Source organism: Lathyrus oleraceus, chromosome 7 (assembly GCF_024323335.1).
Source record: "Lathyrus oleraceus cultivar Zhongwan6 chromosome 7, CAAS_Psat_ZW6_1.0, whole genome shotgun sequence".
Lineage (NCBI taxonomy): Eukaryota > Viridiplantae > Streptophyta > Magnoliopsida > Fabales > Fabaceae > Lathyrus > Lathyrus oleraceus.
Window position 1 is genome coordinate 207,727,183 of NC_066585.1, and position 72,089 is coordinate 207,799,271.

Here is a 72,089-nt window from a genome sequence, read left to right on the forward strand (position 1 = left end):
TGCACTTTGCAGGATTTAATCGCAACTTGAACTTTCGAAGTCTGGAAAATAACTTCCTTAGATGGTCTATGTGCTTGTCTTCAATCATGGATTTAACAATCATGTCGTCCATGTAAACTTCAATCTCTTTATGGATCATATCATGAAATAGAGTTACCATGACTCGCTGATATGTTGCCCCTGCATTCTTCAAACCAAATGGCATGACTTTGTAAAAGTAAGTTCTCCAAGGCGTGATATAAGTAGTATTTTCCATATCATCTGGAGACATCTTTATCTGATTATACCCGAAAAACCCATCCATGAATGAGAAGACGGAGAATTAAGCAAGGTTGTCGACTAAGACGTTAATGTGAGGCAAATAAAAGTTATCCTTTGGGCTCGCTTTATTGAGGTCTCTATAGTCTATGCATATTCTGACCTTACCATCTTTCTTTGGAACTGGGACAACGTTGGTAATCCATTGAGGATATTCAGAACTCGCTAAGAAGCCAACATCAAACTGTTTCTTCACCTCTTCTCTGATTTTTAATGCCATTTCAGGTCTAGTCCTTATGAGCTTTTGCTTGACAGGAGGACATTCAGATTTGAGTAGCAAGTGGTGCTCGACGATGTTGGCGTCTAAACCAAACATATCTTGACACGATCAAGCGAAAACGTCTACATACTCTTGAAGCAACTTAACCAACTCAGTATGCACGTACTCTTCGAGGGACGCCCTAATTTTCACTTCTTTTATGGCTTCCTCGGAACCCAGATTGATAACTTCCACTGACTCTTGATGAAGTTGAATCTCTTTTTGCTCGTGCTCAAGGAGCCTTACTAGTTCAGCCGACAATTCACAATCTTCCTCACCATCGTCTTCGACTTTGTTAATTGAAAATCCAGAGTTACAAGAGATATCATCCATGTTATTACCAATGGATTCGTTTTCTCTACATGTTTATGAGCTTATTTTTAGAATGTTTTTTTAAAAAATGAAAAGAAAAGAAACTTTTGCCATTTATTTTTATGAAAAACAAAATAAAAGAAAGGAAGGAAACAAGATTATTTATTGATGATATAATGCTTTAAAAATATTGAGACATTTACAAGCTATCCTCTTGTAACGGGCAAGGACATTGGAGTGAAAAAACAAATTGCATTACGTTGTAACAGAAAAGACCGTGGGGACCATGAAGGCCGTCCAATTGTTTAGCGTGAAGCCAGGTGAGCACTGACGCACGAAGCTGGAGACTTTTCTTTTGCTTTCACCTTCAATAACCACCACGACGTCGTCACATTGAAACCTAACACTGTTGAACTTGATAGAGCATAACTTCTTCTGATTCTCTTGATTTGGCAGGCGCGGCGATGGATGATAACCAATACCGAAGCGATTATGCTTCTCAGCAACATCTACTGTTTGACCCCAACCCGAAGGAGTAACCTTCTCAAGAGTTTCCCTGACGCTCTTCATAGATGATATGACCACTTCTGTCACCTTGTCCTGAACGGATGTAGCAGAACTGATGTCTTCAAATCCCAAGCAATGGAAAGGAACCTTAGTTATGCATTATTCGATTTCAACATACCGAAACGATGATAGCTCACCGACAAGCAAATCCTCTTCGCCACAAACAATAATCAATTTGTCCTCAAACATGAATTTAAACTTTTGGTATAGTGTAGAAGTCATTGCCCCAATAGCGTGGATGGATGGTCTTCCTAGTAGGCAACAGTAAACTGGATTGATATCCTTCACTTGAAAAGTAATGGTGAACAAATGTGGTCCTACTCTGATAGGTAGATCGACTTCGCCAATTACTTGTCTTCTGGAGCCGTCAAAAGCCCTTACAACCAAGGCACTGGCTCTCATCTCCGTCCCTTCTATCAACAACGGACTTAATGTGTTCTTGAGAAACACATTAAGGGAGGAACCGGTATCCACTAGGACTCGAGATAAAAGTGTATCCATACATGTGACAATAATGTGTGAGGCTTTATTATGAGCAATTTCCTCAGCAGGCAATTCAACATCATTGAATCCTAAATATCGACTGTCCGATTTATGTTAAATATGTAATGTTTTATTTTTGATTATGTGATTGTTTCTACTTCAATATGATTCAAAAATACACCTCTATAAGATTTACGGAGATACATTTCTGAAAGCAAAATAGACATAAATCTAAGGTGTGACTCGAAATCAGACATGATTGTGCATGTTTGGGATACATCCGAAGTTATATCTTTGCAATCAGAGAATATTTTGAATTTTCACGAGGGCGTGGTAGTAATATATAGGGTCTTAAGCAATTCCTAATTCTTTATACTGACAAGACAAGTAAAAGTTTTGTTAATAGGTTTAGGATTTTCTTTATTATTAAGAATATTAAGGATCATGGATACAAGGTTTGCTTGTTTGACTTGAAGGTTACTTTGATAAAGCAGCGGAAGATAGTTACTAATAGGAAGAAGCTTACTTTGATAAAGCAGCGGAAGATAATTACTAATAGGAAGTAGTTCGATGTGTATTCTCTTTATCTATCTTTATGTGTCATGTCTTAACTCGTATATGAACTTATTGATTGTTTTGTATTGTAACTATAGAAAACACAAAGTTGAGCAAAAGAGTCTCAAATCCCAATGACTAAAAAATAAAGAATATTCACTAGATGCATTTCTTAAGTCAATATGTAACAATACAAAATCCCCATGAAAATGAGGTATACAGCGCCATTGTTTCTGTACACAACCTATATCTAATCTAAAAGTTTTATACAATTGGAAAAAGATTCAAAACCAATAGCTGATTTCCGGAATCATCGGTCATGGCTCCTATTCTTGGATCTACAATCTACAACCAAAACCTGGTCTTCCAAATTTCATGTACAACATAAGGCTCATGAGGCTCTGTGAACATTCACATTCTCATGAACACTCAACACAACATTCCTCATCTCAGGAAAGACGGAGACAAGTAGAAGTTCCAAAATCGCATACGCAAGTTGCTTCACACATACAGTAGACTAAAAAGCAAACAAGACATAGAATTGTTAGTTTAGCAGAACTTTTTTCAAGCAGACACCAGAAGTAGATGCAAACACAAGAAAGAAGTTTACAACAAGTGAATACAATACAGCAATGGAGTAGGAATGTAACCTGACTGAAGTAATATATATCCCTTGCACAACGTCTGTACTGCTTATGTCCGATCAAGCTGACTAAAGTTGTTGGAGTTCCATCTGGTGAAAATGGAGATAGGATAACTTCATATGTAAAAGTTTGAGGTGTAAATTATGAAAATGGAACTACTATATTTCATCCTTCACAAGATTCTAAAGACATACAAAGAAACTTCAAAATACCATAACATTTAAAGGCCTTCTACAGCAACTACGAAACTATGTTGACCATAAAATTTCTTCAATGGAGTCTAAAATGTCGACAAATAAAAAATTTGAACAAATTAATGATCATAAAAACGTTTCCTTTCATATCTTTATGGTTGCAGAAATAGTACTCCATAAATCCTTGATTAACTGTAAACTTGTTCAACTATCCCTAGTTCCGATCATAGCAAGCTTGCAATTACACTAACACACTCTCTGAGGTCTAAAATAACAATAAAATATTCATATGACTTAGATACTCAACTAATTAGTAAAACACCTCAATAATAAACTTAATTACTACTAGTCTCTTTGAATCAATCTTCTCATCTCGGGTCCTATCATTATCATATTACTTTTTTACATTCATTTTTGTGAAAAGAGTGTGTTGGAAGGGTATAATTACCAACAAGAAAACCATGGGGCATGAAAATGACACATAAACTGGTGAGGTGTCAATGCAAATGAGTCACTTAACAGGGTGTTTATTAGTCATAGACTCAATTTCGAAGAAAATAACAAAATTACAGATATGAAGAATAAACAAAGCATCAAAAGTAGAAGAATATATCCATTAACAACCAATCTAAAATTAATCAACATAGATTTCTACGTAAACTAAAACTTACCAAACAGCAATTTCTTGATGTCACTTTCTCTACGTGCAGCCTCAAGTTGTTGCTCGAAAGACCCGGATTCGTGTTTCGTGATATTGCGCCCCTCAGATCCACTTACTGTTTGAGAAGATTTTTGATCACTGCCACCATTTGTCATCTGAAGTGTCCCTATTCTCAAAAAAAATGTACCACCAGGCCAGAGGAACTGAAAAATACAGTTACAAAACATCAAACATATACACAAACCAATGTCCCTAACATAATTTTTTCATTTTTGTCGGGTGATGATTCCATCCAAATTCAAGAAAAGGCAACTGTAAATTTAAGGCAACACTTTATCCCTTCACCAGTAATTAGGTTTTCGGTTCACCAAACAGAAAACATAAAAAACACAGGACGCATTGAGCATATTTTGATGAGAATACTACACTGCAACTGTGAACCCTAAGTTAATTTCATTAGAATCCACAAAGTAGCCAATGGAAATTGGGCTCTTGTGTGAAAAGATGTGCTACTGTGCTAGATGTATTAAAACCTTTTTTGGGCAAACAAGAGCAAAATAACGAGGCAATGAAATTAGGTTAAAAGGTTCTAGATTCATTTTATTAAAAATAAATAAAACTTTATTCATCCGTAGATATATGGCCATTAATCGGGTTACTGATAACCAAGTAACCTAGTTTACTCTGTTAATTTGTATAAAAAAGCTTCATTTCTCCGAGTTGGCATATAATATCCCGGTCGGCATTTAATGTCCCAGTAAAAAACGTTTGAAAATCCTTACATCTTGGAGCCACCGGATCCCTTTTGCAACAGTTTCCTCTCTCCGAAGCAAGTGAATCTGCCTCAGGAGCCAATCATCAATAGCATCTTCCATCACCAACTGTAATATCTGTTTTGACATCCAAAAGACTTGTCGTCTGCATTAATAGAAGTGTAATATATTAGCTACTTCTAAGCCCAGGAAATTAAACAGATCAACAAAGTCATGACCTATTTTCTGTATTAACATAAATGGTGATATTAGCTACTTCCGAGTCTGTGAAATTAATCAAATCAACAGCATCATGATTCATGATACTTATTTTGAATTAAATTTAGCTCAACTTATTTTGATATGTTGAGCTAAAATAATTTAAATATAACAATGAGAGGTGCAAGCACAAAACTCTAACTCACTTCACCGTGTGGTTTCAAACCATATCAAAATTAAAAAAGGACTGTCATTTTAAAATCATGAGTTGTTAGGTGTAATGCAAGTTTAGGAATGAGTCGGGTCTCTAACACCGAGCGATTTACATAATACAATAAGATAACTTGCAAACTGAAAATATACTTAAAAAGACAACACCAAAGGAAGGCTCTGCAAATTGGTATAAGAATACAAAATTTAGACAAAATAGTGTTAGGCATTGTTTCTAGCAATTACTGACTTGAATAAACGGAAGGACCAAATAGAGTAATATACCTTATCCAACCTCTCTTCTTAAGTTTAAATATCGTGTCAACCAAATTCAAAAGAGGGACACTGACATTAGATGGGGACCACTGCAAAAAAAAATCAAACTTATTACAACCTCCATCCTAAAATAAGTGTCATAGTAGAGACACTTTCACACCGCTTAAGAAAATGTAATAAATGAAAGAAAAAGAATGACGGTTTTACAAAATTATCCTTATTGGCTATTGATGTAGGTGTATTTTAGTTATCATTAATGCAAGGTGAGAGAAATAATAAATTAAGAGTATTAATTAGGGTTATAATTGGAAATTCAAATATAAAAAATGCATTGGAAACTAAAAGTGATACTTCTGTGTTTTTAACCAAAAACAGAAGTGTTTGCATAAAAAATGAATGCAAAAATCCAAAATTGTCCCGTGAAACTCCCTTCCTGCTCCCTCCAAGTTCTCAAATTACTATTATTTAGAGAAGAGTAAAATGAGGAGGGGCTACACCAAGCATGTTTCCAGAATACTTTCCTGAACACCAATATGTTTGCCTAATGCTTCTCGTTTTTAATTTATGAAAGAAAAAACAAGTTATTGGAAACAGCTTCCTACCAAAGCATTTGGCAAATAAATATTAGGGGTAAAAGAGATTTAAAGATCAAACAAGTCTGTGAAAGTTAGGATGCCCGATAATAGTTCAGCTTCTTCAAATATTTGGTGGATTAATCTGATGGGCAACACAAGAAAATGAACCAAGCTTTTAGCGTGCTAATGAATGAACTTAGTAAAGTACAGATAAATTCCTTCTTTTCATTTGAAGTTTTTTGTCAGAAAGGGAGAAAATAAAGCAATGGAAATATTAATGTTGTATGGTTTTCATCACGGTTGACATTCCTTGACAAAGCATGCCCGCATTCTAGACTGCAATATATTCCAGAAACAATAACCAGCAAGTAAATAATCTAAGCACACACCGATAATTACTAGAGCAGAAAGTCAAGCTTCTCAATCATTAAAGACTTAAAATGTAAAGAGTAACTTAGAAAAGCAAACTCAGCAAACTACACAGACCTCAGGTGGTACTCCCACAGGATCCTCCAAATTATTGCGAGTAAGAACTAAATTTGCAGCTGGAACATCATTGCTAACCCTAGCTTCCACCGACAGATCACGCTTTCTATCAAAATCCAAGTTGCTGGACTCGTCAGTATGGTCTGTTAAAAGTGGTGGGTGACCCTTCGAGATCAATGCATTGTCAGATTGCCATCCATTATCTTGTACTTCTTCTCTGTCTATATTATCATGGTCTAAATTACTGTTCCTATCACCTTCCTCAGTATCAGAGCTTAGCACACTTTCTGTGGCACTTCGCTGTGGGGTACTTTTATCCAATTCATCTGCATTCCAGGACAAGTACAATGTGGTAGATGTAGAAGACCCTTCATTGAAGAGGGATGGTGATCCACTAACCTTTCGCCTTAAACCATCTGAAACCCCCTTGAATTGGCGTACAATATCATCCACAGCATCATCTACATTGACTATTGATATAAAACATTCAAACATTGTGTTTGGAATCAGTACAAAGAAAAACTCAAAAAATAAAATAAAAAGGTATATAATAAACTAAAGAAAATGAAATTAATCCTCTTATAAATAAGTATATAACAATCCAGTTCATTTTACAAAGAAAATGAAAGAAAAGGCTCTAGTCCAAAACAGTTTCTATCAACAGAAAAGTCATATCATAAAATACATCATAGTAGCTGCATGGCCATCTATTATATCCTGCTCATACCCACAAATATGACAGAAGTTTATGTCTAATGGCTTGAATCACCAAATCACGGAGAAACGGCATACTAAAATGGCAGAGCATGAAGCTTTTTTGTTTCAGTTCTACTCAATCTTTCTTTTTAATGTATTATAATGGTAACTGGGCTTTTAACGATTTCACAAGTTTTATAATAGAATTACCAATCAAACATGCTATTTATTCAAAGATTGACAAGAGAGTATCAATCCCGATAGCAGCCCCAAAAATAGGATAGCGGGATAACTGCTATTTGACTATTTTTTAGACTAATTTTATGAATAATTTATAAAACATATATTTAATATTTAATGTAAAACCAAACAAATAAAAGAGGAAGAAGAAGAATAGAGTTATTATATGACTATTACTTAAGGAAATCATAGGACAATATGAATAAAGAGAAAAGAAAGAAAGAGAAGAAAGAAGAACGAAGAAAGAAGAAAGAAGATAGAAGAAAGAAGAAAGAAGAAAGAAGAAAAGAGAAGTAAAAAACAACTTGAGAAGCACTTATTTTAAGGGTAAATCTGAGTTTTCGCGTTCAAAACAGTTCAAACACACTCGGGCCGGGAAGCGCTACACTCCCGCTAAACATCAGATGGCGGCCACTTTCTCAAATTGAGACGCAAACCGCTCCTCCATAGCGGAGGGTCACCGCTCCGCGCCGCTATCCCGGGATAGCGCCGCTATCAATAGAATAACTACAGCCTGAGTTCTTAAACTTCCTTATGACATAAAACCAAAATGTTACAGCTAAAAACTATATACCTGCCAAGGTCTTTATCACAGAAGAAGATTTCCCAAACGAGTAGTTCTTCAGGAATAAAAGAGACAATAGTTTGTTAGATTCTATTTTTTAAACCCAAAAATTACCAAGAGGGATTATAAAAAAGTAACTAATTAAAAGCAACGCTAAGAAACATCAAGCAGATACACACCTTTGAGGAAACACTAAAAAAATCCCATACTTCGTGTTGTTCAGCAACATTAGCAATTGATAGAAGATCCTGATGTAAGACAGCATAAATTAACGATAGACAGAATTGTTAAACAGTTAAAAAAAAAGGAAACCGTCTATTTAAAGATATTACTTTTTTGGAACAAGGAATAAAATACCTTGAGATATTTATCAAGCTGAATGCAACGTTGATGTACAAAGGCATCATCAGTGCTTGAGGAAAATATCCTTTTAGGAGGCAAATGTAATGTGTAATTAGGAATATCTTTAAGATGTCGATGCAATCGCTCAAAATTCCTGTATCTGTATACCAACAAAAGATATTATTGTAATGTCAAAGCACACATAAAGATGGAGAGAGTTTATCATATTTATTCTGCATGATGGAGCAGTTTAAACTCAAAAAAGGAGAGAAATATTAGACAGGAAATTATAATTTGGTGATCCTAGCATTTCATTTTGTCATTAGAGAACCAAAAGAAATTATGGCAGTCACCTATGATAAAAGGTACAGATAAAAGACAGAACACGCAATTTTGTGATTCGAAGATTCTTCGGATTTGGATTGGGTCTAACTCAACTCATACAAATCGGCTTTTAAGGTGAGGACTGCTCACTTTATAAATGTTAAGAGTTCCACATCAGACGTGGAAGACAATCCTCACCCTACAAGCCGATTTTGTATCGATGAGTTAGACCCAACTACATTTCATAACATGATATCAAAACCTAGTTTAAGATCCGACGGGTCACCTGCTATCAGGTTTCTGCTGCTGCTATCGGATCACGCACCATTTATTTCCACGCCCTAGATGTTCAGTCTTGGGCGTGAGGGAGTGTGTTAAGTGTTACAAATCGGACAATATATGATCCGAACATGTGCTTATAAGTGGGGGCAGTTCTGACCCTACAAGTCAGTTTTGTATGGATGAATTAGACTCAACCATAGGTCTTAACGATAAACATATTTTTAGGTCATATCTCATTTAATACGAGACTCCACACACACTTAGGAATGGACATCTAGAGCGTGACCCGATAACACGTGGTTGTATGGATCTTGAATTGGCTCTGTTAAGAGTCTCACATCGGACAATATATGGTCTGAACATGTGTTTATAAATAGAGGCAGTCCTCACTCTACCAACCGGTTTTGTAGGGTTGAGTTAAGCCCAAACCACACATTCTTAACATGGTATCAGAGCCTCGTTTAAGATCCGGTGGGCCACCTGCTATGATTTCCGCTATCGGGCCACCCACCATTTATTTCCACGCTCCAGATGTCCAGTCCTGGGCGTGAGGGGGTGTGTTAAGAGTCCCACATCGGACAATATATGGTCTGAACATGTGTTTATAAATAGAGGCAGTCCTCACTCTACCAACCGGTTTTGTAGGGTTGAGTTAGGCCCAAACCACACATTCTTAACAGGCTATAATATTATCCTATAATTTGGGTTGGGCTTAACTCAACCAATAAAATTGGTTTGTAAGATGAGGAGTGTCCTTACTTTATAAACTAATTTTCAGGTCATATCTCATTCAATAAGACTCTAAATAAACCTATTTTATTTTGTAACATTAAACCCAAAATAGGGAAAAGAGAAAGATTAAACAAGAAAGTACAATTCAGTTATCTTGGCATTTTATTTAGATAGAACAAAAAATATAACGCCTTGCAGATACCCAGTTTAAGTTGAAATCAAATTGTTTGTAAAATTTCAAATTTTAAACAAGTATAAAATGTGCAAGCTCGATCGCTCATTACTACAGAAATGTACTACACCCTTTGTCCCAAAATGATTGTCGCATCTTATAAAATTATTTGCCCCAAACTAAGTGTTGCATTTTAGTTTTCAATGCAATTCTAATGTTTATCTTCCAATTATGGCATCTAATTAATACTCTCAATTTATTATTCTCTCACTCTGCATTTATGATATTTCGAGTACACCAATAGTAAACAAGGATAGTTTGGTAAAAATATTATTCTCTCTCTTTCATTTATTACATTTTTTTAATCGGTGTGAAATGACCAACTATGACAATTATTTTGATACGGAGGAAGTAGTATGAAAGAAGCAAACCTTCTTTTTACGAACCAAGTTCTATTTTGTGCATCAGTAACTTCAATTGAGTAGACAGCAAAAGATGTGGCCCCAATTTTCTCAAAATATGCTCCCTTAACCTGTAATGTTTAAGTAGACAAAAACAATAATCAACAAGTACTCACAGTGAAATATTATATCAGAAATACCATCAGTACAATCCTGATTTATGAAAGGGTACGCGGGTAAAGAAAGCAGATTCTAAACCAATGTGCTTTTTAGAATACTAGTATATTTCAAAGCTATTAAAGCCAAAAATGCATACCCGGCACTGGAGCTTTGAAGATAATTGCCCTTCTTTCCTAACTATCATGTCAGAAGAACTCTTTCCCCGAAATCCTTCACCATGCCTCTCAAATTCTGGGTTGTAAAACTCTGAAATAATGGAGCTGCTTTCTTGATTGGGTTGAACTCCCAAGGCAGAAGCACTGCTAGACCTCTTTAGTGAACTTTTATACCCATCAGAAGCAACATCCTTTGTACCCTTCACATTATCAACTCTAAGCTCTTCATCAAAAGATAACTTCTTATCAGGGTTTTGAGAAGATTCTGACCTATTTGTTCTTGCAACACTTTGTAGGTGATCCGAAACCAAGTCATGCGTTGAAGGTAGATAAGACTTCACTTCTGGAGCTTCATACTTTCCACGTTTACTTACTAATGTTTCCTGGGCCAATTTTCTACTCGGCAATGAGCTGTCAGTAGCAGGACTCTTAGTAGGAAGATCCTTAGATCCAGGTTTGACAATTTTGTTCTCTTTCCTTTTGTAATTCCTTCCTTTCGCCCACATGTTCTCAAGATTCTCAGGCATGAGAATTTCAGTCCTCCGCTGAGTTGCAACCTCCAACATTCGTGCCCAATCAGCAGGCTTGGCCTGTGAAGATTCTTGCTGGAGTGGATTATATTGTAATGATGTCTCTCTCCGGTCACTTGTTTTAGATAATGTCATACCAGTTTCTTGATTTAAAGATGGATGCTTATAAGAGGGTGTAAGATTGTCGTGTCCACCCCCAGTAGCAACAGAATGGCCTTGACCATGACTTGCTACATTAGTCGATTGATCGCCACCAGTCCACTTTTTACCGTCATCGTTAAGGAGGAGGAGAAGGGTTTCAATGAGCTCATTTATAAACCTGATAAAAATATGTACATATTTTATTACAAGTATGTAGTAAAAACTAACAGAAACGAAGTTGAAAAATGCTAAACCAATTTTTCCATCTCATAGATGACAATATGATATTTTTCTTTATCAAATCAGGAAGCAAATGCTCTACAAATTCTGTATTAAAATGTTTTCAAATTCAACTATTGCACTTAAACATGTAGAGCATAAAATCTTTCACATGTCTTCGCCAAAATCTAAATAGCATAAGCTTTTGGTATAAGTGACAGTGTAGTCTACGGCAGATGGCAGAAAATAGCAGCAGGACAAAACTCGGCCAAACTCCGCCATGAAAATTGTTGATATTTGTAAATATATAATGTTAAGAATATTTGTATATAAAATAGTCTCACCGATTATTTCATGTAATTAGTTATAATCTTTCTCTATATAATAAAATCTTTGTAGTGCTTTTCAAAACACACGGTTTATTCAAATGTCTCTTAGTCTCTTGTATTTCAACATGGTATCTATGGTATCTAGAGCCTACTGAGAGACAACCCTTCACCGTGCTTTACCCGGTTGGCCCATTATTTTCCGGTGAGATTTTTTTTGCAAACCGTGTCATAACTCCAATTTGCCTTCCATACACTGTCGTGACTCATTCCGGCATCAGTTTTCAAAATTCTCCAGTCACCACCGTATTGCCGTTGCCATCCGCCGTCGCTATTGTTCCAGGCGACCTTTCAGCAAACTAACCTTCTCGGCAGAAGCGCCTCCTCCGATCCAGCCTTTCCCCACTTTTCACCTGCAGAAACTTCCACACGCGCCACCTTCGTCTCTACGCGTGGGCCTCGCGTGTGGGCACCTGATCCGCACGCGACAGCATATCCGACGGCCGATCCTAATTTTTCCACCGTCCCACTCTCCATAGTGCAACTGTTTCAGATCCAATCTAAGATTTTATTTTCCACTTGCGGAAAATTGTGATCCAGTTCAAACAGAGCCTTTTTCACCCGGTTCACATGATATTTTCTCTCTTCAGATACTCATGGCCACTCCTCATAACTTTACGTCAAACTACGATGATTTTCTCAGGTGGTATCAGAATTATCAGAACTTAGATTCTACTGCTCGGTAGCACACACTGGTAATTTATCTGTTTGTCTCTCTCAATCATCTTCTCTTGGATCTATTCTCTTGGACCTTGGGTCCTTGATTCTGGTGAGTCTGATCATGTTACCGGTAATAAAAATACTTTCTCTTCTCTCTCCACATCTGGTTTCTTACCTACTATAACTTCTGCTAATGGTTCTCAAACCCAATCTGAAGGGATTGGTACTGTTCAAATTCTACCTTTTCTCGCTGTTACTTTTGTCCTCTATGTACCTAATTGTCTTTTTAATTTACTTTCAGTCGGTCGTTTAACTCGTTCTCTTGATTGTAGTGTCACATTCACTAACAATAATGTTACCCCGCAGGATCGGAATTCGGGACGGACGATTGGCGTAGGATGTGAGTCTCAAGGCCTTTATTACCTCTCAGTGTCATCTCAGAAATGCTCAACCAAAGATTCTCCACTCACTATCCATGCTTAGTTAGGCCATCCCAATCTTTCCAAACTACATAAGTTGGTGCCAAGTTTATCGAAGGTATCTAATTTACATTGTGAATCGTGTCAGTTAGGGAAACACACTCGTGGTCAGTTTCCCAATCGAATCAATAAACAAGCTTCGTCCTCTTTTGCTTTAGTTCACACCAATGTTTAGGGTCCCTCGCGTACTGTCTCTACTCTTGAGTCTAGGTATTTTGTCACCTTTATTGATGATGTTTCACGTTGCACGTGGTTATTTTTAATGAAGAATAGATTTGAATTATTTTCTATTTTTGAACAATTCTATCAAGAAATAAGAACTCAATTTGGTGTGTTTATCCGTACCTTAAGAAGTGACAATGCCCGTGAACATTTATCCCAACAATTTCAAAATTTTATGTCACACAATGGTATTCTCCATCAAACATATTGCCCTCACACACCTCAACAAAACGGGATAGTCGAATGCAAAAATCGGCATCTCGTAGAAATCACTCGGACCCTACTTCTCCATGGTAATGTTCCACTTCGGTTTTGGGGGGGTGTTGTGCTAACGGCATGTTACCTTATAAATATTTGTCCTTAACAATAAAACCCCACATTCAATCTTTTTTCCCAATTTCCCACTTCACCCAATTCCTCCCCGAGTCTTCGGATCCACATGTTTTGTACACAATCTCTCTCCTAGTCATGATAAACTATCAGCTCAATCACTAAAGTGTGTCTTTCTTGGTTATCATCGATCCCAAAAAGATTATCGTTGTTATTCACATACTATACAACGATACCTCATATCAGCCGATGTCACCTTTTTCGAGTTTGTTCCATATTTCGAGTCCAGACACGTAACTCCAGAACCCATTCAAGAAAGTACTCCCACACCTTTTCCAGCAGTTATTAATGCCCCGCCTACCATTATCCCCCATCAGTCTATGGCTCCTAACTCCCCCACTTCTCGACACTTCAAACATATCAGCGTCGTCACCCAACGTCAGTCGTCCCTGTCCCTGAGGTCATTGCAGACTCTCCTCTGACGCCTCTGCCATCACCGGATCCGATCCTGCAACATGAGTCCGATCTTTCGATTACCCTTCGAAAAGGTATACGTCAAACACGAAATCCTTCTCCACATTATACTGATTTGTGTTATCATCGTCTTTCCCCTTTACAGTATACTTGTTTGTCTTCTTTGTCTTCTGTTTCTATTCCTAAAATCCAGGTGAAGCATTATCTCACCCTGAGTGGAGGAAAGCAATGATTGATGAAATGTGTGCTCTTAAAAGCAATGGTACCTGGGAACTGGTTCCTCTATCCCATGGGAAATCTTTAGTAGGTTGTCGTTGGCTTTGTACAGTGAAGGTTGGTCCAGATGGTAAGATTGATCGATTTAAAGCTCGCTTGGTAGCCAAAGGATACACTCAGATTTTTGGGTTGGATTATAGTGATACCTTCTCGTCTGTAGCCAAGATGGCATCTTTAAGACTTCTAGCCATTGCAGTCATTCGACATTGGTCTCTTCATCAACTTGACATCAAAAATAATTTTTTACATGGTGATCTTGAAGAGGAAGTATATATGAAGCAACCACCTAGGTTTGTTGCTCAAGGGGAGTCATTGAATATGATGTGTAGGTTACACAGGTCTCTTTATGGTCTTAAGCAATCTCCGAGAGCTTGATTCAGCAGATTCAGCATTGTAGTACAACAGTTTGGTATGGTCCGTAGTGAGAAGCTGATCATTCTGTTTTTTATCGTCACTCAGCTCAAGGATGTATTTATCTTATTGTGTATGTAGATGATATTATCATAACTGGTAGTGATCAGCAGGGTATACTCCAGTTAAAATAACATCTATCGGATCAATTTCAGACAAAAGATCTTGGTAAACTTCGCTATTTCTTCGGTGTTGAGGTAGCCCAATCTAAAGATGGTTTGGTGATTTCTCAGCGGAAATATGCTATGGATATTTTGGAAGAAACAGGTTTGTTAAATGCTAAACCAACTGATACTCCTATAGATCTAAGTGTCAAACTACTACCTAATCAAGGGGGAGCCTCAATCTGACTCAGGAAGGTATAAGAGATTGGTTGGAAAGTTGAATTATCTCACAGTCACTCGTCCAGACATTTCTTTTGCAGTTAGTGTGGTAAGTCAATTCTTAAATTTCCCTTGTCAGGAACACATGGATGTTGTTATCCGGATTCTGAGATACATCAAATTTGCTCCAGGAAAAAGTCTAGTGTATGAAAATAAAGGACATACTCAGATAGTTGGCTACTCCGATGCTGATTGGGCAGGGTCACCCATTGATAGACGATCCACCTCTGGGTATTGTGTACTTGTTGGAGGAAATCTTATATCCAGGAAAAATAAGAAACAAAACGTAGTTGCAAGATCAAGCGCCGAGACAGAGTATAGGGTCATGACAATGATAACATGTGAACTTATTTGGTTAAAACAGTTGCGCAAGGAACTTCAAATTGAAGAAGCAAGACCAATGACACTTATTTGTGATAATCAAGCTGCATTGCACATTGCTTCAAATCCAATCTTCCATGAGAGGACCAAACATATTGAGATAGACTGTCACTTTGTCAGAGAGAAAATCAAGTCAGGTGACATCGTCACAAACTCTGTCAACTCTAATGATCAATTGGCAGACGTGTTTACAAAATCCCCACGAAGCCCTAGAGCTAATTATATATGTAACAAGCTTGGTGCATTTAACTTATATGCCCAAGCTTTAGGGGGGGTGTTGATATTTATAAATATAATGTTAAGAATATTTGTATATAGAATAGTCTCACATCGACTATATCATGTAATTAGTTATAATCTCTCTATATATAATAAAGTCTCCGTAGTGTTTTTCAAAACACACGGTTTATTCAAATGTCTCTTAGTCTCCTGTATTTCAACAAAAAGAAATACTCACAAAAAGCAGAAACAACACCAAGAAGACCAAAAAAACAGAATTCATAGGACTTAGAAAAATGGAATTATAAATAGAGAAAACTAGAATTGAGGTCTCGATCACAAAAAAAAAAAAAAACAGAATAATATATTGAGAAATAGAAAAACAGAACTTCTCTTCAAGTTCCAGACTTCAAAATAAAACAAATTCAAGTACCCTTCAAATTTCAGACTTCAAAATATTCAATTCAAAGAACTTCTCAAAACATTTAAAATAAAAGAACTTATTCAAGTTCCAAACTTCAAAATAAAACAGAATTACAAAAACTTGAAAAAACAAAACACTTCTCATTCAAATTCTTCAAAATAGACATTATAAGGTAAAATCTCTAATCTTCTTCTCCCGAATCACCAAATTCCAAAACTTTAGCAAACTACTCCTCCTCCTCTTGTTCTGCCACTGCTACATCACCATTGTTTATATATTCAGTTGGAATTTCCGTCTTCATTAGGGTCCGCCCCTAATCGCCTAAATTGTGGCATTTGACTTGCCTTAATTGTAGGCTCCAACTCCTTCATTGTGTTGGGTTTGAAGGGGTGGATTTAGTCTCACATTGCTTAGAGATATGATTGGTGTTGTGTTTATAAGTGGGGACAATCCTCACCCTTAAGCCGATTTTGTAGGGATGAGTTAGGTCCAACCCAAACTCCAAGATGATATCAGAACCTATCCTAGATTTGTTGTTGGGATTCCTGCATCGTCCAAGCTACGGCCTCGTTGAAGTCCGGGCATGAGCGAGTGTGTTGGAATTCCCGCCTTCATTACGGTCCAACCCTAATCGCCTAAATTTCAACATTTGACTTGTCTTCATTGCAGCCTCCAACATTTTGTTGGGTTTAAAGGGGTGGATTTAGTCTCACATTACTTAGAAATACGGCATGTGTTTTGTTTATAAGTGATGGCAATCCTCATCTTACAAGCCGGTTTTGTATGGATGAGTTAGAGGCTCAACCCACATATTCTAATATGATATCAGAGCCTATTCTAGATCACTTGTTGGGCTTCCCGCATCGTCCACGCTCTGGGCTCATTGAGGCCCGAGCGTGAGGGAGTGTGTTGGAATTTCTGCCTTCACTGCGGTCTGCCCCTAGTCGCCTAAATTGCAGGATTTGGCTTGCTTTAGTTGCAACCTCAAACTCTTTCATTGTGTTAAGTTTGAAGGGGTGGATTTTGTCCCACATGGCTTAGAGATATGGTCAATGTTTATAAGTATGGGCAATTCTCACCCTCTAGTTGGTTTTGTAGGGATGAGTTATGCCCAACCCAAATTCTGAGATATTCTAATTCTTCTTCTTCATCAACCACGCTAACAACCTCTTTTCGTTTTCATTTAGAGGTTGATGTTTGTGCTTGAAGTTTCTCCTTTGTGGTTCTAGCATTTGTAACCTTTCTTTTCCTACTTTGTCGCCTAGTAGTTCTTGTAAAGAAAATAAGAAGGTTGCAAAAGAAAGAGATCGCAGAGAAGAAGAAAAGAAACTAGCATTTGTAACCTTTCTTTTCCTACTTTGTCGCCTAGTAGTTCTTGTAAAGGAAATAAGAAGGTTGCAAAAGGAAGAGAACACAGAGAAGAAGAAAATAATTATGGAGAATGAAAAGGCTAAACGTAATTAGTATTGTTTAATTAGGATCTTAATCCTTTTGGGCCTGTTTTCGGGTCGGGTAAAAAATACCATACAAGACTTCTTCGGATTTTTTAAAAAAGAATCCACTTTTTCCGCCACACCGCAATGCCACAACTTTTCCATGGCACTATGCAATACACTATGGAGCTGCCATAACCGCATTTCAAGATGAGTGGTTCTCAACATGATGATGGAGCCTCAATGACTAAGTTTCTAGAGATTGATCCTTGTCATTACCATTCGGATAGAAACCAACTAATACATAAATGAAAATAGGGAAAATCCCTTTAAATTACAAAATAATACCGCAGAACTTCGAGGGTTGTACCTCCCCTAATGCCAAAATGGCCCATTTCCAACCAAATTCCAAGACATCCTCTCTCTCTCAATCACCCCCTATATTTATAGGGAACACTCTTATTCTCCTAATTAATTAACTCCTATTCTAAAACTACAGTTACATATGACAGTTGCAACAATTACAAATGACAGGGACTGCAGTTGCAGTTACATATGACAGTTATCTTTAATAAAAACGGTCTTCTATTAACTAGCAAGACCCTTACTATCCTCTAATTAAGGGCTCATGTCTAACAATACTCTCCAAAACTATTAGCTTATCATCAAGGTGATTATAAGAGAATAAAATAAACGCAATTACAAAGCTACTTTACTGTCATTGACATTAACACCAAAGTGTTTGCACAATCTTGCAACCCAATTTAACCTCTTTAGTCCCACAGTTGGGAGGACAGATCAACAAACATTTTAGAATTATTGCAGTGGCATATATTGGTCTTTCTTGTGAAATCTTTGTGCGACAAACAACAACACCCTTGCTTGGCGGTTTCATCGGCAGAAATACAGCCAACATGCAAGAAATTCCTTTACTCTTCTTGGCTATTGACCCTTCCTCTTCACCGATTAGATTTACGTTTAGTGGTTCTTCTTTCACAAAAAAAATTGTTTTCTTGATAGTAATTTGTTGCACGCCTCCAATTGTCCCTTTTCCCTCACCTTTCTTCACTTTTGCTTTTAACTTTGAGCGATCCGAAACAACACTCTCACGGCCTCCTTCTTTATTAGAGTTCTCTTCTTAGCTCCTACTTTTTTGACCATGGATATTGTTAAGAAATGTGGTTGGACCTAACTCAATACTACAAAACCGATTGGTAGAGTGAGGATTGCCCCCACTTATAAACACATGTTCTTGATAGTAATTTGTTGCACGCCTCCAATTGTCCCTTTTCCCTCACCTTTCTTCACTTTTGCTTTTAACTTTGAGCGATCCGAAACAACACTCTCACGGCCTCCTTCTTTATTAGAGTTCTCTTCTTAGCTCCTACTTTTTTGACCATGGATATTGTTAAGAAATGTGGTCGGGCCTAACTCAATACTACAAAACCGATTGGTAGAGTGAGGATTGCCCCCACTTATAAACACATGTTCAGGCCATATATTGTCCGATGTGGGACTCTTAACACACTCCCTCACGCCCAGGACTGGACATCTGGAGCGTGGAAATAAATGGTGGATGGCCCAATAGCGGAAACCATAGTAGGTGGCCCACTGAATCTTAAACCAGACTCTGATACCATGTTAAGAAATGTGGTTGGGCCTAACTCAACCCTACAAAATCGGTTGGTAGAGTGAGGACTGACCCCACTTATAAACACATGTTCAGACCATATATTGTCCGATGTTGGACTCTTAACAGATATTATACTTTCTTGATTCCACTATTTCTTCTCTATTGAATCAGTTTCTGGCCCAAGTTGCTTAATAATTGTCTCCATAAAATTTCCCCAAGTGGCAACTGAATTTGTTGAAACCCATATTGGTACTATGTGATGACTCTACCACTCATCCTCTACATAACTTTTGGTATTTGATCTTCTTTATATACACCTCCTGCATCAAAATATTTCTCAACCTTGATCATCATCCACCCAACAACATCCCTTTATTCAAAGATTAGTATTGCTAGTTGTAACTCTTTGAGTTCTCTTCTCCGATCTCTAAATTCCTTCAACACTTCATGAAAAATACCAAACATTCCTTCCATTCTTGATGCCAACTCCATTTTTCTTTTTTTTTTTTACTATTTCGGATCAAAAGTGCTCCGATATCAGTTAATAGAAACCAACTGATACACAAAATGAAATAGGAAAAATCCCTTTGAATTACAAAATAATATCCAGAACTAACTTCAATTATCTGCACCTTCTCCCCTAATGCCAAAATGGCCCCTTCCCAACCAAATTCCAAGATATCTTCTCTCTCAATCACCCCCCTTTATTTATTGCATATATGAGACTAGATAATTCACAGACTAGCACTACCTTAGCACTGAAATAGTTATGACAGTTGTATAGTACACTGGCAGCTGTCAGTTAGCCATAGGGTAACCTGTTATTACAGGTGATCACTTAGCTTCTTTTAAAGCAAGTGTTTTCATCGAATTGTAATAGAATTGAGCTCAATGAAAATAGAAATTCAGAGATCAATTGAAAATCTCTCTTAGTTTCTAATATTACATGAAGGGGGTAAAAGGGGGGTAAGCTAGACATATATAGTATAAAATCATTCGCGTGTCCTCACCTAACAGCTTAAATTTTTATGAGATAGTTAAATAATGATGTTCTTGATTAAACAATGTGATCAACGGCCTCACTTATTCTAGCTTCATAGTTTTAAATCCACAACTTCAAAAAGAAAAACAAAGAAAAAAAAGTCAAAACACAATACAATCATTTTGGACTTGTATGACAGTGACATACATAAATAGGAGAAGGTGGACAATTAAGTAGAGTCATACTCTGCACCATAACAATGTTTGACAATTATTGTTTGTCATTACTCTCTTTTCTTATCTTCCTGTTTTCTGCCTACTTAACCAAGTGAGCCCTGAATATGTTTTTAACCAAGGGAAAAACATCCCACTCCCTATTAAACAGGCATTCCGCAAAAGACTAATCAAAATCTTGAATATGAGGCAGCAACAATCGTCCATAGAGCCCATATTGTTAAGATCCACCAACCCGAAAATGAATAATTGCAAAAATAAATGTAAGACAAAATATTCAACAACATACACAGGGCTTGCCAAATTCATAACAGGCTGCATCACCAAGCAAGTCAAAAGTTCCCGAGCTATTGAGCGAATCACGGGACAGTGAGCTTCTCGTTGCCTTAGTACTGTGGCTAAAAGTGCACTCATTAGCCGCTGAAGAACCTACAAAAAGAGCATTTGTCAGATAAGATAAAATAAATAGCTCTCAAAAGAAACATATATAACATCGGAACACTCCGCTGATCCACTCACACCTTGTACTCACTCTCAGGAGATATTAGTGCTGGATGAAGCTCCTTAGAGTTCAACAAATGAAATTTCAATCTGTCATCCCTCTCCTCTGAAGATAATGTTTTCATAACATCGACACCTATAGCAGCTTGATTTCTTCTGAAAAGTTCCAAGTGCTCGCCTATTAAATCAACTAAATCCCTGGAATGTAAATGAATCAAAAGAAGACCGTTAGTAGTTTCCGTAATACTCTCTTTGGTGGCAATTATGGGAGATGAAAAATAACATACCTAGTCAACAAGTCAACAAGGTTTATCTCTTTAACTCTTGCTGATATTTCGGCAAGAACATCCATGACTATAGCATGTATCTGGTCAGGAAACTCCCTATCGGGAGTAATTTCCGAGTACCACAAATCAACTACGAAATCCTTCAAAATCTTATCAATAAAATCACCCATTGCTTCTTCAACAACAGGAGAATCAATTTTCCTCTTCCACTTAACCGGGGAAGGCGCACTAGAGAGGCGTGGATCATTCAAAGACAACTGTTTTTTTTCTAAATGAGATAGATATGTATGTGATCTAGGTTGTCGAACCTTCCAACGAAATTCCACATTATTTACAAGAATGCGCAAAGCACAAACAAATAGAATTGACATTGGTACATTCATCCACATTGATTTACTCGTATCTGTGACAGATGATCAACATAGATAACGTGAGTACAAAGAAAGAAAAAACACCAATTGAACACAGTACAAATATAATTATACAACTGTCTTTATTGTTTCCTTCTAACATAGATAGAGAGCAAGGTTGTCAAGATCGGGAGGGGATGATAAGATCGTTACTAAGATCGAGAGGAGGTAGCAAGATCGTAAAACATAAGATCGTAATAAAAATTGTAAAATATTACTAAGACAAAAAATAATACTATATATTTGAAGTTTCTTTAAATATATTTTGGCATACAAGTGTATTCTAGGGAAAATGGCCTCCGCCAAACCATAATTATTACGCCTCCGCATCTTGTCATCCTTCTGGGCTTGTAATGATTGTGGCCAGAAAACGGCCAATCATGGCCGAGACTGGCCAAGATTGCACATAATAATGGTTTTACGATTGTTTTCACAATTTGGCTACAACCCACGATTCTACTTAAAATCGGGATCGTTGGGGGCGAGTGAGATCTCAAAAGCATAAGATTTTAAGATCTAGATTGAGATCCTGACAACCTTGACAAAAACACTTTGTCCTCGAAAGGTGCATAGCCTAGTGGTATAGGGTTGGGAGGCTGACGAAGTAATAAGAAAGGTCCAGAGCATAGTCCCCGCTACACTACTAAAAAAATCACACACCCTAAGAAACTAACCTCTAACATTTGCTTAAAACAAACAAAGACGCCACATTTGCAGTCAACTAAAGTCCAAAACCATAAAGAACAAATGATATTAGAGCACAACCATCCAAAACCGCAATAATCCCAAACTAAACAATCACAATAACTTGATGCATGTATGGAATTTCATATCAATGACTATTCCCAACGAACTTAATAGTTAGCACCTATCATCAACAAAGACTAAGCAAGCAAAATAGATCAAAGTTGAGCTAAGAATTCCAACAAAAAGTAACTGAAATCCCGATGAGAAGAAATGGAATCAGAAGTGCAACTGAATGAGACTTACTGGTGAGAAAATAAGAAACGGCGAAAATAGAGAGGGACCACCAGAGAGTGCGGAGCTTGAGCTCTTGGATCAGATCATTGACACTCTCCATGGACTTCTTCATTGAACCTTCACCGCCAAAATCAAACAAGAGCGTTGGAAATCATGGAGAAGCTTAATTTACCCTAGGTCGAAATCTTGTGTTTGGGTTTGATTCCTTTGATTTGCTCTGGTTTGAAAGAAAGAGAAAAAGAGTAATACCTGGAAATTGAAATTGAAATTGAAATTGAAAAGAATATTCTTTGTGTTGTGGGTTATGAGTTGGTCCTCTTTTCTAAAGTGCTGCCACCAGAGAAAACGATTACGTGCGTGACCTGTAATGTTAACTCATTTTTTCACGGAGCGTTATAGTATTATTTATTCACATGATGAATTTTATTTTAAAAAGTGTTTAATTTTTAATTCTCGATTTCTCCTTTTCACGAGATTTCATGTTGCTTATTTAAATGTGAAATTTTTATTTAAATAATTTTGTGAAATTTTGTTAGTTATTATATATGCGTCTTATAACCTCTTTTACTTTCTTCTTTCTCTTCCATAATTTTTCAATCTTTCAAGAAAAAATTCTTATGCTCAAACCTTGGAAGAAGTTTCAATGACAGACTTCGGAAACTCCCTTCTAGAAAAGTTTTAATAGCAGATTTTGAATATAACATATAATATTATTCGCTTCTTCCTAAAAGTATTTAAGAACATTAATTTCATGAATCATAGTGTGAGAAGTTTTTGAAGAGATCTAATTTTTTTTTCTTTTTAAAACTCTATTTTACTAAGGAGTTTTTTGTGAGGATAGATTATGTAAAATACTATTTTCTTCACAAAATGCTTCAAAAAATTATTTTCAAATCCTCCACGATGATCACTAAGAATTATTGTTATCCTATAAATTTATGAAATTTGATTTTTTTTGGCAGAAGGTGGAGAATAACTTATGCGACTTATCCTTGTGCCTTAGGAATTTAACTCATATCAATCTAGAATATTCATCATCAATGTTAATTTCATATTTTTACCATTGATTAATAAGGTCTTCACATGAAAAAATAAATCAATGCATAAAAATTCAAGAGGTCTAGATGATGAAACAACATTCTTTGATAAAAAAGTTTTACTTTATTTTTCTTTTTGATATGTCTCACAAAAAAACATCTGAATGATATTTTAGATTAGGTAATGCTCTGATTAGCTTTAGTTTGTTTTTCTAAAAAATTAATCTTAAGCTAGCATGCCTGGATTACTTGTGTGATACTCATTGCTCTTCCATTTGACATAAGACATTTTTATGTTTGATTTTCTAAATCATAATTGATTTTATAAATATTGTTTTTCTCTTACCATTAAATATCAGAGACCGATATGTCTGATAAATAGCTTTACGTGACTTTTAATTGAAGACTACATCATAATTATTTTCATTTGATTGACTTATATTTTTACTTGATTGACTTATGCTTAATAGATTATGCATTAGTCCTTTAATAAGTAAGACATTTTTAATGTAAGGAAAATATTAAGTTTCCACCATACCATAACCAATTATTTTACCTTTCTAGTTTCCTAAAAAAAACTATGCCCCCCACCCACCCATCCAATTTTTTAGAGTCATACTTTAACATCACGTATCACAAGCATCCATTGTCTAGGTACCATAACTTGTGTCTCGACCTTGTTGTCAAACAAATCTCCTCATCATTTACATTGTATGATGACTTGTTTTGATAATTATCATTTGAATTAACATTTTTCATGGGATCCAAGTTGCTTGTTTTTCATCATCAAACGATTCATCATAATCATCTCATGTTAATATGAAAATCTTCTCTTTTTTTCTTTGAAATAGTTCTTCTTTAGGTTTCTCCTTTTAAAGCTTTGGACATTCATAATATATGGTTTGTTTCTTATTAGAATTTTCTATCATTTTTTTTTATTCTCTATAGTGTTTAAAATCTTTATTTGGAAACAATTTATTTCTCCTGCTCCACATACTTAGGCCATTTTTTATATGAACAATTGTTTATCAGTTGAATCTTCACTCTTGATTGTTATGTTCTTATTCATCTGGTTCTTGTCCATCTTAAAGTGTCTTTAAAGTTTTCTTTTTATCTTAAAACTTTAAGTAATGGTATTTGATTTATTCCTTGGATCATTCTCATTAAGTTCAATCTCATGACTTCAGATGGAGCTTATGAGTTGTTTCAGAGGAAGTTTGTTGAGAAGTTTTACTTATTATATTGTTGTAACTTTTGGTCTTTATCTTATTAGTACTCTCTCTCTCTCTCTCTCTCTCTCTCTCTCTCTCTCTCTCTCTCTCTCTCTTCTCTCTCTCTCTCTCTCTCTCTCTCTCTCTCTCTCTCTCTCTCTCTCTCTCTCTCTCTCTCTCTCTCTCTCTCTCTCTCTCTCTCTCTCTCTCTCTCTCTCTCTCTCTCTCTATATATATATATATATATATATATATATATATATATATATATATATATATATAATATATATATATATATATATATATATATATATATATATATATATATATATATATATATATATATATATATATATATATATATATATATATATATATATATATATATATATATATATATATATATATATATATATATATATATATATATATATATATATATATATATATATATATATATATATATATATATATATATATATATCTTGTAATTAACCTTTATTCAAGAGAATAAGGTTTGAAATCTTGAAAAACACATTCAATCTTTTCATCATCGTCTATCTAGAACAACTCGTATTTTCTTGCCAAAATATTTGCCCTAGATTCTCTGAGCTATTTTTTTCTTCATAGTTAGTGTATAAATAATCATAAATTCTATTTATTGTGACTTTATTAGTAATCTTATCAAACTTCTTTAAGGTTATAACATTCATAAAATAACTTCTAATTTTATGATGTGTCTTAAACTCTTTCTTTTGATCTACTGTCAGATTATTTTTAAATAGATATGCATCAATTGCATTAGTAAATGTTGTGTGTCCTTCTTCAAATATATCTCATGTTCAACACCATGAGACATGAAGAAACTGTAAAGTTTATATTCAACTATTCAAATATTTCTCCATTAAAAGTGGAGGTATGATTGTGTACCACCACAATTTTCTTCTTCGTTACAAGACATGTTTCTTCTCATAATATCATTTATCTAACTTTATTAAATGGACAACCTATAGACCAACTCTGATACCAATTAAAAGCGAACAAAACACAAGAAAACATAGGTTTGAAAATTGTGAGACTTTAACAAATTTTTCAATTAAAACTTGTTGGAGAAAGAAGAATAAATAACACAAAGTAAATAAATGAATGGTAAAGAGATAATGTGAGGGTGACACCATGATTTAACTAGTTCTCAAACAGTCTAGTAGCTACGTTCATTCCCTCCAATCTTGAAGGATTTTTCACTATAATAAATTGATTACAATCAATACAATATACATTGTCAAACAGATTATACATTATTTATCTCTCCACATAGATTATGACTTCACTAAGTTTTGTGTGACAATTTAGAAAAGAGAATATTAAACTTTGGCTAGATACAAGTGATAACTTTCTAACAAAGAGTATATGAAATTTAGGTTCACTTGCCTCTCTATAACTCGAACTTGGTGTATGTAGTAAATCTTGGTTTTATCTTAGCCAATATGGTGTATCGTTATATTATGTTGTAGTCTTGTATTCTTTTATTTTCAATGATTGAGCTCCATATATACGATATTCATCGTCATATCTTTGATACAATCTTCTTTGAGAAATGTGACTATTGTATAACATGTACTATTGAGATTGAATTTCACACACGGCTTGTACTATTTTGCAATAATTTTGGTGCATAACTTTTATTGGGTATAATGTTATACTATGCGAGATAACTGTGATTATTTCAAAAATGGTTCTTTACGAGGGAATTTGTAAATCTTATCTTCAAGGTATTTTTATATTTCCAATTGATTAAGACTAGCTTCAAAGATCTTCAAATAAAATGTTTACTCCAAAAGATGTATTGAAATATAAACCAATCGGTCCAAACTTAAGTTCGTTAACTAGACTATTTGACTTTTGAGATGTTAATAAAATGACCTAAAGGTATCCTTCAAACTATACAGTATGATCATCAAATGAAGCAACGACCATCAAACAAAGTAACAACTATTAGAAGAAATGGTGTTCAACTTCTTCGGGCTTGACAAATTGATTTTTCCTATATTAATCTTCATTTATCTTAAGTAGAGTTGAATTCCTTTGGTCCATATGAAATGATTTACTATCAGAGTAAATTCAATATTTATTTTCTTAGTGATTATTTTTGCTTCTAACAATATTTTGTTTGCTTTTATTATTAAAAGTATATTTTACACACTGAAACACACGCAAAAGAATAATTTTTCATGGTATGCTTTGTTTTCTTTAAAATCAAAATTATAAATCATTGTCATTCAAACCAACTTGATTATAAAAACATGATGTACAACCTCAATGTCTATCCTTCTCGACTTTGTACCAGCATTTGGGTCTACATATGTGCTTTAAGTGTTGGGAAAAAATAAATCAAAGCATAAAGAAAAAAGGAGGAACACAATCACAACACAGGAACATAACGTGGAAACTCCAAAACCAGAGAAAAAACCATGATTGTTGTCAATAGACAACCAGAGAATAACACTATGTGAAAATTGTGACAACATATAATATACCCTCAACTAACTCAGGTCCCTAGTACACTCACATCCTCCAAAATAAATATCTAACTACATCTCACAACACTATAATAAAAGAGTATAAGAGAACAAAGAAAGTCAAATACAAGTTTAAATTGCTTTTGACTGGTGCATCTTGAAATGAAGAACTTGAATCCTATATATAACCTTGGAATATCTCTTCATTCACAGACGCGCTAGTTAAAAGCATTTTAAGATTGTATTTGACTTTATTTGTTCTCTTGTATTAGAATATTGTGAGATGTAGTTAAATATTTATTTTGGAGAGTATGGGTGTACTAGGGGCCTGAGTTAGTTAAGGGTATAATATGTGTTGTAAAAATTTTCACATAATGTTATTCTCTAGTTGTCTATTGACAACAGTCATGGTTTTTGTAACAACCCAATTTTTAGTAATTATTTCTTATATTATTATTATTATATTTTATTTTATTTATTTTTATTTATTTGGAGTGTTAATTAATTAATTGGTTGTTATGTAGTATAATAATTGATTATATTAATTAACTTAGTGTGTAAGTGGTGTTAGTTTAATTTAATTGAACTAATTAGAGATATTTAAATATTAGGTCTTATTGAGCCTATTAATTAAATTATGAGTAGCATGATTTAAGCCCAAATAGAATACTAGTATATAAAAGGGAGGAGAGTGAGAATTAGGATTCATTGATCATTTGAAGGCAATAGAGAAAGAGGAGAGGAAAAGTAAAGAGAAGAGCTAGGGTTTCCAGAAAAATTGAAGAGGTAAGGGGGGAATCCTTATTATTATGGGTTAGTATGATCGGGTCAATGGGTAGAAGTATGTTTAGGTTAAAATCCCTAATTTTGTATGGTTGTTTGGAATTGTTAGGTGGATGAGTATTCTTGATTTGTGGTGGTTTAATTGTGTTAAAACTGTACATTAACCTTATATAATTAGAGCATTGTATGAGTTATAATATTCTAAACGTTTGACTTTTTACGGAATCGAAATCGGAGGTCCGAAAGTCCTCCAACGATGAAAAACGCAGAAAATTCTGCATGCTGTCCGTCACAATCGCGGCCTTTTTTATGTTTTATTGTCGAAATCGTTTTGGTCATAACTTTTGATCTGTAAGTCCAAATCGAGTGTCGTTCGAAGTGTTGGATAAATGAAACAGAAGGCTACAACTTTGTTTCAGGAAAAAAATAATTTTGGAGATTATTTCATGGACGTTTTTGGGGTTGAAGAAGATGAAAATTATGTTAGAAAATTTAGAAAACAACACTTTTTTAGTAACGCCTTCGTGCACGATTTATTCATAACTTTCAACTCGTGAATCATTTTTGGTTGGGGTTTAAAGCATTAGAAAGGTGACTCTAATAGATATTATGTGAATGATGTATTTGTTATGAATGTTAAGATGGTAGAGATGATCTTAATTGCATATTATGTGAATGGTGTATTTGTTAGGAATGTTAAGATGGTAGAGATGATCTTAATTGCATATTATGTGAATGGTGTATTTGTTATGAATGTTAAGATGGTAGAGATAATCTTAATTGCATATTATATGAATGATGTATTTGTTATGAATGTTAAGATGGTAGAGATGATCTTAATTGCATATTATGTGAATGGTGTATTTGTTATGAATGTTAAGATGGTAGAGATGATCTTAATTGCATATTATGTGAATGGTGTATTTATTATGAATGTGTATATGTACCATTGGTGGATAATTCATAGAGTTGAATTATGGTGATATGTGGAATGTTAAGATGGTAGAGATGATCTTAATTGCATATGTGTTGGTATTTGTACATTCATTCATGGCATGGTCGACTTCATTGTGGAAGCGGTGAAACTGTGGGTTCACGTAGACGTTGATCCTTAATTGGAAATAGACGTGGTATTAGACGTTGATCCTTAATTGGAAATAGGCGTAGCAGACGTTGATCCTTAATTGGAAATAGACGTGGTATTAGACGTTGATCCTTAATTGGAAATAGGCGTAGCAGACGTTGATCCTTAATTGGAAATAGACGTGGTATTAGACGTTGATCCTTAATTGGAAATAGGCGTAGCAGACATTGATCCTTAATTGGAAATAGACGTGGTATTAGACGTTGATCCTTAATTGGAAATAGGCGTAGCAGACGTTGATCCTTAATTGGAAGTAGACGTGGTATTAGACATTGATCCTTAATTGGAAATAGGCGTAGCAGACGTTGATCCTTAATTGGAAATAGACGTAGTGGCTTGGATTCTAGATATGGAATCGGAAAGCGGTGGAACGTTGGGTCCATATAGATGTTGATCCTTAATTGGAAATAGGCGTAGCAGGCGTTGATCATTAATTGGAAACAGACGTAGTGGCTTGGATTCTAGATATTGAATCGAAAAGCGGTGAAACGTTGGGTTCACATTGGTACCACATGCATAGAGTCGCATGCATAGAGTCACATGTCTTGCATTGTGTCACATTAGAGTCATGTGATAATTGAATGTTTGCATTGGTGTGATTGTGATGTGTGAATGAGATATGGTAATTGAATTTGGTGATGTTTGGATACATAACTTGGTAAATTATGTGATTATGTGATAATTGTAGTTATGTGTATTTTTGAGAATATAATATTGGATTTGAATATTATACTCCTTGAGTTTTTATGTGTGCTTGAAACATGTGAAATAAATGTTGGTTAATATTATTTACATGGTTATATGAAGTGTGATGAATTCATTTAATTGTTGATTTAATCATTGTGCTTGATTATACTTCTTCATAATGATTTGAATTCTCACCCTTTCTGTTTGAATGTTACCTTTACATGGGTATCGTGCAGATACTCAGGAGTAGTATTGTTGAACTAAGTGCACGGTAGCAATCGAGGTTAGCTGGAGAGCTTCGGTGCTTTGTTTTAGAGACTAAGTAGTGAGTCGATGCTCTGGTCATGTAACACTTGGTAGATTGGTAGTATTGAACTCGTGTCTTATTTGGATATGTTTTATAGTATCACTTGTGAACATGTTTGATTGAAGAGATTATTGAGAGATGATCATGGTATGGGACATGGATCATTTTATGGAATGCATGGATATTCGTTATTTTCCGCTGCGAACGCATATTCTTGAATATTCATGATAAGTGAAATGTGTTATTTAAAATGACCAGGTGTATTGTATATTGATGATGAATGAGGTTTGGTTTTTGAAAGCTTTTAGTTTTTGAAAACATCGATGTGACGCCCTTTTGTTATATGCGTGCTTATTTACTCTGATTATATGTTAAGTATTTTGGGGTAGAAAAAGGGATGTTACCGTTTTTCCTCTGGTTTTGGAGTTTCCATGTTAAGTTCTTGTGTTATGGTTGTTTTCCTACTTTTTTCTCTATGTTTTGCTTTGTTTTTTACTAACAACTAGTATCAGAGCCTGGTTCGGCTTTGTGGGGGAGCGGGAGCTGGATTAGATGTTGGATCTTGTTATAGGATGTGGGAGACTCAAACTTGTGGGGGGAATATTTGATGCAAATATGAGTGGTTATAGTCCCACATTGCCTATGAATGGATGAAATATTGGATTTATAAGAGAGAGGACTCATTTATCTAACACCTTAAGGTTTTGGGTTGAGATGTGGTGTATCCATCTCTTGTGGTCCTAGAGTATTAGTCTTATTGGTGCTCTTGACATTCCTGAACTCCCTAACAGTGGTATTAGAGCCTAGTTCGGTTTTATGGGGGAGTGAAAGATGGATCTGATATTGGATCTTGTTATAGGATGTGGGAGACTCACACTTGTGGGGAAAATGTTGGGTGCAAGTGTGAGTGATTAAAATCCTACATTACCTATGAATGGGTGGAATGTTGGATTTATAAGAGAGAGAACATATTTACATAACACCCTTAAGGTTTTGGGTTGAGATGTGGTGTCTCCATCTCTTATGGTCCTGGAGCATTAGTCTCATTGGTGCTCTCGACTCTCGACAGTGGTATCAGAGTCATGGTTCGACTTTGTGGAATAGCAGAAGCATTATATTCAAGGAGATTCATACTTGTTTATCATGAATTAATGATCTCATATTTCTTTTCTAATATAATCTCGATCCAGCATGCATCAAATTTGGGCGAGGACTTGTTACCCCTATCACCCATTGTTATGTTGAGTATATGTATATGTTAAGTAAGTGTCATTGAGATATTTCTTTTACTGTGTTTTGAATTTGAATATGAACTAACCAAGATTGTTAATTCGCAAATAGGATAACTCCAAAGATGAATAGGAAAAGAGCTGACATCGCTTGTTAATTATTTTAAGGAGTTCGGGGAAATTATTAATTGTTGGAGTAAACCCTAATAGATAATCAGTATTAGTTGTAATTGCTTTTGTATCATTACCATGATATATATTATATGTTAATATATAGGCTTAAATAGTCTTTTGGCCCCTATAAATTGGCGTGTATTTGTTTTTAGTCCCTGTATCTTTTATTTTCTGGATAAAGTCCTTATATGTTGAATTTCATTTGCTTTTAGTCCCTAAAATTAAAATTCGTAGGAAAATTTGCAGATTTCTTGCGGATTTTAACTTTAGGGACTAAAACTAAAAGGATTTTAACATTCATGCATTATTTTCAGAAGAAAAAAAAGATACAGGGACGAAAATCAAAAACACGCCAACTTACAAGGACCAAAAGACTATTTAAGCCTAATATATATTAGGCATTATATTTATTATGTTATTTGTATATTACATAATAAATTCCTTAGAATAATTAGTTTGTTTAATGATACATTAAGTGTGACTTAATCGTGAGACCTCATTAAACATAAGGACGTTATTCATAAAGTATTTGTAGTCAAGATTTACCGATACATATGACAACAGGAATGTACAAAGACTATTTTATGAGTAGGCCGATGATTGTATCTCACGGGTCATGATATGAGATATCAAGTCTTCACATAAGTATAAAAATTAAGAGTAATATATATACTATATTGACCCACCATGAGAATACTACATATAGTGTTATGTAAGTGTCATAAGTTATTCTCATAATGATAATGGTATGTGTCACCCTTCAACTTGGAACCATTATGCACCTATATGTGGTGTTGACTACTTTATTCCCTTTCAAAATCATAAACATGGTAGATGGATACTCAACAAATCATACTGAGGGACATGAGTGACATAGATGGTATTTATCCCTCCTACTTATATAGGAGTAATATTTATATGAGCTTCTTGATTGAGTATGACTGTAAAATGCATGGTTGTACTCAAATAAGTCAATATGAGATGTTGAGATTTGTATTGTCCAAAAAAGTATTGTGTGTGTGTGTGTTCCCCCTGCAAGGACATACATACTCAAAGGCCCTTGTAGGTATATTACACGAATGGGATGAGGGCTCACAGTGGCGAGTAGCCATATATGGTGGTTTTTTTAGGCTATTTAAGGGACCATCTCATGTAAGATGAGGGGCCATGTTGGCGGCCGACAATGTTAGGTTGTAGTCAGGCAGTTAAATGACCAGTGTTAGGACTGTTGGGAGCAATGTGCTCTCTCAGCAATAGTGGGTAGTAGAAAGTGTGTATTACTCGAGAGCCTATTTTCTCCCATTATGGGAGAGGTATTTTTAGAGGCCTTTTGGGCTTGAACTACAGATCCAGTTAGTGGTTTACCCTAGCTTCATAACCAAGGAATGTGGTCATGAGAGGACTTGGTCTTCTTGGATTGTGGGAAAAGTGTTTTTTCCCTTTGACTGACCTTTTGTCAGTTAGTCATTATGGGTCCACGTCATCACCCATATTTACTGAACGAGTGGACAGTGGAAACCCCCCTCGAGAGACCTCATGGTCTCTTTTAGGCAATTTTTTGGCCCCATTCAGGCGGTCGGTGACTTCGTCGGGCGCCTCTCCCCTTGCCTTCTTGTTGGCATTCCTTGTTTTTACCTAAGCTACCCCTTACTAGGGCGCGATAAAAATATAACACTACAAGCTTATTTGTTGTTATCGAGTATACTACATTATCAAGGTACATAATATTGGAATATACAAGGATGACACATTCTATGTCTTTTATTGAATATAGATTTAAGGGTAAAAGAGTAATTGTACACATGATCATTATCATATAAAGGCTATATCAAACTACATGACATTCTTGTTACTTATGTAACAATGATGTATTACTAGATATCACTCACTATTTATAATACTAAATAAATAATTTAATATTATTGTTAACGTTACGAGAACCTACACGATTATATGCATAAAATACTAACAATAGAATTAATAATTAAATTTAGTAAGATTTAATTTAATTAGATGTTTATTGTATTATTTAATACATTAACACAAATATAATTTATTTGAAAAAAAAATTTATTAAATAAATAAATATTAATAATTAATTAAATTAATTATGATTTAATTTAACAATATTTTATTTAATTTAAATTGTTAGGATGTAGAATATTGGTTAGTTTGAGTAGTTAAAATAATTAAGGGTTGTTATAGAAGTTATTTAGTTTGGTAATAGTTGAAGTGGTTATAAGGCTACTTGTGTAAATAGGAAAATACTATGGAACTATATTTTGCATATTATTAATCAAGGAAGCTCTCTTGAAGATGAACATATTTTTAATGATGACAACTAGTCTTTGATGATAACAATTAAAGTCGAGTATAAAGTGATTAAAGATGCAAGAAAACTTAATAGGGTTCGATGAGTTTTACCTCTAATGATGATATCTAAATGGAATATAAATCAAGCTTCATCTCTAAGTAAAGCTCAAGTAATTGTCTATATGAATGAAGTGCCTTACAAGTCTTGAAGTGTGTGAAAGTTCGTCGTAATGCGTTTAAGTAAATGATATATTATAAAAGCATAAGGTCTTTTTCGCGAAGTTATATGGCTAATCACACACACTAAAAAATATATATTTTTTCCTAAGAAAATATTTTTAAAAATGTCTTGAAGTCGTGCAATATGAATTGGGAACGACCAAAGATGTATTATACCATTTGTTGTGTTGGCCAATCGATTGACACTTATATTCAATCGACTGGATCAGTGTAAAAATATGCTCTAATAGTTTAGAACAATGCCTTAATCAGGGACGGAGCCGAAATATTTACAGGTGGGGGCAAATAAATTTTAATTAAATTATTGTATGATTAATTTATTTTTAATGTTATTAAAAATATATATTTTTATGATGTAATCAAATTTTTATTTAACTTTTTATATTTTATATTGTTAGATATTTAATTTTTCACAAAGTTATTATTGAAACGGGAAAAAAATATACGTCGACAATTTAAAATAATTTTACACTGTCAATCAATGAACAACTTATATTCCGTCAAATCAGACTTATATTTTAAAATTGCATTTATGACATAGCATATTAATAAATTTTTATTGAAGAATAATATAAAACTATTTTATAATTTCAATGTATCATCTTTAATCTCTATTAAAAAAATATTCTCATAATTTTTATACAAAAGATCAAAAATTAATTTTCAAAATAAATACATCATTATTTTTTAAAAAATTGTTGATTTGTAATATCAAAAATAAATATATCAATAAATACAAAATACTTTTATCAATATTTTTTAAGAAAATATTAATTTAATAAAAGAAATATCTTTAAATTATATTTAAAATAAATATTAACTTATTAAAGTATTATTATTTAAATAATATAAAAAATATTAATATAATTAACCTTAAAAAATAAGTGGGGGCAACAGTCCCCATTGTACAATATGTGCCTCCGTCCCTAGCCTTAATGAATGATAACAACTATATATATATATATATATATATATATATATATATATATATATATATATATATATATATATATAATAAAACATACTAAACGATTAATTGTATGTCTACCAATTGATTGGTGCATGATGTCAATCGATTAGCTCATTGATTCTAGCCACAAATGTTTTCCTTTTTCGTGTCACCATCTAACGTATAAATAGAGGGAATTTCCCTCATATTTTCATATCCATAATCCCGAGCTCTCATTTATCACACCTCACTTTCTCTAAAAATATTTTCACACTTTCTCTCACTTCTAAAATTAGTCGTAGTACTTTCAAGAAATGTCTTTTGTAAGTGATGCATTGTGTAATTCTGGAAGATTAGAATTGTAAATTCACCAAGGAACGTTTGTTTTTATCTTGGTTGAATAATTTATCCATTTAGGGATTTTATTTGGGTTCAGATCTAAATCTGTTAAAAGTTTTGGTTTGGGGATTTGGTGATTAAGATTCCGTTTAGGTTCGAAAGCTCAACTCCTTTAAAGGTTTTTCAAGGTTCGAGATCAACTCAGTAGAAAATCTCAAGTTGGTTGGTGATTATCCTAACTAAAACCTCTTTTTGGTTTGTAAGATTATCACAGTCAAAAACTTATTAAGGTTAGAGATAATTCAGTGTAAAATCTCATAGGTTCGTGGCCAGTATGTGAAAACCCCGGTTCGTTTCGAGTTCATCCTGTGTTAAAAGCTCACCAAGATTCGAGATCATCTCGTGTAAAATATCGGTTTAAATCTTGAAGATATATGTTCCAAGTTGTTTGAAAAGTATACTGTCATGCGGTGAACTGACTTTTTGTGTTTTGCTTTGGAAAGCAAATGTCGCGGTTAGCAAGAGTCGCCACCGACTTTTCTTTTATCCCATAAGGAAAGGTGGAAAAGAACAGGAAAGACCTTAATTTAGATTTTTAGGTTCGGGAGGTACATTATACAAAGGGAAGGTGTTAGCACCCTTTGTATCCATGGTTATCCATGGGCTCTTAATTGCTTAATCATTTATGTTTTTCTGGTTTGAAAAAGTGTTTGAGAAATATGTAGGAAACGTTTTGAAAAGGAGAATTTAACTTTGTAATGATTCTTGTATGAATGTATACAAAGTGGTTATCTCGTTTAGTTTTGAAAGTCGTTTAGAAAAATATAACTCGACAATGATTCTAGTACAAATGTATGCCAAGTGGTGATTTTCTAAGGGAGGTTTTGAAAAGGTGTGAGGTGTGAAAAGTATTCCAATTTATGAGTAAGCAATTAAGAGTTATACCTACCCAAGGTCTTTATGGGCATTTCCTATCCTTATGAGGGTAAAACTGTCCTTGCTATTGAGAAGTAAGTAGTTTTATCCTTTGGATGTAAAAGGGTCATCGACTGGTCATTGAAGGCAACATTTGTAAGGATACCTTAGCATTCGAAGGGACGATCATCATTTAACCGTAGGCTATACCGAAGGGTCATCGAGGGACAAAGGCAACATTCGAGGGACTATGATGATTTAACCGATGGGTTTTTGCTAAGTGCATCCCCACATTCGCGGGACATGGCCATAATACCGTAATATCGTAGGGTAACAAAGAGAGGTCCAAGATCACATATTCAAAGGCCATATTTTGCAATTAAGTGTTTAAGATGAATTTCCACATTATGATCAATTAGGAGGAATCTCCACATTAAAATTAATTAGGCAATTAGGATGAATCTCCACATTAAAATTAATTAGGCAATTAGGATGAATCTCCACATTAAAATTAAGTAATTCAGAATCCATCTCCATAAGGGTATCCCACACATAAAGTGGAATACCTAGCCGACCGTTTCCTCGGGAATATGTAAGCCTTTACACAATTCAGCACACGGGTTAGAACATCGAGATAAAGTACAATTGAAAATTGCACCACAAAATAAACACAACAGTCATAAGGTCAGGCCAAATAATGCAGAATTATAATAAATCTTGATTTGATAAACATAAGGCAGAACAGAAAAGAAACAAAACAGCCACTGTCCTGTTCGCTCCTGCTTCGCCTAGCGAAGGCTTAGCGAGTGCTCGCTACAGGCTCGCTTAGCGATGTGCTAGCGAGCGGCTACGGGTTTTGAGTTTGATAGCAGCATGATCTCCGGAACCCTGAACTTTATGGCATTTAATTACAGGAATAGCATGGACAAACATTCAGGATATTCAGGCATACTTAAATTCACATGTGAAATCAAATTACATATCCGAAAATTTAATCATGATGCCTTATGTATGTAGAGATTACCGATTAAAAGCATAAAACAGTAGTGATGCGCAAACCTGTTTGTAACTGAGCTGCGATGTTGAAGGGACTGACCACTCTTGGTATCGGATGGAGTTGGGCGGCGGTAACTTCGGTGCGGATGAGCGGCCTTCAGGGTTTCTTTACTCGGAATTCTCTAAGTTAGTCTCCAGGGTTTCTATGCCAGGGTTTCTGTCCGTCTTCGTCTGTCTCTTTTCGTGACTGAAGTGTCAGTATTTATAGTGATTGTGGTGACCTAATGGGCTCAGAATGAAGCCCGAAAATTCTGATATATCGCAAGCTTCGCTAGGCGAGTAGCATAGCGAAGGGTTCGCTAGGCGAAGGTTTTGCTCGCCTAGCGAGCAAGCCAGTTTGGGCCATTTTCTGGATTTGGCCATCTGTGTGTTGGGCCCTTGTTCTTTTGATATCAATGCCTTGAAAAATAAGTTGGGGTGCCTTAAAATGCCTTGTAATATTAACGGGCAAATTTTGGGGTATGACAGCTGCCCCTGTTCAATATTCTTGAACCGAGAGAGTTAGAATGGTATGTATGCCATTCGTGGTCTGGAGGTGGAAGATTATTGAACATTAGAATGCCCTAAAAATTTGCACTTGTTAATCAGAAGTTATTCCTGATGGAGATGGGCTTAAAGATGCCATCCAGGAAGCTTGATGATGGAAGATCAGAATGGATCACACGCTGCTGGGGATAAAGGATCAGAATGGATCACGCTAGACCGTATCTGAGTAGCAGAATGAGTTATCCATTAGGCGGGTGACTTCGCTGGGGATAAAAGATCAGAATGGATCGTACGCTAGATCGTATCTGAGTTGCAGAATGAGCCGTACGTTAGGCTGTATCTTACGAAGGAAGTAGTCGTACGCTAGACTACACCCCGGAATGTACCATACGCTAGGCAGTATCTGAGGATTTGAAAATCCAAATGGGTCGTATGTTAGACCGTATTGGAGTTGCAGAATGAGCCGTACGCTAGGCTATATCTGAAGAAGGAAGTAGTCGTACGCTAGACTACACCCCGGAATGTACCGTACGCTAGGCAGTATCTGAGGATTTGAAAATCCAAATGGGTCGTACGTTAGACCGTATTGGAGTTGCAGAATGAGCCGTACGCTAGGCTATATCTGAAGAAGAAAGTAGTCGTACGCTAGACTACACCCCGGAATGTACCGTACGCTAGGCAGTATCTGAGGATTTGAAAATCCAAATGGGTCGTACGTTAGACCGTATTGGAGTTGCAGAATGAGCCGTACGCTAGGCTATATCTGAAGAAGAAAGTAGTCGTACGCTAGACTACACCCCGGAATGTACCGTACACTAGGCAGTATCTGAGGATTTGAAAATCCAAATGGGTCGTACGTTAGACCGTATTGGAGTTGCTGAAAGTCAGAATGGATCGTACGCTAGATCGTATCTGAGTTGAAGGAGTCATATGTTGGGTTGAATCAGAATGAACCGTACGTTAGGCTGTATCTGATAATATTTGTTGTATTTGCAGTAAATGTCTGAGATGGGCTTAAAGATGCCATCATTAGGAAGATGCCAGAATGCTTGCCAGAATGAATGTTCATATGGAGTATATCTGAAAGCTGTATCTGAATCTGGAATGTAATTGATAAAGGTGTCTGCCTGAATGAACCTTTTATTTTGACTATATCAGGAGGATAATTAACCTGAAAAGAAAAGTTAGCTTCATGCCATGTCATGATGCACGAGATGTTTTATGCTTTTGAAAATAAATGCGAACATTGCATGCATGTATGTGATGTGAAATGATGCATGGAATGAATTATGCGTCTGAGAATTTTGCCAGGGGAAAATAAATCCCCATATCCTGGTTGGAGATATTTGTATTGATGACCCTTTCTCAGCTGGGGGTATTTGATTTCTGTCTGATGGCAGAAATGTTCAACAGAAGCCTGGCTGGGGGTGGAAGAGATGACCAATTTGTCTAGTGATGCCAATTTCTTCTGGGGGAATAACTGGCTTTGCTGGGGAATAGAATTAGCAACGGATTCGTTGGAAAGCATGGTTAGACCTTTTCCTCGATCCTGAAGTCTTGTAGTAATCGCTATTTCTATTTTATGCATGCATTTTTGGTAAACATCGATCATATTCAAATGCATATATTAATTCAAATTAAATCAATGGACGTTTACGCAAACAAAACAGAAAAAGTAAAACAAAAGCATCTTTTTGGAAATAAAATTGTATTGATTTTGAAAGAGGGCCTATAAACAGGCAATTTGAGCACAAGGAGACAGAAATCCTAGTAAGAGGAAATCGTCGAGACAACAAAGAAAAGCTATGAAGAAAAAGTCCTATTGGTTTTGATTCTGCCACTGTCATTATGTCTTCAAGCATCTCATCTCCTACTGTCGGATTAGAAGTGATTGGCTTGTTCAGTCCCTTTGACTTGGGTGAAGTTGTCTGAGAACGGGACATAGTCATACGCTTTTAATCCCTAATTTTTGCCTGGACCGCCTTTTCAGGTTTTCAGTCCACCAGGATACCCTTTTTTGCCCAAGCCGCCTTTTCAGGTTTTCGACTTGCCGGGTGTACATTTTTATATGTTTATCCCTAATTTTTGTCCGAACCTTTTTGGTTCGCCGGGATGCCCTTAATTTTGCCTAGGTACGTCGACCTAGCGGGTCTCTTTTTATGCGTAGTATTTTTTAACTATGTTTGCGTTCACGGGATGTGGGAAGTCTTCGCCATCCATTGTAGCAAGTATCATGGCTCCACCAGAGAATACCTTCTTAACTACAAATGGCCCTTCGTATGTGGGGGTCCATTTGCCTTTGGGATCACCTTGTGGTAGAATGATACACTTGATCACCAAGTCGCCAATTTGATACACTTGTCTCTTGACCCTTTTGTTAAATGCCTGGGTCATGCGCTTTTGATATATCTGCCCATGACAAACAGCCGCAAGTCTCTTTTCATCAATCAAATTTATCTGATCGAGTCGAGTTTGAATCCATTCATCCTCGTCTAAACCTGTCTCTTTCATGATTCTTAGAGAGGGAATCTGAACTTCCACTGGTAAAACGGCTTCCATTCCGTAGACTAAAGAGAAGGGAGTTGCTCCTGTCGAAGTGCGTACTGAAGTGCGATAACCATGGAGAGCAAACGGTAACATCTCATGCCAGTCTTTGTATGTTACTATCATCTTTTGTATAATCTTCTTAATATTCTTATTAGCAGCTTCTACGGCGCCATTCATCTTTGGCCGGTATGGAGAAGAGTTATGGTGTTTTATCTTGAACTGCGTGCAGAGTTCAGTAATCATCTTGTTGTTCAAATTAGTGCCATTGTCAGTGATAACTCTTTCAGGGATGCCGTATCGACAAATGAGATTATTCTTGATGAATCGTGCCACCACATTCTTGGTGACAGAAGTAAATGAGGCTGCCTCTACCCACTTTGTAAAGTAATCGATAGCAACAAGGATGAAACGATGTCCATTAGAAGCAGTAGGTTTAATCTCTCCAATCATATCAATGCCCCACATTGCAAAGGGCCAAGGAGCTGTCAACACGTTTAATGGAGCAGGAGGCACATGTACTTTATCCGCATAGATCTGGCACTTGTGACAAGTTCTGGAGTGATGGTGGCAATCAGCTTCCATGGTAGACCAATAATACCCTGATCTCAGAATCTTCTTGGCCATTGTATGTCCGCTAGAGTGAGTCCCAAAAATACCGGCATGCATGTCTTCCATAATCTTTTCTGCTTCCCTTTTATCCACACAGCGAAGCAAAGTCGAATCATGATTACGTTTGTATAATACTCCATTACTCAAAAAGAATTTAGCGGAGAATTTCCTCAGAAATTTTCTGTCATTGATGGATGCCCCTTCAGGGTATTCTTGAGCTTCTAAATATCTTTTTACTTCGTGGAACCAAGGTTTCTCCTCTACTCCCTCAGTATTAAGTTCATAACAGTATGCTGGTTCGTCTAATCGTTCAATAGTGATCCTGGGAGCTTCACTGTCCCATCTGACTCTGAACATAGATGACATGGTAGCTAATGCGTCTGCCAACTGATTCTCTTCTCGTGGGATATGTTCGAATGTAATCTCTTCAAAGTATGGGATTAATGTCAACACCCGCTCTCGATAAGGGATGAGATTCAGATGCTTAGTGTCCCATTCCCCTTTGATCTGACTGATTACTAAGGCCGAGTCTCCGTATACACTCAAAAACTTGATTCTTAAGTCTATAGCAGCCTTGAGTCCCAAAATACATGCTTCATACTCAGCCATATTGTTGGTACAATCAAAACATAGTCTAGCAGTGAAAGGTGTATGGCAACCCCTGGGAGAAATAATTACAACACCAACACCATTGCCCAATGCATTAGAAGCTCCATCAAAAACCATAGTCCATCGGGATCCCGGTTCGGGTCCTTCATCCGGTCCAGGTTTTTCATAATTAGTAACAAGCATGACATCCTCATCTGGGAACTCAAAATTCATAGATTGGTAATCGTCCACCGCTTGATGAGCCAAATGATCAGCTAGCACGCTTCCTTTGATTGCTTTCTGGGTAGTATACTGGATATCATATTCTGTTAAAATCATCTGCCATCTTGCTATTCTCCCGGAGAGAGCAGGTTTCTCAAATATATATTTGATAGGATCCATCTTAGAAATCAATAAAGTGGTATGATTCAACATATACTGTCTTAGTCGGCGAGCAGCCCAGGCCAAAGTACAGCAAGTTTTCTCGAGCAGTGAGTATCTTGTTTCACAGTCGGTAAACTTTTTTCTAAGGTAGTATATGGCATGCTCTTTTCGACCAGACTCGTCATGTTGCCCCAACACATGTAACACCCCGATAATAATAAGATAATTATTTAATTTAAGTTAATATTATATTTATTAATTTAATTAAATAATTTAAATTATTGGATTACTATTATTATTATTGGGATAATAATTATTGGAAAATATATAAGTTGGAATTTAGAAAAAATCTCATTTTTGGTAAAAAGGTTATTTTCACGTGAAAAGGAAAAAGAGGCAGAAAAGGGAAAAAGGCAAAAGCCAGAGAACGAAGGTTGAAGGAAGGAAAAGCTTGGAGCTCAGAGAATTGCCGGAATTGACTCAGGTAAGGGGGGTTTATCATCGATTAATGGGTATTATGGGATAATATGTGATGGGTAGTGAGAAACCATTGATTTGCCTCTGATTGAATGATGTATGATGAATTTGTGAACTTTTGGGATGAACGAAATTTGGATTAAAATTGAAGAAATTCGTAGGAATTAGAGGTAGAAAAGTTAGTAATTTGTGAAATCGAAAGTGTATGATTCGTGTTAGATGAGATGAATGAATTGTGTGTAAAAATTTGGATTGTAGAAGGTTGAATTGGGTAGAGCTCGTAGCAGCAAAAGCCATTGTAGATCTGGAACTTCTGGTTTCTGGTCATACGCGTATGGCACTAGGCAATACGCGTATGATGGCTGGTACGCGTATGGATAAGGCCTTACGCGTATGAGTGAAAGAGATGATGTTTTGAACGAGAAATTGTCTCTGTTGGTACGCGTATGAGAATGTGGTACGCGTAGCATACGCGTATGGGCGTGGGCAATACGCGTATGGACTTGGTCAGGAATGGACAATACGCGTATGGGCATAGGCGATACGCGTATGGGCAGACTGGTAGTTTTCTGAACTTTGGTTGTGCAGTTTTTGGTTGTTTAGGCTGAGTGAGGTAACTTAGCTGATGTATGACGTAGTGGGGATCATTTCCCGTTGTTTTGAGTAGTATAGGTATTAGTAGAGTGTGCTAATACTGTGTTTGATTATGCGGCATGATATGATAGGCTTTTGTGATAAAATGTGTTGATGATGTGTGATGGTATGCATGATGCTGTGAATGTATCAGTTATGTATGCAATTGTGAATAGACTGTTTTATGGCTTAAAGTGTGAGCATATGTCTATTCTTGAGTTGTTGTTGTTGTTGCATTGCTAGGTGATTAGCATGCATATTGTGGCCTTTATGGTGGTAGCTAATTCCCATGGTGAGGAATTAGTGAGTAAATCATTTTGATTGTTGTTGATGTTTGCATGCTAGGTGATTAGCGTGCATAGCATGGCCCATTTGGGGTGGTAGCTGATTCCCATGGTGAGGAATTAGTGAGTGAGTCACTATGTCTCAAATGAGTGGGACTAGTGAGCTTGGTAGCCGTGCCTGGATTTGGACGGTGAGGTTGAACTATATGTTCACAAATAGTCGGTACCGCATGCATGGAGTCTCATTGCATAATATATGTATGGCGTATAATATGAATGGATGTATTCCAATATTATACGTGTGTTTGTGTTGGTGTTGAATATTAGGTTGAGTTGATGTGCTGTTACTAAATATATGTTTGGATTAGGGTGATGAAGTGTGTTAAATTACTTAACATGACATGATATTTTATAATACTTATTATATCGATTGAGGAACTCACCCTTACATCTATTTTTCAGGTAACGAGCAGTGAGTCGAATAGAAGCTAGTGCTTGGAGTCTAGTGTAGTCTCCCTAGTGGGTCATGCTCTTATAGATGTAACATCGGGACGGGATGTTTGTCTTAATTTCATTGTTGGTTGTTGAATGATTTTACATGTTTTTAAATGATCGATTTGATCTGTATCCGTTGCGTTTTATGCACAAATGCTTATGTTTTGAAGTAATAAAGAGCATGACAGTTATATTGTGGAATGGTGTGAATTAATTGTGTGACGCCCTCACATGCATAATTACTCTGATTGACATGTTGTTAATTTAATTAAATAATTGGGGTATTTTAGAAGGGTGTTACATTAGTGGTATCAGAGCATAGTCGGTCGAGTCGAGTCGTAATTATTCTGTTCCCTGTACGGGATAGGTGTTGAGTAACCCTATCAGTACTTATTGTTTTAGTTGTTGGGTTTCAGAATAGAGATGGCTGGAAGAGGTAGAGATGATGCTGCGATTGCTGAGGCTCTGGGTATGCTGGCTGGAGTACTTAGAGGGAATCCGAATGTTGTGGGAATGGGAGCTGCTCGTCAATTGAGTGAGTTCCAGAAGAACAATCCTCCAATGTTCAAGGGAGCATACGATCCAGATGGTGCTCATAAGTGGTTGAAGGAGATAGAGAGGATCTTTCGAGTGACTGAGTGTGCCGATAACCATAAGGTCAGGTTCGGTACGCATATGCTGTCAGAGGAAGCAGATGATTGGTGGGTTGCTACCCGCACTGAGTTGGAATCTGCTGGAAATGCTGAGATCACTTGGGCTGTGTTCAGAGAGAGATTCCTGAGGAAGTATTTTCCAGAGGATGTCAGAGGAAAGAAAGAGATAGAGTTCTTAGAATTGAAGCAGGGTAACAGGTCTGTTACTGAGTATGCTGCTAAGTTCACAGAGCTGTCGAAGTATTACACTCCCTATGCTGAGGCTGCTGGGGAATTTTCTAAGTGTGTGAAGTTTGAGAACGGGTTACGTCCCGAGATCAAGCAGGCTATTGGATATCAGCGGATCAGAGTGTTTTCTGACTTGGTTGACTGTTGCAGGATTTTTGAACAGGATTCCAAAGCCAGAGCAGAGAGCTATCAGCAAAGGGTTGATTGGAAAGGCAAGAATCAGAATGATCGTGGGAAACCGTATGCAGTTGGCAAAGGTTTTCAGAGGCAGAGTGGGATGAAGAGGCCTAGTGGGGGAGACTCTAGTGCTCCTGCTAAGTGTTACAGATGTGGTCAGGCTGGACATCGTATCCATGAGTGTACCAGTAATGAGAAGAAGTGTTTCAAGTGTGGAAAAGGTGGTCACTTGGCTGCAGACTGCCGGTTGAAGACCGTGACTTGTTTCAACTGTGGAGAGTTGGGTCATATTAGTCCGCAGTGTCCTAAGCCGAAGAAGGAGAATCAGTCGGGGAGCAAGGTTTTTGCTTTATCGGGTTCTGAGACTTCTGCAGATGATCGTTTGATCCGAGGTACGTGTTATATTAATGGCTTTCCTCTTGTAGCTATTATTGACACAGGTGCTACTCATTCCTTTATATCTTTGGATTGTGCTGTGAAACTTAAGTTAGAGATATCTGAGATGCTTGGTAGTATGGTGATTGATACTCCTGCGAAGGGTTCAGTGACTACTACTTCAGTTTGTTTAAGTTGTCCTTTGAGTATTTTTGGTAGAGACTTTGGGATGGATCTTGTGTGTCTTCCACTAGTACAGGTCGATGTTATCCTGGGTATGAACTGGTTGGTGTTTAACCGAGTCTATATCAACTGTTTTGATAAGACTGTGATATTTCCTGAGATTGAGGAAGGAAAGGATTTGTTTCTATCAGCAAGGCGGGTGAATGAGGAAGTAGCAGATGGGGCAGAGTTGTTTATGCTGTTAGCGACTTTAGAGGCTAAAGATAAACTGGTGATTGGCGATCTAGCTGTGGTGTGTGATTTTCCTGATGTGTTTCCTGAAGAAGTGAATGAATTACCACCAGAGCGTGAAGTTGAGTTCTCGATTGATTTGGTACCTGGTACTAGGCCGATATCGATGGCTCCGTACCGTATGTCTGCTGTTGAGTTAACTGAATTGAAGAGTCAGTTGGAAGATCTGTTGGATAAGAAATTTATTCGTCCGAGTGTGTCACCGTGGGGTGCACCAGTGTTATTGGTTAAGAAGAAAGAAGGTACTATGAGGTTGTGTGTGGACTACAGGCAACTGAATAAAGTGACGATCAAGAATCGGTATCCTTTGCCGAGGATCGATGATTTGATGGATCAGTTGGTTGGTGCGAGTGTGTTCAGCAAGATAGATTTGAGGTCTGGGTATCATCAGATACGTGTGAAAACTGAGGATATTCAGAAGACTGCTTTCAGAACAAGGTATGGACATTATGAATATTCTGTAATGCCTTTTGGTGTGACAAATGCGCCTGGAGTATTTATGGAGTATATGAATAGGATTTTCCATCCGTATCTAGACAAGTTTGTTGTGGTGTTTATTGACGATATCTTGGTGTATTCGAAATCTGAAGAAGAGCATGCTGAGCATTTGAGAGTGGTTTTAGAAGTTCTAAGAGAAAAGAAGTTATTTGCTAAACTGTCTAAGTGTGAATTTTGGTTAGAAGAGGTTAGTTTTCTTGGTCATGTGATTTCAAGAGGCGGTGTTGCTGTTGATCCTTCTAAGATAGAAGCGGTATCTAAGTGGGAAGCTCCGAAGTCTGTTGCTGAGATTCGAAGTTTCCTTGGTTTGGCAGGTTATTATCGGAAGTTCATTGAGGGATTTTCTAAGTTGGAGTTACCGTTGACGATGTTGACTAGAAAGGGGCAAGCGTTTGTTTGGGATTCAAAATGTGAAGAAGGTTTCCAAGAGTTAAAGAGAAGGTTAACTACTGCTCCTATTCTGATACTACCGAGTCCGTCGGAATTATTTGAGGTTTACTGTGATGCTTCATTGTTGGGTCTGGGTGGTGTGTTGATGCAGAACAAGCAGGTTATAGCTTATGCTTCGAGGCAATTGAGGGTTCATGAGAGGAACTATCCGACACACGATTTAGAGTTGGCAGCTGTGGTTTTTGTTCTGAAGTTATGGAGGCATTATCTATACGGGTCAAGATTTGAGGTTTTCAGTGACCATAAGAGTTTAAAGTATTTGTTTGATCAGAAAGAGCTGAATATGAGACAGAGGAGATGGTTAGAGTTTCTGAAAGATTATGACTTTGGTTTGAATTACCATCCGGGTAAAGCAAACGTCGTGGCTGATGCATTGAGTCGGAAATCATTGCATATGTCTATGTTAATGGTTAAAGAATTGGATTTAATTGAGCAGTTTAGAGACTTGAGTTTGGTGTGTGAGAGTACTCACAATAGTGTTAAGTTGGGAATGTTGAAGTTAACGAGTGGTATCCTGGATGAAATTAGAGAGGGTCAGAAATCCGATGTGCTTTTGGTTGATAAGTTGACTCTAGTGAATCAAGGTCAAGGTGGTGAATTCAGAGTTGATGAGAATGGTGTTTTGAAATTTGGTAATCGGGTGTGTATTCCGGATGTTACCGAACTTAAGAAGAGTATTCTAGAAGAAGGACATCGTAGTGGCTTGAGTATTCATCCTGGAGCTACGAAGATGTATCATGATTTGAAAAAGTTATTTTGGTGGCCGGGAATGAAAAGAGAAATTGCGAGTTTTGTTTATTCCTGTTTGACTTGTCAGAAGTCAAAGATTGAGCATCAGAAGCCGTCTGGGCTAATGCAACCGTTGGCTATTCCAGAGTGGAAGTGGGATAGTATCAGTATGGATTTTGTGTCTGGTTTGCCGAGGACAAATAAGAATTTTTAAGCTATTTGGGTGATTGTGGATAGATTGACGAAGTCGGCTCATTTCATTCCGATCAGAATGGATTATCCGTTAGAGAGATTAGCCGAGTTATATATTGAGAAGATTGTAAGTTTGCATGGTATTCCGTCGAGTATTGTTTCGGACAGAGATCCTAGATTTACATCGAAGTTCTGGGAAGGTTTGCAGAGGGCTTTGGGAACTAAGCTGAGATTGAGTTCTGCATATCATCCGCAGACTGATGGTCAGACTGAGAGGACGATTCAGTCGCTAGAGGATCTTTTGAGAGCTTGTGTTTTGGAAAAAGGAGGTGCTTGGGATTGTTATTTACCTTTGATTGAGTTTACCTACAACAATAGTTTTCATTCGAGCATTGGTATGGCACCGTTTGAAGCTTTGTATGGTAGGAGATGTCGGACACCTTTATGTTGGTATGAGTCCGGTGAGAGTGCGGTGGTTGGACCGGAGATTGTTCAACAGACTACAGAAAAGATTAAGATGATTCAGGAGAAGATGAGAATTGCTCAGAGTCGTCAGAAGAGTTATCATGATAAGAGAAGGAAGTCACTTGAGTTTCAAGAGGGAGATCATGTGTTTCTTCGTGTTACTCCGATAACTGGTGTTGGTCGAGCTTTGAAGTCGAAGAAGTTGACACCTCGATTTATTGGTCCTTATCAGATTTTGGAAAGGATAGGGGAGGTAGCCTATCGTATCGCTTTACCGCCGTCGCTTGCGAATTTGCATGAGGTTTTTCATGTGTCTCAGTTGAGGAAGTACATTCATGATCCGTCGCATGTGGTCCAAGTAGATGATGTCCAGGTGAGAGATAACCTGACTGTTGAAACATCACCTATGAGGATTGAGGATCGAGAGTTGAAGCAGTTGCGGGGTAAAGAGATTGCCTTGGTGAAGGTAGCTTGGGGAGGACCAGCAGGTGGCAATGTGACTTGGGAACTTGAGAGTCAGATGAAGGAGTCTTATCCTAAGTTATTCGCTTGAGGTATGTTTTCGAGGACGAAAACTCTTTTAGTGGGGGAGAGTTGTAACACCCCGATAATAATAAGATAATTATTTAATTTAAGTTAATATTATATTTATTAATTTAATTAAATTATTTAAATTATTGGATTACTATTATTATTATTGGGATAATAATTATTGGAAAATATATAAGTTGGAATTTAGAAAAAATCCCATTTTTGGTAAAAAGGTTATTTTCACGTGAAAAGGAAAAAGAGGCAGAAAAGGGAAAAAGGCAAAAGCCAGAGAACGAAGGTTGAAGGAAGGAAAAGCTTGGAGCTCAGAGAATTGCCGGAATTGACTCAGGTAAGGGGGGTTTATCATCGATTAATGGGTATTATGGGATAATATGTGATGGGTAGTGAGAAACCATTGATTTGCCTCTGATTGAATGATGTATGATGAATTTGTGAACTTTTGGGATGAACGAAATTTGAATTAAAATTGAAGAAATTCGTAGGAATTAGAGGTAGAAAAGTTAGTAATTTGTGAAATCGAAAGTGTATGATTCGTGTTAGATGAGATGAATGAATTGTGTGTAAAAATTTGGATTGTAGAAGGTTGAATTGGGTAGAGCTCGTAGCAGCAAAAGCCATTGCAGATCTGGAACTTCTGGTTTCTGGTCATACGCGTATGGCACTAGGCAATACGCGTATGATGTGCCTGGTACGCGTATGGATAAGGCCTTACGCGTATGAGTGAAAGAGATGATGTTTTGAACGAGAAATTGTCTCTGTTGGTACGCGTATGAGAATGTGGTACGCGTAGCATACGCGTATGGGCGTGGGCAATACGCGTATGGACTTGGTCAGGAATGGGCAATACGCGTATGGGCATAGGCGATACGCGTATGGGCAGACTGGTAGTTTTCTGAACTTTGGTTGTGCAGTTTTTGGTTGTTTAGGCTGAGTGAGGTAACTTAGCTGATGTATGACGTAGTGGGGATCATTTCCCGTTGTTTTGAGTAGTATAGGTATTAGTAGAGTGTGTTAATACTGTGTTTGATTATGCGGCATGATATGATAGGCTTTTGTGATAAAATGTGTTGATGATGTGTGATGGTATGCATGATGCTGTGAATGTATCAGTTATGTATGCAATTGTGAATAGACTGTTTTATGGCTTAGAGTGTGAGCATATGTCTATTCTTGAGTTGTTGTTGTTGTTGCATTGCTAGGTGATTAGCATGCATATTGTGGCCTTTATGGTGGTAGCTAATTCCCATGGTGAGGAATTAGTGAGTAAATCATTTTGATTGTTGTTGATGTTTGCATGCTAGGTGATTAGCGTGCATAGCATGACCCATTTGGGGTGGTAGCTGATTCCCATGGTGAGGAATTAGTGAGTGAGTCACTATGTCTCAAATGAGTGGGACTAGTGAGCTTGGTAGCCGTGCCTGGATTTGGACGGTGAGGTTGAACTATATGTTCACAAATAGTCGGTACCGCATGCATGGAGTCTCATTGCATAATATATGTATGGCGTATAATATGAATGGATGTATTCCAATATTATACGTGTGTTTGTGTTGGTGTTGAATATTAGGTTGAGTTGATGTGCTGTTACTAAATATATGTTTGGATTAGGGTGATGAAGTGTGTTAAATTACTTAACATGACATGATATTTTATAATACTTATTATATCGATTGAGGAACTCACCCTTACATCTATTTTTCAGGTAACGAGCAGTGAGTCGAATAGAAGCTAGTGCTTGGAGTCTAGTGTAGTCTCCCTAGTGGGTCATGCTCTGATAGATGTAACATCGGGACGGGATGTTTGTCTTAATTTCATTGTTGGTTGTTGAATGATTTTACATGTTTTTAAATGATCGATTTGATCTGTATCCGTTGCGTTTTATGCACAAATGCTTATGTTTTGAAGTAATAAAGAGCATGACAGTTATATTGTGGAATGGTGTGAATTAATTGTGTGACGCCCTCACATGCATAATTACTCTGATTGACATGTTGTTAATTTAATTAAATAATTGGGGTATTTTAGAAGGGTGTTACAACACACACCCCATCGAATTTTCTAATACGGTCAAATACATGATTAGAGGTCTTCCTTCAACGGGTGGTACCAGAATTGGTGGTTCCTGGAGATATTTCTTGATTCTGTCAAAAGCTTCTTGGCATTCATCATTCCATATCATCTCTTGATTTTTCCTCAGTAATTTGAAGATGGGTTTGCAGGTAGCGGTCAGATGGGAGATAAATCGGGCAATGTAATTCAACCGTCCCAAGAAACCTCTGACTTCTTTATCCGTACGAGGAACTGGCATTTCTTGAATAGCTCTCACCTTCGCCGGGTCAACCTCAATTCCTTTATCACTGACAATAAAGCCCAAGAGTTTACCGGATCTTACTCCAAAGGTGCATTTGTTCGGGTTCAATCTCAACTTGTATTTCTTCAACCTCTCAAACAGTTTGCATAAATGATCGAGATGTTCTTCTTCAGTATGAGATCTGGCTATCATGTCATCCAAATATACTTCTATCTCATGGTGGATCATATCATGGAACAAAACTACCATAGCACACTGGTATGTTGCTCCTGCATTCTTCAAACCGAATGGCATTACTTTGTAACAGAAAGTGCCCCATTGCGTCACAAACGTAGTTTTCTCCATGTCCTCAGGTGCCATTTTAATCTGGTTATAACCCGAGAATCCATCCATGAAGGAGAATACTTTGTGTTGAGCGGTGTTATCTACCAGAACATCAATGTGCGGGAGTGGAAAGTCATCTTTGGGACTCGCTTTATTCAAATCTCTGTAATCTACGCACATTCGCACCTTACCATCCTTCTTCGGCACTGGTACCACATTAGCAACCCATTGAGGATAAGAAGTAACGGCTAGAAAACCGGCATTGAATTGTTTCATAACTTCGGCTTTGATTTTCTCAGACATTTCAGGACGCATGCGGCGAACCTTTTGCTTAACAGGACGACAATCTTCCTTCATTGGCAAACGATGCACTACTATATCAGTATCCAATCCGGGCATGTCTTCATAAGACCAAGCGAAAATCTCTACATAGTCATGTAACATCTGAATCAATCTTTCTTTGACACTGTTTTCCAAGCCTGCTCCTATTTTGACTTCTTTTCTGTCTGCTTCAGTACCCAGACTTACAATTTCGATTGTCTCCTCATGCGGCTGTATAGTCCTTTCTTCTTGCAGTAACAGTCTGGCAAATTCTCCAGGTACTTCACAATCTTCCTCACTTCCATCCTCGGCTTGGTAGATCGCATTTTCAAAGTCATAGTGAACAATAGCGGAATTATTATCAATAGGATCCAGAGTGGATACGGATCTGCAATTTGTTACGTGAGTGTGTTATTAGAAAACATAGCTTGTTTGAAAGACGACAGGAAAGATAAAGGGCGCAATATTTGAATGCAAAAGGTCCATTGATTTATTGAATATGAATATGCTTATGAAATGACAAACCCTTAACAAATTAGCTATTGGGCCCCGGACATAGACACAATGCTTTAAGAAGTTCAAATAAAAAAAGTTTGCAACATTAAAATAGACAATAACAATTACTCCTGACTAAAGGAAATCGGGATAGTGTCTTCAGCTTTCCAATTGTTGAGTCCGTCACCAATTGTTGGGTAAATCCAGCTATCCAGGTCGCAATCGCTGTCAGCATCTTCTACAGCATTAATCTGGTCTTTGACTATCTTTTCAAAGTTAAATCCCAGGCCAAATTTATCAGACTTGTATGGTACATCGATTAGTTGACCCCAGCCAGTACGACCACCATCCTCAACCATGGCTTGTGCATCTTTCAGAGAAATCATGGCAGGAGGAGCTCGAGTAACCTCGGGTACAAGGGGAGTTGGCTTAAGGACAGGACTGGGCGGAGGAACCACTTCAAATGACTGAGAAGGAGTCTCAAAGAATTCTCCATCCATCTCGACGTATCTGAAAGCCTGCACACTGCTGACAATATATTCTTCTTCCCCACACACAGTGACGATCTTACCCTCTATGGGATACCTCAGCTTTTGGTGGAGAGACGAAGCTACAGCACTTGCCCCATGAATCCAAGGGCGTCCCAGCAAGCAGGAATAGGCAGGACGAATGTTCATTACGTGAAAGGTAGTGTTGAAAACCTGAGGTCCTATCTTGATAGGGAGAACCACTTCACCCTGGACAACACTCTTCGCCCCATCGTAAGCGCGTACTACAACGTCACTAGGTTTCAGTTCAATGCCTTTACAGTCAAGTTTATCGAGCACAGCTTTCGGTAGCACGTTCAAAGAAGAGCCATTATCGATCAACACGTGAGACAAGGTGATCCCCTTACACTCAATGGAGATATGCAGAGCTTTATTGTGATTCTTTCCCGCTGGTGTCAGGTCAGCATCGGAAAAGCCTAGGCCATTGTCGATAGCCAGATGGGCAACATAATTTTCGAACTGATCGACGGATGTCTCCTGAGGTACATGAGCAGTCTTCAAGAATTTTATCAAGGCATGGGCATGAGATTCAGAAGATAACAACAAGGATAACATCGAGATCTTAGACGGGGTATGCCCCAACTGTTCTACCACATCAAAATCACTCTTGCGGATGATCTTCAGCACTTCTTCCATTTCTTGTTTGGCAACATCCTCAATAGTAACTTCGACCGATGTCTCTGACTGAGAAGGGTCGACTGCTGGTTCCTTTCCTCGAGTTTCAGGGACTGGAGGTGAGATTTCTGGAGAGAAGATCCTTCCGCTTCGAGTAACTTTACTAGTCCCAACAATGTCATTAGGATTAGCAGAATTACCTACTTGCTTTACGCCATGGATGTAAACATCACCTCCATAATTCCACGGAATGACTTTGCTTGAGGAATATGGTACTGGGCCAGGTGCAGTAATGATTAGGGGAGCTACCTTGGGCTCAGCAGTAATCTTCACAGGTACTCTGGTAGCAGTAATCTTCACTGGAACTTTGGACCTTGCAATCACAGATATTTCTTCAACAGTGTTTTCCACCTTAGGAATCCTTTCAAAGAGAATTGTACGATCATCTATTAGCCGTTGAATACCATTTCTCAACTTCAAGCAATCATCGGGTCGGGATATACAGAGATCGCAATTTTCCGCACAACCTGGAAATAAACCAGCTTGCAATAAGTTCTTCTTGATCATCAGGAGAGAAGATGTTAAGTCTGCTACATTAGAAATGTGAGAATTGTCATCCACAACATTAACAGCCTTGTCATGATTAGGCATAGGTGCAGTGACGACATTAGGAGTTTCCGGAGACTCAAACTCAATCTCCCCAGCGTCGATCATATCCTGAATTTTGTTCTTCAACAACCAACAATCGTTTGTATCATGCCCGGGGCTATCAGAGTGATATGCACACCTGGCATTGGGATTATAACAAGGAGAAGTAGTGTTGACATTTGCAGGAGGACCTCTGAGAGTGATTAAATTTGCCTTTAGCATACTTTGCAGTGCTTGTGCTAAAGTCATATTGATCTTGGTAAACTGCCTTCTCGGCCTGTCCTGTCTGTGCTGGAAGTTTTGAGCTGGCGGGGCTGCAATCGTAACTGCTCCAACGGTATGGTCACTATTTTTCTTATTATGACTCCTTTGACCGTACACCGCATTTGATTCATTCTTCCCCTGATAGGACTTTTTGCTGCTTGCAGAGGTAACCGCTTGTATCTTTCCACTTCGAATGCCGCTCTCCACCCGTTCACCTGTCAATATAAGTTCAGTGAAGCCTGATGAAGAACTCCCCAGTAGATGGCTGTAGAATGGACCAGTCAGTGTACCCATGAACATGTCTACTAATTCTCGATCAGTCATAGGGGGTTTGACTTTGCCCGCCAAATCTCTCCATTTTTGGGCATATTCTTTGAAGCTTTCTTTAGAGCCCATAGCCATATTCTGCAACTGTAGCCGAGTAGGCGCTAATTCAGAATTATACTGGTAATGCTTGTAGAATGCTGTCGCCAGATCAGTCCAGGTGTGGATGTTAGAGCTCTCGAGCTGATAATACCACTCCAACTGTGTGCCAGACAGACTCTCTTGGAAGAAATGGATCCATAGCTTCCTGTCAGTGGTATACGGCTGAATCTTTCTCACGTAAGCTCTCATATGCATCTGAGGACAGGATGCACCATCATACTTAGTGAAAGTGGGGATCTTGAATTTGCGAGGAATGACCACATCAGAGACTAGACCCAAGCTTTCGAAATCCAGACCGGGCGCCTTCTGACCCTCCATAGCTAGCATACGTTCTTCCAGCAGTTTATACTTATCACCTTTTGGAGAGTACTGCTCATTCTCATAATCTTCATCGTCATCTTCCTGGCTGAAAGGATCAGTATTCTCCTCTTCTGAATCTGTCCCCTCTTCTTGATCTTTCGGAATCCTAATCTTGACTCCTGCAGCCTGTCTTTTAAGCTTTCTTCCCGAGTTGATGTAACTCACAGGTTTCTTGTCCTTCTTCTGCTCGAGCAAGAGAGCCTTCAGTTCCTCCTGCCCCTTGGATAAGCTTAAGATCATCTCCTGGAATTGAGCATTTTGAGCCTGGAGATCTTTGACAGTTTGTTCGAGAGCCATTTTTCTGTTTAAGAGGAAGACCGTGAGAATATGATCCTTTTAGAGTACCTGTTATGCGATGTTATGTTATGCTATGCAATGTATGAAATGTTTTCAAGGACTTTTGGAATTTAACTTTGCGTAAACTACCAAAAAGAGAGGACCTTTTATTACTAATTTCTTAATCAATGTTCATTACAAAAATAATAATAAAAATACAATGAAAGCTTAAGTCTCCCAGGGGCGGCTTCTTTTTGGGCGAAGATATGCATTGAGTCTTCGTTCCTCATTAAGCTGGCTGGTAAGTTCTAACACTTTCTTCCTTTCAGCACAGAACTGGGCTTCAAAAGTATCCCTTTCCTCTCTCAACTGGGTCCAGGATCTCTTCAATTCTTCAACATCGGTAGACATATCTGGATAAGGAATGATCTGAGAAACACCTCCTTCAACTCCTGGTTCAACAATCAATGGCCCGACTGCAAGATATGGCATGATAAGTTCACCAGCTCTGGCGCGTACCCATCTGAGATAAGGTTCCATAGGAATAGAATTTTTCTGTCCTAAAGTGCTTCTTTTCACCATGCCCCAAGCTCGTACAAACTTTTGACGGAGATCTTGAGAGTCATTGTCATAGTCGAACATAGTGCCTTGGATAATCATTTCATGTGGACCATCTCTTCGAGCACAACCAAACTGACGTAGGGCTAAGGCAGGATTATAAGTAATACCTCCTCTTATCCCCATGAGTGGTACATTAGGGAATTCTCCACAACGGTCGATGAGGATAACATTTTCTCTGAGATTAGAACACCAACGGATGTCTGAATGGGAGAGTGCCATTATCCTTTGAGACCATTTCAGATTTTGATCATTCTTCAAGACTGATTGAGGAAGGTGCGAAATAAACCACCTAGACAATAAAGGTATGCAGCACGTGAGAGTCCCTTGTCTCTTCATAATACGGGTGTGAAGGGAATGCAAAATATCTCCGAGCAAAGTAGGCACAGGGTTATGAGTGAGGAATATCTTAATAGCATTCATGTCTATGAATTGGTCTGGATTAGGGAACAACACCAAACCATAGATTAGTAATGCTAGGACATCTTCGAAAGCATGGACATTCATAACCTTTAGGAATTCTCGGGCCTTATTTATTAGAAATTTGGCAAGTAAACCCTTAACTCCACTTCTTGTTACCCAATTAGTTTCAATGTCAGACTTTGTCATGTGTAAAGCTGCGGCAACTTCTTCAGACTTCGGAATCTTTTCTAAACCACTGAAAGGTGTTTGATCAAGGATAGGTATCCCAAGCAGCCTGGAAAATTCTTCTAATGTGGGCACCAACTGATAACATGGGAAAGTGAAGCAATGATGTTTAGGGTCGAAGAACTGGAATAAAACTCTCATCATATCTTCTTTGAAACCGGTGGTAACCAAATTGAGGAGAGAACCATGTTTCTTGATGAACTGAGCATGATCGGGAAGTTCTGACACTAAATCCTTGAGTTGAGGAGAGATCGTTACAAGATTGATCCGGATAGTCTTCCTGGAAGCCATAACCTGTTTAACAGAGCAAAGCTAAATCCCTAAGCCCTTGAAATGGTTAGTATGATGTTATGATGTTATGATGTTATGATGTTATGATGTTATGATGTTATGATGTTATGTAAATAGCAAGCACAAGCAAGTCACACAACAATCATTCCTAGGTTTTAAGGCTTGCATGAGTTCCATAGGTAAGTACCCTCCCCACTGAAGTTTGGTTGGTTCAACCTGTCCTAGAATAGTAACCGGGTTCTAGAAGGATCTTAAATCATTGACCTTTCTTTAAGTCCGCTTCAGTGCAACACCAAGTGGTTGACCAAAGCTTCCCTAAAGTCCAATCTCAAAGAGTGTAGTATCGAGTATCAACCAACCCCAGTCGGAACCGAAGCCAGTTATCTCACTACTTTCTAATGGCTAGGATGAGTCAATTAGGGTTCTAAAGGTCTGGTTAATGCTTTGATGACACCACGCGAATGCCAAATTTTTCCTCAAATAAACATGAGGAACATCAGGACATCCAAAGTGTCACATTAACCGTAGCCATCATTTTAACCATTCCAGTATACGCCGGATAGTCGCGATGATCTATTGCTACTTACCTAAGGTACACTAGATCCGGGTGTAGGATCTTTCACTCAAAAATACCCTTAAAAGAAGGAACAATTTGAAAACATAAATGATTTTTTTAAGGTGACCTCTCTTTAATATCCCCAGCAGAGTCGCCAGTTCTGTCATGCGGTGAACTGACTTTTTGTGTTTTGCTTTGGAAAGCAAATGTCGCGGTTAGCAAGAGTCGCCACCGACTTTTCTTTTATCCCATAAGGAAAGGTGGAAAAGAACAGGAAAGACCTTAATTTAGATTTTTAGGTTCGGGAGGTACATTATACAAAGGGAAGGTGTTAGCACCCTTTGTATCCATGGTTATCCATGGGCTCTTAATTGCTTAATCATTTATGTTTTTCTGGTTTGAAAAAGTGTTTGAGAAATGTGTAGGAAACGTTTTGAAAAGGAGAATTTAACTTTGTAATGATTCTTGTATGAATGTATACAAAGTGGTTATCTCGTTTAGTTTTGAAAGTCGATTAGAAAAATATAACTCGACAATGATTCTAGTACAAATGTATGCCAAGTGGTGATTTTCTAAGGGAGGTTTTGAAAAGGTGTGAGGTGTGAAAAGTATTCCAATTTATGAGTAAGCAATTAAGAGTTATACCTACCCAAGGTCTTTATGGGCATTTCCTATCCTTATGAGGGTAAAACTGTCCTTGCTATTAAGAAGTAAGTAGTTTTATCCTTTGGATGTAAAAGGGTCATCGTAGGGTCATCGACTGGTCATTGAAGGCAACATTTGTAAGGATACCTTAGCATTCGAAGGGACGATCATCATTTAACCGTAGGCTATACCGAAGGATCATCGAGGGACAAAGGCAACATTCGAGGGACTATGATGATTTAACCGATGGGTCTTTGCTAAGTGCATCCCCACATTCGCGGGACATGGCCATAATACCGTAATATCGTAGGGTAACAAAGAGAGGTCCAAGATCACATATTCAAAGGCCATATTTTGCAATTAAGTGTTTAAGATGAATTTCCACATTATGATCAATTATGAGGAATCTCCACATTAAAATTAATTAGGCAATTAGGATGAATCTCCACATTAAAATTAATTAGGCAATTAGGATGAATCTCCACATTAAAATTAAGTAATTCAGAATCCATCTCCATAAGGGTATCCCACACATAAAGTGGAATACCTAGCCGACCGTTTCCTCGGGAATATGTAAGCCTTTACACAATTCAGCACACGGGTTAGAACATCGAGATAAAGTACAATTGAAAATTGCACCACAAAATAAACACAACAGTCATAAGGTCAGGCCAAATAATGCAGAATTATAATAAATCTTGATTTGATAAACATAAGGCAGAACAGAAAAGAAACAAAACAGCGAGCGGCTACGGGTTTTGAGTTTGATAGCAGCATGATCTCCGGAACCCTGAACTTTATGGCATTTAATTACAGGAATAGCATGGACAAACATTCAGGATATTCAGGCATACTTAAATTCACATGTGAAATCAAATTACATATCCGAAAATTTAATCATGATGCCTTATGTATGTAGAGATTACCGATTAAAAGCATAAAACAGTAGTGATGCGCAAACCTGTTTGTAACCGAGCTGCGATGTTGAAGGGACTGACCACTCTTGGTATCGGATGGAGTTGGGCGGCGGTAACTTCGGTGCGGATGAGCGGCCTTCAGGGTTTCTTTACTCGGAATTCTCTAAGTTAGTCTCCAGGGTTTCTATGCCAGGGTTTCTGTCCGTCTTCGTCTGTCCCTTTTCGTGACTGAAGTGTCGGTATTTATAGTGATTGTGGTGACCTAATGGGCTCAGAATGAAGCCCGAAAATTCTGATATATCGCAAGCTTCGCTAGGCGAGTAGCATAGCGAAGGGTTCGCTAGGCGAAGGTTTTGCTCGCCTAGCGAGCAGGCCAGTTTGGGCCATTTTCTGGATTTGGCCATCTGTGTGTTGGGCCCTTGTTCTTTTGATATCAATGCCTTGAAAAATAAGTTGGGGTGCCTTAAAATGCCTTGTAATATTAACGGGCAAATTTTGGGGTATGACATATACTAACCGCTTCAATTTTTCATTTGGAAGGAAGACTCACCACTTCTCTCTGTGTTTAATGTTTAGCTAGAAGTTAGCCATAAACTTTATTTTCTTTGTATAAGGGGGTTCGAGAGTTCAACATACTAAAAGCTATTGACTTTATTGGATACTGTCAAGATCAAAAATTGGGGACAAGACTAAGTCATTTTGACTGAACAAATATATTTCCTTGTGTTTTCTCTCTTCCCTTAACTTTTATTTTCCTCAATTTAAATTTCCGCTGCTTAATTATAAAACGTATAAAAAAGTTTTTAAATTGTGAAAATGATCCAACAAGTTTTTCGGAAACCCACAATCCCTCCCCTGTGTGAAGTCATATGTCCTACAAGTGGCATCAAAGCCCAACTTATATTTAAGGACTAATCATCTCAAGAGGAAAATAACTTCTAACACATTTTTAAACAAAAGTTCTTTCCTAAACACACATCCACCGTTTAATGGTGCTAGTCTTGAAATATGGAAAGTTGTATTTAGAATTTTTATTCAAAGTATTAATTTTGAATTGTGGAAAACTATAATCAACCGTCCATTTATCCCTACTCAACAAATTGACGGAGAAGTAGTAGATAAACCTAATTCTCTCTGAACCATAGAAGAAAAGAGGAAATAAGATCTCAAAGCCGAATTTTTTTAGTAATGACTTTAGATGATAGTAAACTTTATATATACAATTATAAAACCGCCAAGGAAATATATGATAATCTTGAGATGATATATGGAGCATCTCCAAGTATCAAACAAAAGGAGGTGAACATATGAGGCGAAGAAGATGAAAATAGTATTCATCAATGCTTTTCAAGTTTAGAAGTGATAGAAACTATATTGGAACTTTTGTCACTAATTAATGTCTAAGAATTAAGAATTGGAAACATAATTCAATCCTTAAATCAAAAGATATGAGAATGTTTTATAAATTTCAGAAAAAGTCCAAGGAGGGTGTAATAATAGAAAATTTGAAAGAAATTATTCAATTACATAAAGATGAAGGTGCAAGCTCAATAACTAAAGAATCATCAAATTCATCAAACTCCTATAAAAAACTCACATGGTTCCTTCAAAATAACTTACTCAGTAGTTAAACGATCTTCGAAGAATTCAACATCAAATGAAGGAACATCAAGTGTAAGAAGCCGTGAAGAAGAAGCGCCAATAGACGAAGCGTTCACAACAAAGAAGAGTCAACCTCAGGTAGAATCTCTGAAAACCTCTTCCAATAGATAAGATGAATTTTTCTTAAAGGCATCATACAAAGAAGATGATAATGAGGCAACTAAACCATCCTATAACCATTTTTTTTCAAATTATAGCTAAGTTAGTTGAAGAAAATGATAAACTTATAAAACAAAACTCAGATCTTAAGGAGTATTTAGGATTTCTGAAAGAGGGAAATAAATTACTTAAGTTAGAAATAACTAATGCTAGAAACTCAAGAGAAACATGTGAGACTTATTTCTCTTTGAAAAAAGGAAGTAACCGACTTGCTTGAAACCCTAGGTAAATGTACCAAAGGGAAAAAAGAACTTGACTTTATCTTATCAAGTCAAAGACCTTGAATAAAAATGGATTATGATTCAAAAAGGTTATAACACTTAGTAAATATTTAAAGAAAAAGAATCGTTTAATCTATAAATGCATACACTACAAGAAATTAGTCCATTTAGAGCCTTTTTATTTTGACAAATTGAAAAGGTTTAAAGGTAATAACCTTAGACCTTGTGGCAAAACTAACACACCTGGACCCAAGAATAATGGGTGCCAAAGGTGAAATGATAACATATTTTACAGGAATACTTTGTAGCTCGAAGATTTGAAGGATATTAAATAGAGTTGTGTAAATAATATACTTTTAAGTATACAATATTTTAAGTCTCTGATCAAAGATTATGATGGATATCAATGATGGCGATCAAAATAAGGTGTTTTGTTTGAGGATATCTCAACATTTGTGATCCTCAATGATCAGTTAACCTCTTAGTAGTTGAGTGGATATGTCTATGATGGACTTACCCATTTTTCTATTTAAACCAACTATCGCATCCAACGATACATAGAGAAGGACACACCATAATATGTTGGTGTTCCCTTTAAGAGGAGTTTTATCAAGGCCTCTTGATAATAGAGGTAATACAATATTTTAATGTTGAAATTATCATAAAACTCTGATTAATCCTTTAAAATAGTGGATTTAATTTTTCTCAACTCAATAAATTGTGATTTCTAACCAAAAAGATGTGTTTCTAAGTGTTTTTAGAGAAATGATATGCAATAAGGTTGAACAGGGATGCAAAAAAGTAATAAAAATCCAACACAATGGCCCAAAACCAAAAATGTTGAAAATGGGTCAGCCAGTCGATTGGCAATGTGACCCAATCGATTGGATCATCTCAAAACTCTGAAATTTAAATGTTAGAGCGCACAACAATGTCTAGTTAGATGAGACATAAATGAAACGACTATTTGAAACAGATAATTCTAAAAACTTGAAGCTTTTAATCGGTTGGCACATTCATCAAATCGATTGGACAAAAGGATATAAATAGAGGTAACTTTCTCTCTTTTTATCATCTCATCCTACCTTCTCTTGTGCATTGAATTAGAAATATTTTAAGATTTCTCAACCATCCATCATCACCTCAAATGGCACCAAAGAGAACTTGATCCTCTCAAGCATCACCATCATACTTTTTTGAAGATTTCTCCACTCAAGAGAAAGAGAACAATTTCACTTGGTACTATATTGATAGATAAGTGTACATATCTCACTACTTAGATGAAGAAATATTCAAGAATTGTCTATTTATATAAGCCTTCAACTTTGTCGGCCTAGGAAACTTCATCTTTGAAAACCCCCGAGAGAGATATCATGAATTGATGAGAGTGTTCAATGCAAACCTCAACTACCAAAATGGTGTTATTAGCTTTGAAGTCAAGAAACACCTAATTGTTCTATATCTTGAAGAGTTTGCACAAGCTTGTAACATACCCTTCATCCAACAAGACTATGATAAAAAGACTACGAAGGTAATGAATTTAATTTTGACATTTATGCTCACACCCTTCTAATTGATCCATTTTCAGGAATTCAATCTCCATTAAATGTCGACCTCGTACGCCTAGACACTATAATGATTAATTATACAATGAATCATATTCTTTTCCCTAGAAAAAGCAACTTTAGCTCCATCAAAAAAATCAGATATTCCTCTAGTTTGGTTTTCGGAAAATAAAGTTAAAAATAATTGGATAGATGTTATGTTTCATCACATGTTGGATAGCAAAAAAAAGAACACCATTCTACCATATAGTGAATTAATCACATATTTTTTGGTTTACGCTGGCTATGACTTAGAAGAAGAATATTTGGAAATTGTGCACTTTAAAATAGGAAAATGCCTCTTGAGAAAAATGGGATATACTATTTAAGGAAGAGAAATTGCTCTACTACCTCTAAGAATGGGATGACAATAAAGAAACAACGACCTCCCTTCATCCTCTTCAAGCACTCTCAATGGTATCCATGATGATCAAAGGACAATTCATTCAAAGATTGACAAACTTATTAAGAATTTGAGAAAACTAACCTCATATCTCCAATGGTGTCAAGTGAGAATGATGATGAGATGAACTAATTGTTTCTTATTTGCTTTTTTTTTGTCTTCTCTGCAATTTCTCTTATGTACTTTCCCTTGAATTAAATGAATTGATGTTTTTCTTTTCCAATATGTATGCATATTCAAATAATCGCATCATATCTTTATCCATCTTTTTTATTCTGACAAAAGGGGGAGAAATATACTCTCAAGGGAGTAGAGTATACTATCTACTTAATTAATGGGTGTTTGATTACTTCAAATATATATGGTTATTTCTTTTTCCACCTCTCTGAGAACTGCATTATCATTATTAAAAATGGGGAGAATATGGAACCAAGTTTTTGCATATTATTAATCGAGAAAGTTATCTTGAATATGAACATGTTTTTTTATGACGACAACAGGTCTCCAATGATAACAAATAAAGTCAAGTATAAAACGGTTAAAGATGCAAGCAAACATAATAGGTTCGATGGGTTTGATCCTCTGATGATGACATCTAAATGGAATATAATTAAAGTCTCGTCTCTAAGTAAAGCTCAAGCAAGTATCTATATGAGTGAAGTATGTACATCCCGAAATTTGATTAATTAATTTAATCAAATTATTTGTGTTTTTATTTAATTAATTAGTATATGGTATACTTTTAATTAAAAATATATATATTGAGTTATATGTGTATGTAGTGTATGGTGGGGTGTAGGGAGAGTCTTGGTGGGTAGACTAATTAATTAATTGGAAATAACTAGAATTGATAATGATTTTTAATTAATTAAAATAAATAAGAAAAAAGGTTTTTAGGTGGAAAGTAGAAGTTTGAGGAAATATGAGAAGTGATGAACATTTTAAAAAGAGTTGGGCCTCAGTGTAATTAACAAAAAAGTAAATTAGATTTTTAGAGATAAAAATGGTTAATGGGCTTTGGAGGTGTCAATATGTAAAATTGGAGTTTTGAGAGAAAATGAGGCTAGGGCTTGTAGAGAGAAGAACACTAACCATCAACCTCAACCAATTCAGAATTTTTCTAAGGAGTCTAAGGTAAGGATGGAGAAAGGGCTTTCAATATGGGCGTTTAGCATAAAAGGATAGAGAAGAGAGACCCTTACTCTCATTAGGGATTGTGTAAATTTTGTTGTTGTTTTGTTGTTGTTATTGTATGATTTTTATGCTTTATTGAGTGATGTGTATACATTCTTGTATTTTGATTCAATATATATGTTGATTCCTTTGATAAGGCAAGGTTAACGTGATAACCCTGTTGATGTCTTTTGATAAGGTGAGATTAATGTGATAACCCTTTTGATGCCATAAGGAAAAAATATAAAATTGGAATAGTTGTACCCTGGTTGTTATGGGCCCTTATATGTGATGTTTGTTTATTTCTATTATCTATGGTTAACCTTTGTGAATTGAAGTGATAATATATTCTGTTGACACCTTATGATAAGGCAGATGTTGAATTTGACTTTCTCCCCGTTGATTCCTTATGATAAGGCGAGAATTAGAGTTATCATCCTTAAATGGTTGAATTCATGATGTTGTTCTGATAACATGTTAGATCCATGATGTTTGAGTCATATTGATTAATGTTGTATATATCAGTGTGTCTTTAGGGTGGTTAAAACTCAAATAGGTGAAATAGACGAGTTTTGAATTTGTTCAATAGAGAGAAAAACACAAAAAATCGTAGGTAGATATAGAATGGGATTGGTCGTCTTATTTCAGGCGTAACTTGAGTTTCGTAAGTCGATTTGAGACGCTATTGTCATACCCCAATTTTGTATGGGCATTTTAAATTTATCTGATAAATGTCCATTTGTCAAGTTTTATATTTTTATTCATATGCATTTTTTATCATCAAATAAAGTCATCATAATCATGCATATATGCATTATATTAAAAAAAGTCAACATAAAGTCAATATTTTACATGTTGAAGAAATTGACTAAATTTGCGTTTTTAATATTCATTTAAAAAAAAGAGAGGATAAATTCGTGATCATTTGATTTATCATCAAAATATCTATTTAAATTTTATTAATCATTTTCATGCATCTTAAAACAAAAATCAATGCTTCTAGAAGATCCAAAATATCTCTCATTTATTATATCATTATTCCATGCATATATTACATAATTATTCACTATTTATCTAAATAAGCTTTTAGAAGACACTCACACTATTTGCATAATTCCTAAATCACCCCATAACCTAATTCTAGAGCCTATAAATAAATTCCATTTCATTCACAAAAGATACCACCAATCATTCACAAAAACTAAGTCAAAACTCTATTCATTTTTATCATCATTTTCTTTCAAGTTATTTCTTTATTTTTATTGAATAAGTATGTTCTTATGCTTGTTCTTTATTTAATTCTATTGCATTTTTACTCTTGCTTTGTTTATTTAGTACCTTAATCATCACCATTTTGCATGGAAACTCAATTGATTTTAAATCAAGAGTTGAAAAGTGTTCTTTAACCTCCATAAGCAAAAGTGATTTGTAGTTGTTTAAATAACTCGTATGCTTGTTCTTTATTTAATTCTATTGTATTTTTACTTTTTATTTATTTATTTAGTACCTTAATAATCTTCATTTTGTATGGAAACACAATTTATTTCAAAATAAAGAGTTTAAAGTATTCTCGAACTTCCATGAACAAAAATGGTAAAATGAAAATTGATGCTTGTTTTACATCAATAATGCATCCAATAACTTTACAACACCACTCTAAGTATGAATCCATGGTTCGTTTGTCACGGGGTAAATAAAATGGTCAAATCAAGCAAATATATGTTGCTGCAAATATATCATTGTGTTCGTGAGATTGAGTAATTAAATTTTTATTATTTATTTGCTTAACTTCATAAAAATAAAGAAAGTTGTGATGTTTTTATGTTTTCGTTGTAACATTTTTCTTCCATTTTTGTTGCTACATGATTAGTAATCAAATATGGGATTGGGGAAGATGAAGTCTCCTCACACCCCTTGATTGCTCAGTACACTCTCGTGGGCCCTCTCCTTTGGACCTAGAGCATTTTTCTAGCTACACCCTCAATTTTCAATCTGCTTTTGTTATTTATTATTTTCTTATTATTATTTTATCTATTTATTTTTGTTATTTCTTTTATTTCCTTTAATTTTTTTTAATTCGTTTACCTCTTGTATTGATAATGTACACTCTCCTTTGCATTTCCTTTTATTATTCTTTGTTTTATTATTTTTTTGTTTTAATTTCTCAACGTTATTCACACCTTGGATCTCGATTATGTCATCTTGATGTTATTTTTATGCCATTTCATTTTGCTACTTTATTTCATTTTTTTAGCATTATGATTTGATTTTTATCTTACAATTGCAATTCCTTGCAATCCTAACTACTAATTGCTAACATCTAAACATCTATTTTTTTAGTTCAATTTTTATTTCAATTTTTATTCATCTTTTTGTTTTGACTTGAGTGGTTGCTTGGTTGATCAAATCTTCAACATTTCAAATCATTGATAGATGGTCCCTTGGTTGATTAAATCTTCCCTAATCCAATATGTCGATAGATGGTCATTTGACCATATTTTGGACACTTTGAGTTAGTGATAGATCATCCCTTGGTGTAACATATGTTTGAGTCCTTTGACTTGTCGATCGATGATCCCAATATGATGACTTGAATTAGCCTTCTAACATCTAACATCTAACATCTAACATTTAACTTTTAGGCCTCTAACTTTTACTTTTTCTATCTACATTTTGCTATTTACTTTATGCATTCTAACTATCATCCATCATCATTATCATTTACTTCATCATTATCATTTTACCTTATCTTTATGCATTCTTGTTATTTCTTTAGCTTTGTAGTTAATTGTTGTTATCCAATCCGTAAGGAAAAGAACAAAAACATGATAAAATTAAAAGACCAAAAAGAGTAATCTTTGGGACCTAATGTGAGACATGAAAGAATTGCATTGGACCTTGGTCCATTGTGATTGACCTATGCTTGACTTGAAGTATCATCATTGACTTATAATCTTTTATTGCAAGAATGACATTCATGGCACTACCCTAGGGAGACATGTATTGATTCCATTATCTACTTGTTTAACTTAGGCAAGTTTGCACACACAAGGCTTTCTCTTGGGATACCTTACAACGAGACTTTTTATTTCTTGCATTATCTCCCTTGTAATTTTCTTGTATCCTCTCCTCATTTTGGTGTATTTTTGTTTCTTGCTTCCCTTTGTCTGTTGTTGCTTGATAGCCAACCTTAGAAGCTAGGATTGTCACCTTATTTTCTTAAACAATCATCAAAACCCTTAATCAAACATCAAATGGCATTTTCTTAATCGAATTCAAAACACAATAAAATACGATTAGGATTGCACGCCATAAGCCTTAAGTGGTGGAGAAGGAGTAAAAATGGAGCTTTCCTACCCTCATTCTAAATATTTTGGACACAAGACGCTTGGCTTGGTAGATATAAATATTCACCTCTACTCATAGTCTTTAGTGCAATTTTAATCAAAAGAACAATTTCTTTTCAAAACCCTAAAAACAACATCAACTCATCAAACTCTTTTTACGCCTTAGGACATCACCCATGAAAATACTTTTTCAAGGTATAAAATCAATCAACAAACAATCATTTTCTACTCCGAACTATAGAGCTCTTATTCCTCATTTCGTGATGAGGATACGTAGGCACGAGGGGCCCAATCTAGGCGAGCACACTAATAAAAAACCTCATTTTTTACCTTTTAGCAAGTAAACCATAAGCTAATATTCAATCTCAAATCTAACTAATTATTCCCGTTTAGTACAACGAATATGGGGGGTGTTAATATCTTCCCCTTGCGTAATCAACTTTCGAACCCCGATTATGGTTTCGACGACCATTTTTCATTTTCAAAGGTTTTAGCGATATTTTCCTATTCTTTCACTGGAATAAATAAAGTTTGGTGGCAACTTTGTTCAAATCATTTTTTTCGCGACCATCACGAAGGATCGTATCTTTCAAGATGCGACAGCTGGCGATTCTGCTGGGGTCATGCTCTAAGTTAGAGAGAGTCAAGCCTAACTTAGTTCGATTTGTGATGACTGTTAGCTTTGTTTATTTGCTTTTTTCTATCTCTTGACTTTATCTTATATCATGCCTTATTTTTATCTTGTATCTGTTACTTTGATATCTTAAGCTCTTGATTTGGATACTCTGATGGCTTGAAACCTTGTCGGAAAGACTCTCCACCCGAGTCTAGAGTGCAAACGTGAGATATGACGATGGTTGAGTAGTGTGGGCTCCCGAGAAGCTTTTCTCGTAAGGGTCAATACGAGAACCTCACTTGGAGTAGACTCTTTTGAGAATATTGACGACCGACAAGCTTTTGTCGTAAGCATCAATTTTTTCATTGGGATCCATGACTCTAAGGACCTTTGTAGAACCTTGAACCTTTGGCCAACTAGGAATGATGGTCACATAGGGTGGGTCCCCTAGAAGCTTTTCTCATGAGGGTCGGTGTGAAGACCTCACTCAGAATAGATTTTCTTGATGGAGTTGACGGTTGGCAATTACATTGACATAAGTGGTAAACATTCAAGGAAATCCATGACTTTGAGACCCTTGTATAGAACCCCAATTCGATGGTCGCATAGTGCGGGTCCTCGAGAAGATTTTCTCGTGTGGGCCAGTACGAAGACCTCACCTAGAGTAGATTCATTTGATAGAGTTGTTGACTGACAAGATTTTGTCGTAAGCGGCAAACATTCATGTGAATCCATGACTCTGAGGTCCCTGTTTAAACCCTAGATCATGCCCAATGAGAACCTTGTGTAACAAAGCGATTAGCCTTATCCTCTATCCGTACCTCAGACTTATGAGACCTTGTACTTGGAAAAACGAAAAAACATGGCATCTCATTACATGCATTCATATATCACTACATTTGCATTTCATCAACATGCATTTCGTATCATTCTTCCACCAAAGCAAAAAACTCGTCCATCCTTTTGTCCATAACCCGCAGTTGATTTCCCGACACCCGTATCAGACTTGAAGCAGATTTTGAAGGATCATGGACTCAGGAGAGCAAAACCAGTTTGCGTCAAGAGCGGATGTTGACCTGATGAAAAACCAGTTTGACCAATTTGTCGAAGCTATGATAGCCTTATCAAGGAGAAAGGATAATATTCAACGAACTATCATCACCGAGAAGGTCATTCCACCTTAAGAAAAGGTCTTTACTCGACCTCGGCTTGTATGAATCCCAATTAAGAACCAGGTTATACAAGAGCATCCCATTGCCCAAGATGGATATTCCTCATCTCATGATATTGTTGAGTATCATAGTTTTGCATTCTCTGTGTTAAATTCCCAAAGGGGCAGTCCTAATGATGAAAACCAAGGGTCCACGAGATGTGGAGGTTGCTGAAAGATTTTGTGCGCTAGATGAACAACTTAAATCCATAGAGGGGAATGGTGCTTTTGATCTGGATGATTTAAACATATGTTTGATACTTGGTCTTGTAATACCTCCAAAGGTCAAGACATCGGATTTTGAGAAGTACAAAGGAGATAGTTGTCCAAAGCAACATTTAGTGCTATTTTGTAGAAAAATGACCTCATATGCTCACAATGATAAACTAATGATTAAGTATTTCCATGACAGTCTGAGTGGGGAATCATTGAGTTGGTACATGCATCTAGAAAGTAGCCACATCCAGTCATGGTTGGATCTAGCTAACACATTTTTGAAGCAGTACAAGTACAATATTGAAATGGCTCCCGACCGTATGCAATTGCAAGGCTTATCTCATGAGAGTAATGAGTCCTTCAGAGGGTATGCTCAAAGATGGAGAGAGTTAGCTGCTCGTGTTCAACCACCACTTTTAGATATAGAATTGGTTGACTTGTTCATAGATACCTTGCAAGGCTCGTATATGGAAAAGATGATTAGCAATGAGACATCAAACTTCTCTGACTTGGTGATAGTTGGAGAAGGCATCAAAAGAGGAAAAATCTAAGACGCCTTAAGCATTCAGGCTAGTGAGAGTGAACCTGTTGTCAGTTTTCAAGAGGGAGAGGAGGACGAAATTAATGCCATATGGGAAACTCCACAAGCTTCACCTTTGGTGCCTTATCCTTATTACCCATACATCTCAACAGTTCAGAGTCAATAACCTTTTGGGTCTCCATATCAGATATCATTCCCTCCATAATGTCAATATCCTTCTGCAAATCTAGGATTTCCTCAGTACCAACAACAAACTCCATAACAACAATTATACATATGGAAGCACGCTTCACGTCAACAACGTCATCACGCCCGACAAAGGCCAAGAAAGCCAGAAAGGCACATTACTCCGCTACTAACACCATACAAACAAGTATTACCATATTTGATCAAAAATGGACTGATAATGCTGAAGGAACTAGACCCGGTGCCTCCTCCATACCCACTAGGCTTTGACGCTAATGCTTGATGTGACTACCATGCAGGGGCACATGGGCATTCAACTGAAGACTATAAGGTGCTGAAGAGAAATGTACAAAAGTTGCTTAACTCCAATATGTTTTCATTTACGCCTAAAGGCCTCCAAATCAACAATAATCTTTCATTTGGTCATATGGGTCCATCCGTTCATGTTGTGGAAGAAATTGGCGAGAATAAATGTGAAGATGATTATGATACTGATCTCGATGAGCAACTGTGAAGAAAGCTAGCCCAACAACAAAACAAGAAAGGAAAGCTCAGTTCCTCAATGCTGGCAATCTTTAGCCCATGTCATTAATTTGCATATGTAGTTTCTTTTCTGTTATGTGCTACTTATTGTTAGACATTGTTAATTGTTAATTGCTTTGTTAATGAAATGAGCATGCATGTTTTGAACGAGTCCAGTCGTATTCACTCATCTTTTCTCATTTATTTATAAAAAAATCACAAAAATATCCACTTCAATTCCTTTATCAAATTGTTCTTTTAGCAAAGATTGGAGGGAGGATGGTGAAAACGAATACCCAAAATTACTAACGGTATGCTTTCAGATAAAATCATGTTGATGATGTATGTAAATGCATTGTTTTAAATCCCCAAACACTGAAGAGATAAGGAGTTAGTCCCTAGTTAACCACTTCGAGCCTAGAAGTAGGAGTTTCTTTTGGATCAAAATAAACCCTTACACTTAACCTGGGGCATGATAGTGTTCAACTAATCTAACTACACATTTGCATTATAAGAAGAAACATCTCATATGGGGATCAACCACATGATATTCTTCGCCCACGCCTTGAAGTGTCAAAGGAGTAAAAAAAATTCCAAAGGTTATATCGGTTTTTATTCAATGACCAATGACTTGGAAGTCACAACCCTTCAGCAAAATAAAAAAGAAAAGAGAAAAAGCCCACTAAGTTGAATTCCCAAAGAGATGACTTAGGCAAAAATTAGGGCAATCCCGATGGACTAAAAGCTTCAAAAAGCGGTTCAAGCAAGAGTTAGGGATCAAAATGAAAATATCAATCAAAAAAGAGTTTAGGTAAGTGTAAGACCCTAATTTGACCCTAAGATCCCTCATGCTACCTCATCATATGCATTGCCTTTGGGATCACACCTTGGCATCCTCTTTACCCTTCATTCATTGGGTTTGCATCGGGAGAGGTCACCAAGCATATTTGATTGTATCATACTTTATTTTTCATTATTTACTAACCAAAATATCAAAAATATGTCAATGTATAGTTTGTTACTTTTGTAGGTAGTGTGTGTGTTCATCCATGCTATATCAAGCTCATATATAGGGTATGAGACCCTCAATGCAAGGAGTTCAATCAAGAATTGGTTCACATTGACTCTATACATCATATATGGATCTCCATGATCTTCACATGTCATTTTGA

The 72,089-nt window shown here is 36.5% G+C and overlaps 1 protein-coding gene across 2 annotated transcripts; it reads right to left on the bottom strand.

Annotated features, from left to right (window-relative positions):
* Positions 1-2,633: 2,633 nt before the first annotated feature.
* Positions 2,634-23,007, bottom strand: LOC127108160 (uncharacterized). 2 transcript variants are annotated; one of them, XM_051045587.1, is made up of 16 exons: positions 22,845-23,007; positions 22,605-22,712; positions 21,205-21,607; positions 20,938-21,115; positions 20,706-20,845; positions 10,582-11,449; positions 10,296-10,396; positions 8,370-8,514; positions 8,192-8,260; positions 8,022-8,067; positions 6,512-6,981; positions 5,460-5,539; positions 4,776-4,911; positions 4,004-4,196; positions 3,145-3,227; positions 2,634-3,011 (listed from the first exon to the last, which is right to left on the bottom strand). In XM_051045587.1, the coding sequence occupies exons 2-16, from the start codon at positions 22,705-22,707 to the stop codon at positions 2,886-2,888; spliced, it is 3,141 nt and encodes a 1,046-aa protein (XP_050901544.1). In that variant the 5' UTR covers positions 22,708-22,712; positions 22,845-23,007; the 3' UTR covers positions 2,634-2,885. The 2 variants fall into 2 exon arrangements, 1 of the variants encoding a protein (XP_050901544.1); XR_007795971.1 differs by lacking the exons at positions 2,634-3,011; positions 3,145-3,227; positions 5,460-5,539 and having other exon boundaries at positions 4,008-4,196; positions 22,605-22,973.
* Between the last annotated feature and the right edge of the window lie 49,082 nt (positions 23,008-72,089).

What these genes read in the sequence shown, in the direction of transcription:
- LOC127108160 (XM_051045587.1), bottom strand. Translation starts at nt 22,707, where the DNA reads ATGAAGAAGTCCATGGAGAGTGTCAATGATCTGATCCAAGAGCTCAAG. An exon ending in TTTTTAGTGTTTCCTCAAAG is followed by an intron (nt 8,068 to 8,191) that starts GTGTGTATCTGC and finishes TTATTCCTGAAG; the next exon opens with AACTACTCGTTTGGGAAATC. An exon ending in TGTGATAAAGACCTTGGCAG is followed by an intron (nt 6,982 to 8,021) that starts GTATATAGTTTT and finishes TTATATCAATAG; the next exon opens with TCAATGTAGATGATGCTGTG.